This window comes from Hyperoodon ampullatus, assembly GCF_949752795.1.
Source record: "Hyperoodon ampullatus genome assembly, chromosome: 20".
NCBI lineage: Eukaryota > Metazoa > Chordata > Mammalia > Artiodactyla > Ziphiidae > Hyperoodon > Hyperoodon ampullatus.
This window is the reverse complement of record NC_136933.1, coordinates 4,028,326-4,099,796: the sequence shown is the minus strand read 5'-3', so window position 1 is coordinate 4,099,796 and position 71,471 is coordinate 4,028,326. Positions and strand designations below refer to the sequence as shown.

General features: G+C 42.3%; 3 protein-coding genes across 3 annotated transcripts; 2 read left to right on the top strand and 1 right to left on the bottom strand.

Annotated features, from left to right (window-relative positions):
* Positions 1–12,054: 12,054 nt before the first annotated feature.
* POLB (DNA polymerase beta) lies at positions 12,055–32,538 on the top strand (the record flags this gene model as incomplete). The annotated part of the gene is made up of 14 exons (XM_079726819.1): positions 12,055–12,115; positions 12,444–12,501; positions 15,025–15,091; positions 16,349–16,423; positions 17,039–17,097; positions 18,872–18,921; positions 21,019–21,070; positions 22,868–22,922; positions 23,020–23,092; positions 24,239–24,309; positions 24,904–24,990; positions 30,376–30,440; positions 30,933–31,072; positions 32,306–32,538. 14 exons carry the CDS (start codon positions 12,055–12,057, stop codon positions 32,398–32,400), a joined length of 1,008 nt encoding a protein of 335 aa, XP_079582945.1. The 3' UTR covers positions 32,401–32,538.
* Positions 32,539–33,833: 1,295 nt separating this feature from the next.
* Positions 33,834–37,051, bottom strand: DKK4 (dickkopf WNT signaling pathway inhibitor 4; the record flags this gene model as incomplete). The annotated part of the gene is given in 5 exon segments (XM_079726663.1): positions 33,834–34,084; positions 34,966–35,118; positions 35,766–35,874; positions 35,876–35,917; positions 36,941–37,051. Coding segments are annotated over 5 exon segments (666 nt in total).
* Positions 37,052–50,916: 13,865 nt separating this feature from the next.
* Positions 50,917–60,729, top strand: VDAC3 (voltage dependent anion channel 3). The gene is made up of 8 exons (XM_079726641.1): positions 50,917–50,985; positions 51,799–51,848; positions 54,782–54,934; positions 55,776–55,828; positions 56,917–57,144; positions 58,356–58,506; positions 59,333–59,390; positions 60,542–60,729. The coding sequence occupies exons 1-8, from the start codon at positions 50,919–50,921 to the stop codon at positions 60,631–60,633; spliced, it is 852 nt and encodes a 283-aa protein (XP_079582767.1). The 5' UTR covers positions 50,917–50,918; the 3' UTR covers positions 60,634–60,729.
* The last annotated feature ends 10,742 nt before the right edge of the window (positions 60,730–71,471 follow it).

The window sequence follows — 71,471 nt, the reverse complement described above, 5'->3', positions numbered from 1 at the left end:
CATGTGCCCTTTTAAATTATGGTTTTCTCAGGGTATATGCCCAGTAGTGGTATTGCTGTCATATGGTAGTTCTATTTAGTTTTTTAAGGAACCTCCATACTGCTCTCCACAGTGGCTGTATCAATTTACATTCCCACCAACAATGCATGAGGGTTCCCTTTTCTCCACACCCTCTCCAGCGTTTATTGTTTGTAGATTTTTTGATGATGGCCATTCTGACTGGTGTGAGGTGATAACTCATTGTACTTTTGATTCACATTTCTTTAATAATTAGTGATGTTGAGCAGCTTATCATGCGCCTTTTGGCCATCTGCATGTCTTCTTTGGTGAAGTGTCTAGTTAGGTCTTCTGCCCATTTTTTAATTGGGTTGTTTGATTTTTTTTGATATTGAGCTACATGAGTTGTTTGTATATTTTGGAGATTAATCCTTTGTCTGTTGCTTCGTTTGCAAATATTTTCTCCCATTCTGTGGGTTGTCTTTTTGTCTTGTTTATGGTTTGCTTTGCTGTGCAAAAGCCTTGAAGTTTAACTAGGTTCCATTTGTTTTTATTTTCATTACTCTAGGAGGTGGGTCAAAAAAGATCTTGCTGTGGTTTATGTCAAAGAGTGTTTTTCCTATGTTTTCCTCTAAGAGTTTTTTGTTGTTGTTTTTTTGTTTTTTTGTGGTACACGGGCCTCTCACTGCTGTGGCCTCTCCCGTTGCGGAGCACAGGCTCCAGACGCGCAGGCTCAGTGGCCATGGCTCATGGGCCTAGCCGCTCTGCAGCATGTGGGATCTTCCCAGACTGGGGCACGAACCCATGTCCCCTGCATCAGCAGGCAGACTCTCAACCTCTGTGCCACCAGGGAAGCCCTCCTCTAAGAGTTTTATAGTGTCTGGCCTTATATTTAGGTCTTTAATCCATTTTGAGTTTATTTTTGTGTGTGGTGTTAGGAAGTGTTCTAATTTCATTCTTTTACATGTAGCTGTCCAGTTTTCCCAACACCACTTATTGAAGAGGCTGTCTTTTCCCTATTGTATGTTCTTCCTCCTTTGTCATAAATTAGGTGACCATGGGTGTGTGGGTTTATCTCTGGGCTTTCTATCCTGTACCATTGATCTATATTTCTGTTTTTGTGCCAATACCATTACTGTAGCTTTGTAGTATAGTTTGAAGTCGGGGATCCTTATTCCTCCAGCTCCGTTTTTCTTTCTCAAGATTACTTTGGCTATTTGGGGTCTTTTCTGTTTCCATACAAATTGTAAAATTTTTTGTTCTAATTCTGTGAAGAATGCCATTGGTTATTTGATAAGGATTGCATTGAATCTGTAGATTGCTTTGGGTAGTATAGTCATTTTCACAATATTGATTCTTCCTGTCCAAGAACATGGTATATTTCTCCACCTGTTTATGTCATCTTTGATTTCTTTCATCAGTGTTTTATAGTTTTCTGGATATAGATCTTTTGCCTCCTTAGGTAGGTTTATTCCTAGGTATTTTATTCTTTTTCTTGTGATGGTAAATGAGATTGTTTCCTTAATTTCTCTTTCTGATTTGTCCTTGTTAGTGTATAGGAATGCAAGAGATTTCTGTGCATTAATTTTGTATCCTGCAACTTTACCAAATTCATTGATTAGTTCTAGTAGTTTTCTGGTGGCATCTTTAGGATTTTCTATGTATAGTATCATGTCATCGGCAGACAGTGACAGTTTTACTTCTTCTTTTCCAATTTGTATTCCTTTTATTTCTTTTTCTTCTCTGATTGCCATGGCTAGGACTTCCAAAACTATGTTGAGTAAGAGTGGCAAGAGTGGACCTCCTCGTCTTGTTCCTGATCTTAGTGGAAATGCTTTCACTTTTTCACCATTGAGAATGATGTTTGCTGTGGATTTTGTCATATATGGCCTTTATTATGTTGAGGCAGGTTCCCTCTATGCCCATTTTCTGGAGAGTTTTTATCATAAATCATTGTTGAATTTTGTCAAAAGCTTTTTCTGCATCTATCAAGATGATTATATAGATTTTATTCCTTAATTTGTTACTATGGTGTATCACATTGATTGATTTGTATATATTGAAGAATCCTTGCATTCCTTGGATAAATCCCACTTGATCATGGTGCATGATCCTTTTAATGTGTTGTTGGATTCTGTTTGCTAGTATTTTGTTGAGGATTTTTGCCTGTATATTCATCAGTGATATTGGTCTGTAATTTTCTTTTTTTGTGATATCTTTGTCTAGTTTTGGTATCAGGGTGATGGTGGCCTTATAGAACAAATTTGGGAGTATTCCTCCCTCTGCAATTTTTTGGAAGAGTTTGAGAAGGGTGGGTATTAGCCTTTCTGTAAATGTTTGATAGAATTCACCTGTGAAGCCATCTGGTCCTGGACTTTTGTTTGTTAGAAGATTTTTAATTACAGTTTCAATTTCATTATTTGTGATAGGTCTGTTTATATTTTCTAATTCTTCCTTGTTCACTGTTGGAAAATTGTACCTTTCCAATAATTTGTCCATTTCTTCATGGTTGTCCATTTTATTGGCATATTTTTGTTTGTAGTAGTCTCTTATAATCTTTTGTATTTCTGTGGTGTCAGTTGTGATTTCTCCTTTTTCATTTCTAATTTTATTGATTTGCATCCTCTCCTTTTTTTTCTTGATGAGTCTGGCTAAAGGTTTATCAGTTTTGTTTATCTTCTCAAAAGACCAACTTTTAGTTTTATTGATCTTTGCTATTGTTTTCTTCATTTCTATTTCATTTATTTCTGCTCTGATCCTTATGAGAGAACCAGTATTCTGACTTCTCTCACTGTAGATTAGTTTTGCCTATTTGCACTTCATATAAATGTAGTCACATAGTATATACTCTTTGGTGTCTGACTTCTTTCCCTTAACATATGGCTGTGAGATTCATCCCTGTATTGTATCTGTCCATTTATTCAGGTCTTATGTAAAGCTTTAAAATAACTTAAATATTTTCCCCATGTAGATGTTGTGCATTAAAAAATTTCTAGACAGTTTGTTGTTTTGTTCTATTGTAACTTAGGTCATTTTGGGGGGGGGGCTGTGTTGGGTCTTCGTTTCTGTGCATGGAGTTTCTCTAGTTGCAGCAGGCGGGGGCCACTCTTCATCACGGTGTGTGGGCCTCTCACTGTCGTGGCCTCTCTTGTTGTGGAGCACAAGCTCCAGACGCACAGGCTCAGTAGTTGTGGCTCACGGGCCTAGTTGCTCCGTGACATGTGGGATCTTCCCAGACCAGGGCTCAAACCCGTGTCCCCTGCATTGGCAGACAGATTTTCAACCACTGCGTCACCAGGGAAGACCCTAACTTAGGTCATTTTTTCCAATATATTTTACTTCTACAATTTTTTTTTTTTTTACTGGCTGTTGCTCATGGGAAAGTATTAATTAATGTTTATAAGTCAATTGTGTATCTGAGAACCTTACTGGGCTTTTATGAGTTATAATAGTTTATCTTGACTCTATTGTGTTATCTGTATAAAAGTTATTTTTAGCTGCAAATAATTATGGCTTTGTCTTTTCCCTTTCAATCCTGATACCTTTTATTTCTTTCTCCTGTCTTACTGCATTGGCTAGGATCTCCAGTACTGTTTGTACAGTTGTGATGATAGTGGACATCTTTGCCCTCTTCTGAGACTAAAGTTTCCCTGTCAAAAAGAGTGTTTACCCTAGGCTTTTAACAGAGTCTTTGTCAAGTGAAGGATATTTTCTATTGTTCAGTTTTCTGAGTCCTTTTAAAACCATAAATTGGTTTGAACTTTATCAAATGCTTTTTATTTATATATTGAGATTATCATGTGATGTATTCTTTCCTTTATCCCATTATAGTGAGAAATTGCATTGTTAGATTTTTCCAGTGTTAAACTGTTCTGGTATTGCTAGGATAAACTCTACTTGCTCAAGATTTTTAAAAATAGACTTTACTTTTTAAAGCAGTTTTGGGCTCACAGCAAAGTTGGGCAGAAGGTGCAGAGATGTCCCATAGACCCCCTGCCCCCACACATGTCTCACCTCCCCCGCCACCAACATCCCCACCAGACGGTACACTTGTTACAACTGATGATCCTACGCTGACACATCATTATCATCCAGAGGCCATAGGTTACATCAGGGTTCACCCTTGGTGTTGTACATTCTGTAGGTTTGGACAAATGTATAATGACATGTATCCACCATTATAGTATTGTACAGAGTAGTTTTGCTGCCGTATAATTTTTTGTTTTGAAAATCAGCTAATATTTTATTTGATATTTTTACACTATTTTAATATCTGAAATGGGCCTATACCTTTTCCATGGGCACTCAAAGTAGAATGTATATTTTATGAAATTGAAGGGAAATTCTTTTTTTTTCTCATGGTTGATGTACATGGACTGTCATCTTTATGTTGATGGCTCATAAATCTACATTTTTATCCCTAAATTTCAAATTTGTATATCTACCTGTGGTGAACATACCCCATTACCTCAGAAACACTGACTTTATTATCTCCCCTCCCCCAAACCTGTTACTTGTATGTTTTTGATTTCAAGTATTAGCATTGCCTTCCACTAAGTCCTATAAACTGGAGGTTAGTGATCGTGCTGGACCCCTGCATCTTCTTCACTCCCTCCCTATTTTCTACATTTTATTTATTTATTTATTTATTTATTTTGCGGTATGCGGGCCTCTCACTGTTGTGGCCTCTCCCGTTGTGGAGCACAGGCTCCGGACATGCAGGCTCGGAGGCCATGGCTCACGGGCCTAGCCGCTCCACAGCACGTGGGATCTTCCCAGACTGGGGCACGAACCTGTGTCCCCTGCATCGGCAGGCAGACTCTCAACCACTGCACCACCAGGGAAGCCCCTCTACATTTTAATTTTTTTTTAATTTTCTCTCTCATGTTCTCTTGCCTTAGTTTTTAAAATAGTCTCCCTGCTTTCAGCCCACTTTCTAACACCTCCCACAAAACAAAAATTCATTCTCTACAGTGCTGCTAGAGTGATTTTACTAAAGGAAAATTGAAAAACATCACTTGGCTATGTGAAATCTTCCAGTGACCCTACAGCACCCAAAGATTAAAGTCTAGTCTCCACAGTCTGGCATACATGATCCCATCTTGGTTTCTTTTTTTTTTCAGTCTTCTAATTAAAATTTTTTAACTGAAGTATAGTACTTCAGGTGTACAGCAAGGTGACTCAGATATATATATACACACACACACATATATATATATACATATATATATATACACATACATATATATATATACACACATATATATATACACATACATACATATATATATATATATATTCTTTTTCAGATTCTTTTCCATTGTGGGTTATATTGAGTATAGTTCCCTGTGCTGTACAGTAGGCCCTTGTGTATCTGTTTTATACACAGTCGTGTGTATCTGTTAATCCCAAACTTCTAATTTATCCCTCCCCCTTTCCCCTCCAATAACCATAAGTTTGTTTTCTATGTCTGTGAGTCTCTTTCTGTTTTGTAAATAAGGTCATTTGCACTCATCTCGGTTCCTGACTTCACATTCCTCTGTATACACCAATCGTTTCTTCTTTATGGAAGGTTTTTCACATGCATCACCTAATCTCATCCTTTTCATGCTTATTGGTGGCTCTTCCTGTTTTCTTGGTTGATTCCATGACCTCTCCCTGACCTCTAAACTAGTTGCCCTCCCCACATCCGACCAGGAGTTCTCTTCTGTAATCTATCTTTACTCCCAAGGTGATTTAATCCTGCCCCATGGCTTTAAATACCACACTATGCTGATTCTTTCACCTCAACCCTGAACTCCAGAATAATGTCCAACTGCCCCTTCAGCATTGCTGAGCGGATGTGGAACAGGCATCTTCCAAAGTCAGCTCCCGACTTCTCCCTTCCAGTGTGCACTCCATGGTCTCCCATCTCCTTACATGGCAGCTCCACTCTTCCAGTGGCTCAGAACCATGGAGTCATCCCTGACCTCTCTCTCTCTCGCTCACATCCCACCTCCCATCCATCAGTGACTCCTGTTGGCTCAACCTTCAGCCTAGAGCCGGAATGTGAGTACTTCTTACCATCTCCTCCAGCCTCGCCTGGCCCAAGGCATCATCACTTCCTGCCTGCATTATTGCATTATCCTCCTAACCTGTCTCCCCACTCCTGTTATGTCCCCGCTCCCCTACATCAGCCAGAATAAGTCTTTTCAAACCAAGTCAGATCCAGTCACTCCCCTGCTCACAACCCTGAAAGGGTTCCCACCCTGCTCTTAGTAAAGCCGGAAGTTCTCACAGTGGCCCTGTAGGATCTGGCCCTGCTCTTCTCTGACCTCACCTCCTACCCTCCCTCTGATGCTGTGCTCTGGCCACCTCCCTGGCCTCGGGCTGCCTGCATCCTCCTCTGAACGCACCTCCGACCTCGTCACCTGTTCCCCTCATCTTCGCTCACTCTGCACCACCTACACTAGCCTCCTTGCTGGTCCTCGAATAAAAGAAAAAGATTTCGTTCCAAATGTGGTCTCAGTAGTATCACCATTTGTTAAGTGCCTGGATCACTTTCTCCCCAGATATCCTCCTGGGTCCCTTCCTCTTCACCTACATCTCTGTTCATCCGTGGCCTCATCAGAGAGGCCTCTCCTGCTCATCCTGTCTATCCTGGTACCCATCCCCTTCCCCACCTCCCAGGCACTGCCCTGTAACTCTGTTGTCTTGACTTCTTTGTTTTGGTTTTTTTTTTTTAAGATTTATTTACTTATTTATTTATTTTATTTTTTTGGCTGCGTTGGGTCTTCGTTGCTGCACGCAGGCTTTCTCTAGTTGAGGCGAACGGGGGCTACTCTTCGTTGTGGTGCGCGGGCTTCTCATTGCGCTGGCTTCTCTTGTTGCAGAGCACGGACTCTAGGCGCATGGGCTTCAGTAGTTGTGGCTCGTGGGCTCAGTAGTTGTGGCGCATGGGCTTAGTTGCTCCGCGGCATGTGGGGTCTTCCCAGACCAGGGCTCAAACCCGTGTGCCCTGCATTGGCAGGAGGATTCTTAACCACTGCACCACCAGGGAGGTCCAACTTCTCTGTTTCTATGCCACTTATCACCATCTGATATATTTATTTGTCCCTCCACACCCCCACTAAAAAGCTCCACAAAGCATGGGATTGACAGATACACACTACCATATACAAAATAGGTAAACAACAAGGATTTACTGTATAGCACAGGGAACTATATTCAATATCTTGTAATAACCTATAATGGAAAAGATTTCAAAAAGAATGTATATATATCTTAAATGTATATATATTTTAAAAGAATGTATATATATATTTGGTTATATATATGTATTTTAAAAGAATATATATATTTAAAAAGAATGTGTATATATTTGGTCAAAAATATATATGTGTATATATATATGTATATACATATATATATATATAACCAAATCACTTTGCTACTGAAACTAACACAATATTGTAAATCAACTATACTTCAATTAAAAAAAAAAACCTCCGCAAGATGGGACTCGGTCTGTTCATTGCTGTATACCCAGACTCCAGAGCAGTGCCTGCCTCTTAGTAGGTATTCAATAAGTGTTTGTTGATTGAATGAGCACCTTTTACCCCAGAGAAACTCCCTCAATCACATTTATCTCAGAAGTACCGAGCATGCTCTCTTTAAATGGTTCAGGCTTTGGGAATCCTAAAACAAAAGACAGGGGCTTTTTGCTGTCACTTTTTTCTCCTGAACAAATGAAACAACTACAGTTATTGTCTTGGGATGGGTGGAAGGGAGGAGGAAATTGACAGATCAAATTTCAAAAATATTATCCCCTACAGCAGTTCTTATGTCCCATTTTCCCAAGAGAGTCCACAGACTTGTAGGTTCTAAAGTAGAGAATGGTTTTTTGGCCAGAGCCAAATGCTATTTCCATGTGGGGCCCTGAGGCCCTGCTCACCACTTGAGTTCCTCTCCACCCCGGCCACCTCTGGCTCTCTCCTTTGTACTGTGTGTGAACCTTTCCAGTTCTCCCAATGAGTCCTGTGGCTTCTATAGCTCTCAATCCCTCTTCCTCCTTTTCCCCTCCTATGATCAATTTTATAGACATTCGATAAATATTTATTTTTAAAATTGCTCCAATTAGGAGCCCTGAAAGAGTGCTCAGTGTTATATTCCAAATTAGGTTTTGTTAGTGTCACGATTTGTTAAAATGGTGACAAAAGTTAGGATGACCCACTTGTCTCGGTTTGCCCAGAATATTCCTGGTTTTAGCCTTGAAAGTTGTATCTTAGTAAACCTCTTCTTTAATAAACCATTTGTATCTTAGTAAACCTCTCAGTCCCTGCCAACCTGGGATGATCAGCCATCCCACATCATAATCGGTCAGTATCCTGTGTAATTTGAAATATTTGACACTTCACTTCAGCAAGATTACAATTTAGGATATTCATCCAAGTTATATTGAGCACCTCTATGTGGCGAACAAAGATGAAGCCCCTTCTCCCATGGAGCTTACAATCCATGTCGGCGGGAGGGAGGGTCGGGCAGGGAGCAGGTAATAGGCAACTAACATGTTTCAAATAGTGTTCATACTAAGAAGAAAATAAAAGGCGGTAATGGGACAGAGAGTGCCTGAAGGTTGTTCAGGACTGTGACTCAAATGATGAGCAGAAAGCAGCCAGGCAGTGGCCGGAGCGATGAGACATGAGCCCTGAAGCAGGTACCTGTGTGCACACCTGTGTCCTAGACAAAGGGGAAAGTGGCAAGAAGTGAAGCAGGGGATTTGGAGCTTGGACTTTATTCTAAGTGCAATGAGAGGGTATTTAAGCAAATGAATGACATATGCTGAGACATGTTTTAAAAAATCACTCTTGTCCTATTTGGAGAGTGGCCTTTAGGGTAGAGGTCCCCAACCGCCAGGGCACAGACTGGTACCTGTTAGGAACCAGACTGCACAGCACAGCAGGAGGTTCGCGGCAGGAGAATGAGTGAAGCTCCATCTGTATTTACAGCCTCTCCCCATCACTCGCGTTACCGCCTGAGCTCCACCTCCTGCCAGATCAGCGGTGGCATTAGATTCTCATAGGAGCACAAACCGTACTGTGATTTGTGCCTGTGAAGGATCTAGGCTGCGCGCTCCTTTTAAGAATCTAATGCCTGATGATATGAGGTGGAGCCAAGGTGGTGATGCTAGTGCTGGGGAGCGGCTGCAAATACAGATTATCATTAGCAGAGAGGTTTGACTGCAGAGACCATGATAAATCAATTGCTTGCAGACTCATATCAAAACCCTATCAGTGAGTGGCAAGTGACAACAAGCTCAGGGCTCCCACTGATTCTACATTCTGGTGAGTTGTATGATTATTTCATTATATACTACAATGTAATAATAATAGAAATAAAGTGCACAATAAATGTAAAGCGCTTGAATCATCCCACAACCATCCCCCCCACCGACCCCGGTCCATGGAAAAATTGTCTTCCACGAAACCGGTCCCTGGTGCCAAAAAGGTTGGGGACCACTGCTTTAGGGGATAAGAGCAGAAGTGAGGAGGCCACTAGGAGGCTATGGTAGTCATTGGGAAGCAAAATCATGGTAGACTGGACTAGGGTGGTGGCAGCAGAAGCCGTGAGAGGTGATCCAATTCAGAATAAATATTCTGGAGACAGACCAGACAAGACTTGCTGACGGATTGGATGTGGGGTGTGAAAAGAGCAATTAAGAATGACTCCTAGGATTTTGGCCTGATGGCAGGGTGGATTAAATGTCATTAATGGATATGGGGGAAAGTTAGGGAGAAGCTAGAGGGGCAAGAAGCAAGAGTTTGTAGGACATTTTGTCTTTGAGATGGTATATGAGACTAGAGTTCGAGGGAGATCAGGGCTAGAAATATAAAAGGAGTCTTCAAGCTAGACTTCGCATTTAAAAGGGCGAAACAGGACAGAGTGGAAAAGCTGGTTAAAGGATCAAAGCCTGAGGCACTTTCCCACAAGGCTGGGGAGTGGAGGAGGGCTGGGAACCAGCACACACACAAACAAACCAACACTTGAGAATGGGTGGCTAGTAAGGAAGACTGAGGAAGAAGGAAAACCCAGAGCACGGGCTAACTTAGAAGCCAAGTGAAAACAAATTGTTTCCAGGAGAGAGTGAATGAGTGGATCAAATGTTACTAGTTTATCCAAGAAGATGAGGACAGAGAATTGATCATTTTTCTTGGATTTTCTGGCCCTGATCTTTTAAAGGTTGACATAACTCATATAGGGATCCCGCAATTCCCTAAAGTTGTAACTTTCATTACCCAGAGGTGAATAAAAACTTTTTTTTTAAATGAGAAATGATCATTCTTCAGAACCAAATAATATGAACATAACCTGGAATAGAGATTGCATAGGAGAAAAGGAGAACAGAGAATATCTAAATGAAGGTGGGAATCAAGGTGGTAAGAAGCTTTAGAATAAAGTTAAAAGGCAAGGGACAAGAGGATAGTGCAAATATGTACAAAAACTTTACAAGTAAAATATACAAAAAAGTGTTAGTAGTAATATTTTAAAAATCTAACAAGCTCATAACAGATAACTACCCCATTAGAAAAATGAACAGGACTTCCCTGGTGGCGCAGTGGTTAAGAATCCACCTGCCAATGCAGGGGACGTGGGTTCAATCCCTGGTCCAGGAAGACCCCACATGCCATGGAGCGACTAAGCCCATGCGCCACAACTACTGAGCCTGTGTGCCACAACTACTGAAGCCCGTGCGCCAAGAGCGCAGCAACGAAGACCCAATGCAGCCCAAAATAAATAAATAAATAAATAAATAAATAAGAAAAATGAACAAAGGATATAAATAGGAAATTCAGAAAAGAATACAAATGTCCAAGAAGCATAACTTAAGATGTACACTGACAGTGTAAATAAAAACAACAAAAAAAAAACCCCACACAACCTAATCACAAAAACTTATTATATCTAAATAATTATTCCATTATTGAAAAGGATTTAGAAAGGACTGAATTAGAAGACTGGAAGTATATGTCCCAAAATATTAATAGTGGTTAAACAGGATGGTGAGATAATCATTTATGTTATTTTCTATTCTCCTTTTATATATTTCTTAGATTTTTCTACAGTAACCATGTATCATTTTGTTAAGCTTTTAATTTATTTATACACAAAGCAATTGCCTGGAATTGGCAGTTGAGTATGAACCCCAGGAGTTACTCTTGCAAGTAACATATTGCTGATGTCACATTTCCGTTTCTTAAGCAGAACTGTAAATTTCTCAGATATAGGTCCTCATGTTGTAATGACAGTTGCATTGCTCATTATCTAGGTTAAGGGGTTCTTAGTGGTTTTTTCACTTTGGACCCTGCCGCAAAAGGAGGGGAATAAAACATAAAATATCTTTTGACACTGGGTGACATATCTGCTAAAAAGTTTAGTATGGGAGGCATTCCTGTGATCGGCAGATTTCATTCCAGGCTCCTGCCGCAGACTTACAGCACTCCTCTGCAGCGTGGACTGAATTGAGGTCTATGTACTCTACTCGCACCCCATCATCTTACATACCCCACCATCTGAAGTTTTGACTTCAGAGTCAAAACCAGACTTCCCTTCTAGGGAGAGGACTTTAGAAAACGTTATGCCTGGGAAGACAGGTACAACGCCTTAGGTTAGGAGTCCAGGTCTTCCCCATAGGAACCCCACTGGGTTGTAATCCTGAGGCTCCCATTTCCCGTCCGCCAAATCTAAGCTCGGGTCCAACATCCTCCTCCCGGTCCTGCTGGCTCCAGGCTCCTTTTTCTCTCTCGCCGTTGAGGCCCCGCCCCGGCCCCGCCCCGCCCCCGCCCCGCCCCGCCCCCTGCCCCTGGGGTCCCGGCCCCGCCCCGCCCCGAGCGCGTGACGTCACTCGCGCGCCGCGCCCCCGCCCCCCCAGTCAGAAGCCCTCATTGTTCAGCCAGTCGCGCTGGATTCGCCGCGTTGGGCTGGTCCTGCGTCCTCTCCAGGTTCCAGCCCCTCCCGAAAGCTGGGCGAGGGGACCATCCCTGGCTGTGAGCTCTCTGCGGTCCTCGGGTGCAGGCCACCATGAGCAAACGGAAGGCGCCGCAGGAGACGCTCAACGGGGGCATCACCGACATGCTCACAGGTTAGCCCGGCCCGGCGCCGCTGCCTTTCTCCTCTCCTCCCTCCCCGCTGCTTTCCCTTCCTTCTCTCGAGTCCCGACAGCCCAAGGATGGGGTCGGCCCCTAGCAGCCCGGAGTCTTCCGTGCGGATCTCCCTCCGGCGCCGGTGGCAGATTGTCAGTCCTGCTGGGGACCCTTGAGTCACGCTTGGGCTGCCCTTGGCCTGCCTGGCCGGTGTACAAGCGGGGGTCCCTGTCCCTTAAGAGGTTGTTACGCCCCCTTCCAGGAAACTCAGTTCTCGTTTGTTTACTCGTGGTTCTTGTTCACCCGAGCCTCTTGTTGCCTTTTCAGAACTCGCGAACTTTGAGAAGAACGTGAACCAGGCTATCCACAAGTACAATGCCTACAGGTGGGACGGAGCGGCATTCTCTGTTAGCATGCGTTCTCGGATGTGTGGCAATTAACAGGGCTGAGGGTCCAGTGGATATTAGGACCGTCTGTAGGAGGAGAAAAAAAGCAAGAACTGAGGGTATTGACTCTGGTGGCACTTTGCTGCGATATTTCTGAGAGAATTTGGGCAGAGTTCTGTAGGATCAGTTTTGATTAGTTGCCAATTCTGATTGAAAATAGGCTAATACATATTTTTCCCATGATCGAACGTGAATTATTGAAAATGCAGTTTGATTTTAAGTCATAATGAAAGATAGTGGGTGAGGTCTGTGCTGTGAAATAGATGTGGTTCAGGGGAGTCTTTCCATCTGGTTGGTGTGTGGCTGATCTGTCACCTTTTGAATCTCATCCTTGTCCATTTCACCAGGGCCCTTATCCTAGCCGTTAATGCCATATCCACCTGCTTCCGCCCCTTTAATCTGTAAACCTGTCCAAGTCCCTCAGCTCTTAAGAGCAAAAACAAAGCAATCTTCTTCACCTCCCTCTGCCCGCTAGCTAGCACCTTTCTCTTTCCTCCACTTTACAGTTAACCTTGAATAATCTGTATTCCTTGCCTGTAGTTCCTCATCCCCAGTCATTCTTTGTTTTTTTTTTTCCGGTACGCGGGCCTCTCACCGTTGTGGCCTCTCCCGTTGCGGAGCACAGGCTCCAGACGCGCAGGCTCAGCGGCCATGGCTCACGGGCCCAGCCGCTCTGCGGCATGTGGGATCCTCCCGGACCGGGGCACGAACCCGTGTCCCCTGCATCGGCAGGCGGACTCTCAACCACCGCGCCACCAGGGAAGCCCCCCAGTCATTCTTTATCTGATTGCAGTGTAATTTCCATCCTGCCATTCCTCTGAAAAGGTTCTCACCCATATCTCATCTTATTGGACGCTCAGTGGCATTCATCTTGACTTCCATGATGGCACGATCTCTGTTCTTTCTCCTCTTCTATCTTACCTTTTAATGTTGGTAGTTCCCAGAGGTCTGCCCTTAGCCCTCTTTTCTCACTTTTATACTTTCCTTGGCAATCTTAGCATTCTTGGCTTTGAATACCAGTCAGTGACTCCAGATCTGTATTCACTGGGCTTTTCTCCAGATTTTCAAGCCTGTGTTACCTTTGTCTCTACCCTTTCAAAACTCAACTCAACTCCCATCTTTCCTTCTCACTCACCATAACTAAAAACTGATTACACTCCCTTTCTTTACCTCCTGTGAATTCCTCTGTAAAATATTTGTACCGTGGTCCACACATTTGATGATCTCAACATCCGAGAGAGATTCAACCCCGTATTCTACTTGAGTCTCAGGAGGCTTCAGAGAGGAGGTGTTTAGTCTTCAAGGAGCCCATCAGGAGATAAGGGAGAGGAGGAACAATCTAGAGCAAGGAAACAAAATGAGTCAAGGCACTGAGACGTGAAGGGGTATTGCATTTTCTAGGAAGTCAGTAATTCAGTTTGCATAAGGGGTATAGTCTGAGTGGGCAGTAAGTCTGGAAAAGCAGGTGATGCCCTACCACCCCTGCAGGCTCCTCCCCAGCCCCCAGTCCCCATATACATTTCTCTTGATGGGACCAAAATATTCTCTTGAATGAAATATTTCCTCTTTCCCTTGATGAAACCCCAAAGCGTCTGCATACAAAAGGCCTTTCCTGATTTAATTCTTCTTCCCTTTCAGGCTTTGTGCCATAGTGCCAATTATGTGGAACTGCTTGTCTTTGCTGAAACAATTTCCTCCACAAATTGCCCTCAACCTACCTTTGCAGACTCATCATCAGTAACATGCTAATACAGAAGTCGAAATCCAAATCTGAAGGTTATATGTGCTAGAACAGAGTGAAAAACTAAGGCTTCAAAGACTATCCAAAAACTACATTTAGCATTGAAATTATAGACAGGATACCATCAGTGAGCTCCCAGGGTGGACCCAATCTGTCACCAGACTACTGAGCTAGGTATGTGTGGAGATGGCAAGGATACAGGTCACTGCTTTATGTGGAACCGAAATGAGAGCAATGAAAAAAAAGAACTGGTACAAGGACATAGGGGAATAGTTTTAAGCCATGAATTTAAAAATAACCATCCATAAGCCAGTTTGGTATGTAGTAGTTTGAATACGTCTAGGTGGCACATTTTTTATGAAAAGAGAGTTATGAACAATTTCTAAAAACTAGCTATTAAAAAAAAAGCTCAATGATGTTTTCCACTTAATCCCAGAAAGGAAAGGCTACTGGTTTCCTGAATCTCCCTAGTTTTACATATACGGTTAAAACTGTGTCATTCTCAAATGCGAGGGTTTTCAGGATACTTTTACAAGTTAGAGATGCAGGTGGTCTGTCAGCTCATTGAGTTTTAAATTTTTACACAGATGTGGAAAATAAGTTCATCTTGGTGAAAGTTTAAGCTGCATATTTGTTTGTATGTATATTCCAGTTTAAGAAAAACTAATACTTTGCTGGCTTTCTAATTGGTTTTCCCTTTTTTTGTTCGTTTTACTTGTAGAAAAGCAGCATCTGTGATAGCAAAGTACCCACACAAAATAAAGAGTGGAGCAGAAGCTAAGAAACTGGTAAGTTTAGGGAGCAAGTTGATCGAAGAGCTCACACATGTCCCGATCTGATGGGTTCCCACAAAATGAAATTTGCTTCTGAAGCTGCCTTGACCCACACGGGCAGATTGCACTGCTTTCTTGGAATAAGATTAATGCTATTTCAAGCATACTTTTTCAAGCTTGGAGTGTTTTTATTGGGGGAGGGGGTGGATTTAAAAATTTTTTAACATATGTAATTACAATTTTCTTTCTCTACTTTGCCATATATATGTGTACTCATTCTCACACTGAATTTCAGCTTGAGTGTTAGTCCTCAAGAGAGCGCGATAACAGAGTGGTACTAGCATGTCTGCTCGCTAGCTGTTCCTTCTGGTCCCCAGCTAGAGGAACTTATGTGAGTTAGTGTTCCCAAGGAGATCTCACCCACTAATAAGCACATGATTAAGCCCCTTTGCATATTATGGCATTTAGCCCTGTTCTCTGTAATTTCCATGAAGCCCTGTGTGCTAATAGTGTCCCTCTCAGGTGGGACTTGGCATTCTCTGTTCTAACACATCCCTCAGGTGATGCAGGTGTATGCAAAAGCCTGAGAACTTCTGTTCTAGAGGAAGTCCACGACAGCATTGTTATAATTTCAAAAATTGGAAAACATCTAAATGTTCTCCTGTAGGGTATTTTTAAAGTAAGTTATGATACATTCATACAATAATACACTATGCGGTCATTAAAGATGTAGCTTATTTATCGATATAGAAATTTGTTCATGATGCATTTTTAAGTTAAAGCACTTTACAAAGCAGTATGATTCTATTTTTGTAAGAAAAAAGTAGGCGTATGTATACACACACACACGCATATATATACACGCACGTAACTTTGCATATATATATGAGCAAAAAAGAAGTCAGTATATAGCAGATGTTAAGTGGCAAGGTTACAGGTTGTTTTAATTTTCAGGGGGATGAAATTAACAAGTGATTCTAATATTTTCTTTATGCAACTTTATATTTTCTAATTTTTCTACAACAAAAGTTAATTTTGAAAAAGCAAGGTCATTTAGAATTGTCTTATTAGGGCTCCTCTTTTGCCAATTATTTAAACATTTTGTCTTTGGGGGAATATATTTTTACTGGTGCTCAATTTTCTGTGTCCTTTGTTTGAAAACTGGTCATGTGATGATCATTGTTTTTTCATTTCTCATTTTTTCCTTTATCTTTTAGTGATTTGGTAAGTATAATATTTATGTGACTTTTATATTTTTTATTTTCTATGTAGCCTGGAGTAGGAACAAAAATTGCTGAAAAGATTGATGAGTTTTTAGCTACTGGAAAATTGCGTAAACTGGAAAAGGTAAAATGCTAACTTATTTGTTTGCTTATAGTGTCTGCCTTTATGGCAGCTATCATGTAGCACCATTACAGGGTGGGTGACGTCATCCACCCTCTGTTAGATTCAGTGAGAAAAGGAAGGAGCAGTTTATGGCTTTGTAAGTGTCCTATATTTTAAATTTTGAATATTGTTCTTATAAACTGTTCACTTATTTTATGTTGCATTTAAGAGACTATTAGCATCTGTGATAGAATTACTTCTTATTTTCAGTAGCATTTAGAAGGGAGATTATAAACTTTGACTAAATGATTGTTATCTTTTAGAATTTCTATGCTTAAACTCTCGCAAGCATTTTTATTGTTTTATTTCACCCTGATGATAGTCATTATATCACTTCTGGTCTTTTTATGAATAAGCCTTTTAAAAGTATTGGATAATTCAGAGAAGAGCCATCTTCATCTGCTTTCTTACTAACCTGTAACCACTGGGGTTTTACATGAATCCTTTTGCATGGGTTATCCGGGCAGTGTAAATGGCTCTTCAAGTCTCTTAGCTGCCTAGTGTATTTCTAATAAGATCATTTGAGTCCTCAAAGCATTCCTAAATCATTGTTAGACTTTTTTTTTTTCCTTAAAGATTCGGCAGGATGATACGAGTTCATCCATCAATTTCCTGACTCGAGTTAGTGGCATTGGGTAAGACTGTTTTTTTTTTTTTTTTTTTTTTTTAAAGAAGATGTTGGGGGTAGGAGTTTATTTATTTATTTATTTATTTTTGCTCTGTTGGGTCTTCGTTTCTATGCGAGGGCTTTCTCTAGTTGTGGCAAGCAGGGGCCACTCTTCATCATGGTGCGCGGGCCTCTCACTATCGCGGCCTCTCCTGTTGCGGAGCACAGGCTCCAGACGCGCAGGCTCAGTAGTTGTGGCTCACGGGCCTAGTTGCTCCGTGGCATGTGGGATCCTTCCAGACCAGGGCTTGTACCCGTGTCCCCTGCATTAGCAGGCAGATTCTCAACCACTTCGCCACCAGGGAAGCCCCAAGAATTATTTTTTAAGCAGACACAGTAGTAGGGTTGTTTAATTTTTTTATGTCAGCCAAACTAAAGTACATGCTGTTTCTCTTCAAAGCCTGTCCCTTTCCACCTCTGCACCTTTGCCCATGCAGTTCACTCACCCATATTTTACATGTGTCAGGCTGGTTCTTCAGAGGCTGCCGCGACTTTAAAAGCCCCATTCAAGGCACATGAATCCAGTTTGAGTCCCCAGCCAGAAATAATCCCTCCTTCCTCTAAGCTCCATTAGCACTTGCTCTGTGGACTTATTATCACTCCCTCCAAATTGTGGCTCTTTTGCCTCTCTGAGCGTGGTATTTATCTTAAACATTTAAGCTTTTTCTGTAGTACCTGGCATATGAGCTTGGAACAAGCACTCAAGTATTTCCTAATGAAGGCATCTCTATCTTAAATTTGAGCTAGCAGAGGCTTCTTTGACACTGAGGAGAGTAAAGGTTAACACTGAAATATTAGGGCTGCAGTGCTTTACTTAACTCTCATCTTGATGGAATGAGGTCATTCTTTTAGGTATATGATGATTGTTCCTTAATGGCAACCATTTGATGAATGTTATTTTAAAATATATTAAATTCCTAAACCTAGTATACTGAAAAGGAGCATGACTCCTTGGGGACCCAAGACAATTATAAAATGTTAATATTTGTTTTAGAGAGCATCTGTTACATTATTCTCATTGTCCAGGCAAGAAAACTGAATGCAGAGGGTGAGATAGCTGTGGCAGGGCCAGAATCAGAGCCTAGGTCTCCCGGCTCCCAGTTCAGACCTATTATTTCTATGCCACATTGCCTTCCTGATATGAATATCAGTTTCTTTACTGCACAGTTTCTGTACCAAGGCTCTTTGTCATTAAAATCTCAGTTTAAATATCATCTGAGAGGCCTTCCCTCACCACCCAATCTAAAGAAGACCCAGCCACTCTGTCATATTACCCTATTTTAATTCACCTACCAGATATTTTTCTTTGTTTATATATCTGTTTATTGTCTCTCTCTAACCACTGGAATGTAAACAGGTAAGACCAGGGCCCTTATTTGTCTTATTCCTGCTGTATTTTCAGTACCTAGAAGAATATCTGACACATAATAGGCCCTCATTAAATCTCATTTGAATGAATGGTTTTCAAGTGCCTGTATTTCTGGTGTATGAATAATGTACATGGGCATTATGCCACCTAGCTGCTTGGATGTCTTTTTCATATGTAAATTTATGACTGTCTTCCTAGATTAAGGCTTCAATAATTTGAACATTACCAAAGTACCTACACAATAGTTTAGCAGGTGTTTTTTTTTAGCTCAGCAGTAGCTTTTATGTTTGACAAGAGGAGACATAACTGTTTATTTGTTACAAGGATCCTGAGTTTCACTTGATACTGAGATAATGCTTTTCTTTCTTTGTAGTCCATCTGCTGCAAGGAAGTTTGTAGATGAAGGAATTAAGACATTAGAAGGTGAGTCTGTACAGTAGGTCACTAATTTCAGGTCAGATATAGTCCTGAAGGACCATGCTCTAACAAACTGGAATTTGAAAAACCCTTTCTCAATTAGTAGAAACGAATGGTAAGATTTTCTTTTTAACTCTACAGTAGAGAACAGATATAAAGTATAGTTTATATTCCCATTTTAAACATGTTTTGGTCTATAATTTAGAAAAAAATCAAGAGGAACAAGAAGTGGCTTCTTGGTTTAAAGGCAATGATTCATTTGTAGATTTTTAGACGATTTTTAAATTGCTTTTGTTTCTTTAATAAAATTCTAGACCGTAAAGTCCTATACATTCAGCCTAAAAGCCAAGTTATGTATATTGAGAAAAATTCTGTTAAGAGGCTTGCAATGCTTATTGAAGGGATTTTTGCTTTCAAAGAAGTGATAAAAATAAAAGTCAAGTAATTATAAAACATTTTCCTTAAACCTAATATAGCAATCTTTTAAATATAATTTACCTCTTCATGCTTTCAAGTTGTGTATACTATATGGATTTATTACAGCACATCTGTGGCACTTGGGGATTAATATTTGTGGGCTCAACTATTTATAAGCAACGCAGATGGTCAGGTGGACAGATTTTGGAGACTGACCTGGGTTTGAATCCAGTCTCCACCCCTTTATTAAAATAGTTGACTGTGGGGGCTTCCCTGGTGGCGCAGTGGTTGAGAGTCCACCTGCCGATGCAGGGGACATGGGTTCGTGCCCCGGTCCGGGAAGATCCCACATGCCGCGGAGCGGCTGGGCCTGTGAGCCATGGCCGCTGAGCCTGCGCGTCCGGAGCCTGTGCTCCGCAACGGGAGAGACCACAACAGTGAGAGGCCCGTGTACCGCAAAAAAAAAAAAAAAAAAGTTGACTGTGATACTTCAGTCTCTCAGCTACAAAATGGTATCATAATATCTCTCTCATATGATTTAATGAAATAATGTATGTAAAAGACTTAGCATAGTGCTTGGTACCTAGTAAGTACTTAAAAATAGTAACTGACTCTTAAAGGGCATGATTAATTAGTAATATTATTAACTTAAGAATTTGTGTGAATCACATAGCTAGAGAATGAATTGTTCTAATATATGCATCTCAGAGAGGGTTTGTGCTTTTCTGCTTGTGGCATATATAATTTACCTGAGTGAAATATTGGTTAAAGAGGTCAAGAGTTTGTTTCTCAAAGGTATTCGTTCATCCCTTGGGAGTGTCTAGGATCTCCTGTGGTGGTTTTACATTATTTCACCATTCACAGATATGTAATGTAATAGCTGTCGATATCCCTCTCTCCGTATATAACAAACTCAATATTTCTGTGGCATTTTCGGTCATACACCTTAGTGTTTTCTGTGTGCACACAATTCTGAGAAATACCACGTGCTTATTTTTAATAATAAAGGTGCTTATTTTTCTCTATTTTATGTCTCCAGAGAGAGTTTATGTTTGTGAATATAAGGGCGACCATAGGAATTGCTTTTGAAGCATACTTATCTTGCCGTTTCTTTAACAAGGCTCACTCCTGTGCCTGTACCCACTAAAGGACCACCCAGTTGGAACTCGGTCACTTTCAATTTAAGATATTATAGTTTTCTTGATTAAAAAAACGATAATACTACCTCTCCTTTCAATGGGATTTTTAGCATAGTGCCTGCACAAATCGGTACTCAGTAAATATTAATCCAGCGAAGGAGTGAATGAACAAATGAACAGTATGAATGAACTTCTGCTGCTATTAACCGTAAATTAAGCAATATACGTTCTTAGAAGGCTGCTTTTTGCTATACTCAGTGAAGTTTGGTATGATCCTGGTATGTTTTATCTACTCTTCTATGTAACTATAATTGAAATTTTGATTCAGTAAATAAAAATGATTATGCAGTCACTGTTGGGTTTTACTATTGACTTGAAGAATCACTTTTATCTAGTTCTTAATATCTGAAAGTTTTTTTCATTTTCTTTTCAAAGTTATTTCAGTGTGTTTTCCAGGTAGTTCTTTGAAAAAAAGGATCACTGAAATTAGCATTTTTTTTCAAAAATGTTTAAATCAGCATCTCAACTTTATTTATCTTCTATACAGATCTCAGAAAAAATGAAGATAAATTGAACCATCATCAGCGAATTGGGCTAAAGTAAGATAGCAAATTTTCTTTTGACACTTGAAATGTAAAAGTAAAAAATTTTATAGCCATTCTTCCGTACACCATAAGTCTTCAGACTTAGCTAAACACAGCCATTTTACTATTCAGAAATGCTAAGATTTGTTGCAGACTCCTATAGAGAATAAGCCTGTATTCACACGTGGTTTTTTACTGCCTTCTAGTTTGTTTGCTTGTTTTGAGTATATCCCACATTCCCTTGACTTTAGCTGGGAACTTCCCCTTAAAATACATAGAACTGAGGGCCTCAGTCAGTCAGGGTGTTTATTTCATGCTTACATTGTAGAAAGCACTGCCTCTGAGGTTAGGATATAAACAGGTTCAGTGTAGCTCTTAAGAAGTTGAGAGTCTACCTGAGAAGACGGGACATGACCATGAAACACTAAATTTTTTTAAAAAGGAAAAGGAAGAAAACCCAGACACCTAAATACCAGAATAGGAATAACTAGTAGACGTGTCGTCTGTCAGCATGGGTAATTACTTTGTCAAGTGCAAGATACAGACCCACTCCCCTTCTGACTGATTATTTACAGAACATAGTGTACATGCATAAGCACGTATCTCCTCTGGTCTTAGGTTGTCTTGTTGGCCATTCAGTCCTAATAACCTTCTGAACTTCCCCGTTGATGCCTTACCACAATATTTTAAAACTTACACTGCCTTTCCAAAACTCTGAACCAGTAAAAGATCAGGATGGTGTAGTTCTCACTCTCCTTGCATTTACATAGTAAATGGAGATCTTCTGAAAAACTTGCTTGTTGTGAGAATTGGTTTTGAACAGGCACTTTATCATTCTTAGATGTTATTTAATACTAAGATAGTTTTTTGTTTTTTTTTTTGCCGTACGCGGGCTTCTCACTGTTGTGGCCTCTCCCGTTGCGGAGCACAGGCTCCGGACGCACAGGCTCAGCGGCCATGGCTCACGGGCCCAGCTGCTCTGCGGCATGTGGGATCCCCCCAGACCGGGGCACGAACCTGTGTCGCCTGCATCGGCAGGCGGACTCTCAACCACTGTGCCACCAGGGAAGCCCTAAGATAGTATTTTTAATAGCCTTATTGAAATATCATTTCATATACCATGTAATTCACCCACTTAAAAGTGTGCAATTCAGTGGTTTTTAATATTCACAGAGTTGTGCAGCCATGACCGTAGTCAATTTTAGAACATTTTTGTTGTCCCCAGAAAAGCCCAAACCCATGAGCCATCATGCCTCATTTCTTCCCAACTACCCTTCCCTCCCCCAGCCCCTGGCAACCACTATTCTACTTTCTGTCTCTATAGATTTGTTTATTCTAGATATTTCATGTAAATGAAATCATAATATATGGTCTTTTGTGACTGACTTCTTTCACTTAGCATAATGTTGTCTTGGTTCATCCATATTGTAGGATATTTTAAAATACAAGTATTTTTCAGGATCTAAGAGCAATAAACTGTAATCCCTGGATTTGCCAGTAGGGAGCAGTCTAACTTGGAACCGTATTAACTTAAATATATTTATTTACTCTTGGTATGTGAATGCGAAGTTTATTTAAAATAAGTTTGGATGGAATATCTGGAATATCACAAAGCATGACACTTAAGGATTTTGATCCAAGTTAAGGAATAAACCTCTCCCCACCCCCCCAATTTTACTCTTGTCGTAATGAATTTTAGTCTTGATTTTTGAAAGATCTGCTTGTATAAGGACACTTGATAAAGTAGGCAGTTTAATTTCTAAGATTGAAATTTCCCAAAAAATCTTTTGTCTACTTATTCTGTCTTTACAGATATTTTGAGGACTTTGAGAAAAGAATTCCTCGTGAAGAGATGTTACAAATGCAAGTAAGAGTGTGCTGAATTGTATTCTTTGATTAGAATTGAGAACGTCAATTGGTGAAAAGCCATTTTTAGAATACTGACTTAATTTTTCTTCTATTAGGATATTATACTAAGTGAAGTTGGCAAAGTGGATTCTGAGTACATTGCTACAGTCTGTGGCAGTTTCAGAAGAGGTAACATACTTCCTAAGCTTAGGTTATTCATGTTAAATGATGTTAAAATTGCCTAATGTATATGAAAAACATGGATTAAAAAGATGTAATGTATGTTACTTTATAGATTTACTAAGATCTAGTAGTATTAACTAAATTTATTTGTTTACAAATGGGAATATAAATTAGAGGAAATTCATCCTGATTTTATTATAGGATGGGTTTTTTTGATGACTAGTTCTAATAAAATTATTATAAAATAATTTTAGGTATATTAAATGCTAATAGTGGTTATCTGGCTAGATGCTAGTGAAGCCATGAGTAGTTTTTTTGTTTGTTGTTTACCTTATTTAATTTTCTAAGTTTTCTCTAATGGATCTACGTTTAATGTCTCAGAGACATCAGCTCAGAACCAATTCTCAAAACAACCAGGTTCTTCAGAAGATCTTGATTTACTCTGTGAATGTGAACAAAGTGAGAACCACACAATCCTGGTCTCTTACTGTCTCAAAATTTTGGAAGGGTAACCTAAATTTTAAAATATTATCTTAAAAAATTGAAATAGAACTTTATTTAAAACCTTGAAATAGACGTCTGACTGAATCTCTGGCCACCTCTGGAGTTTTGCTTAGGAAGTGGTAATAGGCTATCAGAAATTCTCTGGGTAGCTGCTATAAGAACCTATCATTCTTATCTATGATGCCATAATAGTAGTTGTTACCAGTACTCATTAAGTGAATTCATTCAGAAGAATTGAAATGAATTTTCTGATTAACCTTTGCAGAGTTAGAGCATATTGTTTAATTTGAGATTTTTAAATATTTAGTGTTCATAGATATATTTTAAAGGTATATTTAAATGTTATTTTTATTCATTATTGAGTAGTTACTTAGGTACATTTTTAATAATATTTAACCAATTGTATGCAACATATATCTAACATCAATTACTGTTGTTATCCCAGATTCTGCTGTTTACATCAATATACCTGAATAGTTGGACAGAAAATTGAACTCTTTTAACTAATTCTGAATATGAAGCACATTGAAATAGAAAGTTAGGCTGTAAGAAGTAAGACTCTTCTATGTGTGTCATCACCTTGGTTCTGTGTTTGCCTAATTGATAAATTTGCGAGGAGAATTCCATACGTATTTTTTGCATTCACAGGTGCAGAGTCCAGTGGCGACATGGATGTTCTTCTGACCCATCCAAACTTTACCTCTGAGTCAACCAAACAGGTGCCTCAGAATTTATAAGCAAATGTGATCGGTCTTACACAGCAGTGAATATCATTTTCTAAATGATAATTGGATATTTTCAGAATGAGTTTTTGTTTTAATCTTTCTGAAAGTCAGTTGAAGTGTTTTGTACTGACTGAATTCTTTGAAAGGCAGAGTAAGTTGTTGGAAGGGATACGCGTTGTTCGTCCACAAAGAATTGGCAGGACAGTCTAACATTTGAAAGAGATGAAATTTCGTAAACTACTTCCAGAATTATTTATTGTCTATCAAGAAACTTAAGCTCTGTTAGAAGACCCATGAAGGCAAAATGCTTTTGATTTTGGAATATATACCTTTTAAAGATGAAGCAGGTAACTTTTTGTTTAATGAAACAGATAAAGACAAATGATGTCTATTTGGGGGTATCATGATATTGGTGAAAAGTGGTGGTTTCATTTGATAAGGTGAATTTTCTGTTAGAAGAAAAAGTACTCAGAACATAGGAAAACTAGGCATTTCTGCATAGAGCATCAGAAAACTCATTTTAAAAATGCTCTCTTGCTGTAACAGACTAATTGCTTTTTTTCTTATTCCCTAATTATGATTCTATAGCCAAAGCTGTTGCATCGTGTTGTGGAGCAGTTACAAAAGGTCCATTTTATTACAGACACTCTGTCAAAAGGGGAAACAAAGTTCATGGTAAGTACTCGCTTGAGTTAACACATTTAAAAAAAAACTGTGGAGACTGTCCAGTAACCATTCTGAGTGTGACCTCACTGTAGCTTAGTGTCACGGTCAGTAAATAGGACATCCTAGACCTTAGAGGAGATATATTTTCTAATCTGAGAATATTTTAGTAAAGAGGGTGTTTTTGTTGTTTTTGGTTTTTTAAAATTTATTTGGTTGCGTCAGGTCTTAGTTGCTGCAGGTGAGCTCCTTAGTTGCAGCTCAAGGGCTCCTTAGTTGTGGCATGCAAACTCTTTGTTGCAGCATGCCTGTGGGATCTAGTTCCGGGACCAGGGATCGAACCCTGCATTGGGAGCGTGGAGTCTTAACCACTGTGCCACTAGGGAAGTCCCAGTAAAGAGTTTTATTCTAAATTCCCCACTTGTAAATAATCTGTGCCATTGGAATAGGTAATTATGCATAATCTGCTATTTTTAAAATATCCATAATGACTTTAATATATTATATTTTTTCCCTAAAATAGCAAATACTCTTTGACTCAGAATATATTAATAAGTGAGATTAGAATTGTCTGAAGAGTATTAATCTATTACAAGACCAAAGAAAGAAGACATCAGGGTACATGATAGAACGTCCAGGGGAAGAACCACGCTGTGTGAAATGATAAGTAGGGGGCTCGTAGAGGGGGCACCTGTGGAGTCGTCCCAGTGAAACCCATTGTGATGGACCGTCAAAGTCCTGTGTTCTTCCTAGGGGATTAAGATTTGAGGATTCAAGACAAATAGCAAATGGATTAAGAATATTAATAAATGGTCCTGGGCTTCCCTGGTGGCGCAGTGGTTGAGAGTCCGCCTGCCGATGCAGGGGACACAGGTTCATGCCCCGGTCCGGGAAGATCTCACGTGCCGCGGAGCGGCTGGGCCCGTGAGCCGTGGTCGCTGAGCAACGGGAGAGGCCACAACAGTGAGAGGCCCACGTACCGCAAAAAAATAAATAAATAAATAAATAAATGGTCCTGTATAAAAACCGAAGGCAAATAGAAATCTAGGGCTAATGTAATAAAGGCTTACATTTATCTGCTGCTCACTTAAATACAGCATTTGGGCGCTCTTTTCTCCATGCCCCCCTTTTCCTAAGTCATGTGACTGAAAGGAAAGAGACTATGCTTTTGGAGCATGGACACGCTAAAATTAGCAAGAGTCTCACTGTGTAGATTTGACCGTCTTAGCCAAAAGTAGAAGAAGATGGTTGAGATAGATAATTGAATTACCATGTCATTCAGAAAATGGAACGGTGGTTGCCAGGGCATGGGCGGGGCAGCGGGGAGATGAGTGAGTGTTTATGGGGACAGAATGTCAGCTGGGGAAGATGAAAAAGCCCTGAAGACGGTGGTGATGGTCGCACAACAGTGTGAGTGTACTTAATGCCACTGAACTGCACACTTAAAAAGGGTTAAAGTGGTGTATTTTATGTTATGTGTATTTAATCATATATGCAAAAACACGTCATTTGATTCAGCATGGTGATATTAATGGGCTATGAAAGTATATTGCCTAAGTTGTCACACTTTATCAATATTTTCAAAAGAACTTTGGGAAAGGTAAACATAAAAATTCTAGTCAGTGTTTGGGAATTACATTTATGAGCTGTTCTCCCTAGTCTGTCAGTTTTGAGCTCTTACCCTATGCCCAAAAATATATGCACACATGAGATAGTAATAAAAATAGGATTTGTATATGCCATATGAACACCCTTTTAAATGTAGATTGACTTTAAATGACTCAAAATGAATGTGCATAAATCTTACGTTTAAAGAACATTCAATCAGATAAAATTCTAAAAATCATGTGCTAGACAAGATAGGTTGTTTTTTTTAAATAGTAGGAAAGTGTCCTGGTATGCCACTGGGGACCCCTTATGGCCTGACTCTCTTCCTTCAGTAGTCATCTCTGTGAAAGCACTGGACTCTCTCCTGGGGAAGTGCAGCAGCTGTTTTCAGAGTTAGCCACCAGGAAGGTGTGTTTACACAATAAAAAAGCAGAAGCATTTTTTTACAGTCTGAACAGTATTCTTCTGTGCCCAAAGAGATCCAGAGGAAAGACCTACAGAGGCTGTAGTAATCCAGCTAGCAAGAATACAAGGAAAAATTACAAGCTGGTGGGCTGGGTGTAACCTGCAAAGGAAGGTGGGTAGCCAAGTATATGAACGTAAAGAGTTGCTGACATAGTGGAACTGGGTTATCCTAGTAGCTGCTCAAAGAGGAGAAGTCCTTTGTCTAGGAAGGTCAGAGGCAGCCAAATCCCAGTGATGCTGCAGAGTCGGCCGGTTCAGACCTCACAGTACGTGTGGCATGTGAAAGACTAGAGGCACTCACCCATCCTAGGATACGGGCTGGAGTTGTGGAAATCGTGGCTCTATCTTGCCTTCCGTTCTCTCGGTCATACCTGGCAGCACATGTACAGGTATTGCCAGAAAGGGAATCCTCCAAACCTCTTTCCAGAAGAAAACAGGTTAAAAAATAAGAAAGCAGGCTTTTTGTTTGTTTTTAAAGTATAGAAGACTTAGACCACAATAAGAGACTAAAGCCTTTATGTTGTGACATAGGAATCCATCTTAGTGGATGATCTGTATATAAAGTTTATATACTGTACATGTAGTTCATGTCTTTACTGAAGCTTAGAAAATGCCATGTTTGAGCCTGCTGTTTTGACATTTATAATTAGTGTTTGTTAGGATGAGAAGCACTCCAGGTCAACTTTCAAATCATTTTATTTTGGAGGCAATAAGAAGTGATTTATTTGTATCTTGTTGCAAACACGGTGGGTGTTGGTATGTTGCATCGTAGGAAAGTAGATTTGGATACGGAGGCTTTAAGATCTTTTGGCTCCATTACCAATTTGTTGTGTGACATTGACAAGTTGCTTTACTTCTCTAAGGCCTTAATTTTCTTATTTTTAAAATGATATCCTTGCCCTCTGTCAAAGGACTGTTATGCAGATCAGATTAAGTAATATATGTGGAAACGTTGAAGGGTTTGTACAAATATCGTTTGAAGATACTGAATCTTCAAAGAGTTGTGCAGTGTTATACTAGTATAATACATAATAATAATATAAAAATAATATATTTCTATTTGGAAATAGATCAGTTGGAAGAAGGTAGTAACCTGGAAAGAATTAAATTGGGGAACAGAAAAAGGGATAGAAAGAGAGAAGATGGTGCTAAGAAAGAACAAAGTGGGGAGAATGAGTGTCAGTAGGAATGAGAAGGTGTAGTCAGTCAATTCACCAAATACATACTTAGCATCTACTACATTCCAGGCTCTGCTCTAGGAGAATGGGATAGATCAGTGAATTTATGTAGAACTTTTATTTGAGGGTATGGGAAGGGACTGCTACTTAACAGTGAACATATTAAGTAGGTAAAACATTAGGTTAAGATAATAAGTATTATTTTTTAAAAAGAAAGGGAGTGCAGGAGACGGTATTAAAGAGGATGGCCTTATTGAAAAGATGAGGCCTGGGGAAAGACTTGAAGTAAGGAAGTTAGGCAGGCAGGTCTCTGTGGGGAGAGAGAGGCAGGCAGGAGTCAGGGCAGTGACCCTGAGCACATGAACATGAGCAGAGCTCACCAAAGGAGTTAAGATCTCTAGGTTTCTGAAAGGAAATTGGCTGCAAAATGAATTCAGCTTATGAAGTGGAATAAACTCCACTCCATATCGATCCACTTGATTTCAGAATGTCTTGTTGCTATAAGCACTGACTAAATAGTTTTAAAGATATGACCATCTGTGTGTTTTTTAAGTTATCTTCAAAACATGAATTCTCTTAAACTAACAGTAATCAAAGCTTAGGAAAGCCAGGGTTATTCCAGATGTTCTTGTAAACTCAGGGTCTTTCATTAATTGAGCTATTCTTCCTGTGAATATAATAACATTTGGAAGAAAAACCAATTTCCTCTGCATTTAGATGCCTTTTTACTTTATATATGGTGAGTACCACTCAAATTTTAGCGTTTCGTGCAGGTTTGAGCTCGGAGGATGATTTTCTGTGAAATATCTACAGCGAGGATTCACAGGACAATAGAAGATACCTTGGCTACACTGGGGAAATGAAAGAGGCTTTATTTCAGACAGTCAGCATGAAGCGACCTAACTGAAATGCCAAACAAAACTAATCCACTCAATCGAATAAAGAATTTATAGTAATACAGAGAAATGCTTTAACATTAGCACTTCAGAAAAAGTGCAGGAAATAAAATTAGCCTTGAGGAAAGGAACAAAGCCATTAGATGAAATCCTATTACTGATGTGACAAACAGAAAGATCATTGCCTGTGGGTTCAGACATCCAGATCTTCGAGGTAATGCCTCATGGTAATTCCATTCGAAAGTTGAGTTGGAGCTTGTTAGTGCCTAAGAAGGTAGGTTTCATATTTGAAGATAAACAGGTTTCATTAATCTCTCAGGAATAGGAGTTGCTAAAGAAAATACCCATTTTAGATTTTAGATTTTGATTTTTCTATGTTGCTGAGTGAAAAGTATGTCTTTTAGTGACGTGTGTACCAACTCGACTGCCCTTTAGGACCAGAAACCTGTCACTTGTGTAGTTTTCTTAGAATGTGGCATTTGAAGCTTTATATTTGAAATTTGGTGATGTTTGTATTTCTTTTTACATATTTATGCGTTGCCGCCCAGTCCATAAACTTTCCCCATTTTCCTGGAAAAGGAAAAGATAACAAAACAGACCTTGATAATTGTTGTTTAAAAACTGCAGAAGTATTAAAAGAGAAAACTGCAGAAGTATAATGAAAACTCACCTGTAGAGAAGGAAGAAAACGACCCTCTAATTTTCTTTTAATTTTTTCTTAATTTTACTCTCTCTGTCTTTTCTGATTTCTGGGAGATTTCCTCAATTTCAACTTCTTCTACTTCTATCATATTTAAAATTTTTATTTAAATCTTTTCCTTGAATTTTCTTTTTCTGTAGAATTCTGTCCTTATTCTGAGATCTGAGAATATTACTGATAGCTTTTGTGTCTGTTTTCTTCTGCCTGAATAATCATTGTTTCTTCCAAGTTGCTTTTTTTCTGTTTGTTTTGGTCTCTGTCTTTCACGTTTTCCTTGATTAGCTTCTTGTTTAGAGTCACACAAAAGCCAGACCCTCATAACCGGAACCCTTGCCTGCTGTTTCATGTGATTCTTTAGTTATCATGAAGCACAGTAGGAAGGCAGGGATAATATATAGTGCATAGAAAAGCTACTAAGTTACAAGCGCTCACAATTTTAAAACTGCCTCCATTTAAAGCAAAAATAACTTCACAGTTAACAATATTTGATTAGAGTTAAGCCTTAAGTTTAAAAAAATCTTTAAACATTATTTTTAAATATACATTTTAGGGTGTTTGCCAGCTTCCCAGTAAAAATGATGAAAAGGAGTATCCACACAGGAGAATTGATATCAGGTATTACTCAACATTTATTGCTGACCTATTAACTTTTCCCTTCTTTTCCCCTTTTCCCCCTCCCTCTGTATGTCTTGGAATTTGCATAAATGTCTAAGACCCCTTTTCATTCCAAAGTGCCATGTGTCTGTGCAATAGACAATGTTTAGCCTGAAAGTATGTAAAGAATAATGACTGTCTACAGAACCTACTTTATTATCTCTAGGTTCACCATGGTGCCTTCTGCAGCTCAAAGTAGATCCTGCCTGGGGAGAGTTGGTTGTAACAAGTGATACTGCTTTGCATTTGTCCACACCTCTTGCAGAGCATAGTTTACTGAAACCTCAACTAACTGCAAGGTTGAGGTCATTTGAATGGTCTACCTAATGATGGTGTCCTCTTCAGTTATTGGACCACACAGACTTGTTTTGTGCCTTAATGATTTTAAGAGTCCTGTTTTTGCTAAATTGAAAATATGTAGTAAAAGATTGGTGAATTGTTTATTGGTTGTAGGTTGATACCCAAGGATCAGTATTACTGTGGTGTGCTCTATTTCACTGGGAGTGATATTTTCAATAAGAATATGAGAGCTCATGCCCTAGAAAAAGGCTTCACAATCAATGAATACACAATCCGTCCCTTGGGAGTCACTGGTGAGTATTTTTGTCTGCATTAGAGATAATCCCAGTTATCTGTATATTTTGGTTTAGCAACTTTGGTTTTTCTAAAAAGCCTTTTAGTAACCGTGCCAGTTAATTGCAGTTTCTTTGGTATTGTTAGTCCCTCAGGCAACAAAAAAAGCTTTAATCCCTAGGTGCTCCCAGGCCCTCAGTTGAAGGCCCATGATGACAAGATTCATTTATTTCCAGCTCTTAGAATGGATTAAATTCTTTCTACCTCTGATGGTCAGTAAATAATCTTATTGATCTAAAGTGTTTTTGTTTTCTTAAATGTATCTCCAAGACTTCCAAAGAACCCAGTTATTTTTGATGTTAGTGCCAGGCCAAACTTGGTAGCTTTGGCTCCAAGCTTTTAAAGTTTAAAGAGTAAGAATTTCTTAATCTCTGTTTTATAGATCTTGTTAACATTTCACAGTATACTATGTAGTTTACTATTCTCTTCTAGGAAGATGAAGATTTTGTCCTTTTGTCCTAAAAGTGTTTTTCATCCCTGGTAGATGAGGGCTGTGCTTCTCACATGTCAATGTGTATACAAACCATGTGAGAACCTTGTTAAATGCAGATTTTAATTCAGTGGGCTTCTGCATTGCCAGTAAGCTGCCAGGTGGTGCCAGTACTGCTAGTCCGGGGACCGTATATTGAGTTGCAAAGGAACTCACTAGAGTATTTTCTCTAATACAGTGGAGATCCAGCAGACAGAAAAATCATGGATTAGGGCCACTTCAGATGGCCAGAGTTGGGATACTGAGGTTCTTTGTGTAGCGCCCGTAATATGTGTGGCCAAGCACAGACACAAGCTCATGGGGGAGGGGGAGGGCGGTCAATATCTTTTTTTTTTTTTTTCACACTTATTTTTTCTTTTTTTCCCCGAAGGGGGTGCACCGTTCCTGGAAGTACTGCAATACCAGGTCGATGCGTGGAGTGGACGGAGCAAGCTCCTATTCCAACTCCCTGCTCCAAAAATCCATTTAATATATTGTCCTCGGACAGAGGACGTATCAGATATTAAACTGATAAGAACAGATACTACACTTGATCTTAGCCAAAAGGCCGAGAAGCGATTTTTTTTTTTTTTTTTTTTTTTTTGAGTGGCTTGGGGACTATTTTCTTTTTCCTCTGGAAGTGAGTCCTGTGTAGCTCTTAGTCCTGAAACCTCTAAACTCCAGAACTGGCTCATGAGGAAGGTTGTGTTCTCCCTCCTTGCAGGAGTTGCTGGAGAGCCGCTGCCCGTGGATAGTGAGAAGGACATCTTTGACTACATCCAGTGGAAATACCGGGAACCCAAGGATCGAAGTGAATGAGGCCCGTCCTCCCCGGCACAGCCCAATAGGTCTTAATTTATTTCTTAACCTTTGCTACATAAGGGTCTGTGGTGTTTTTAAATAATTGTTTCTTCATGCTGTAGCTTGCATTAGTCAATAAAACCTCTTGTACTATTATCAGATGATCTTGTGCTTATTTTATTAGCAAATATGTTTAAATTTATATATCCTGTTCATGATCACACTTTACTAAGGGTCAGTGGAGAGGATTAAGAGATGAGATGAGGGCTTCCCTGGTGGCGCAGTGGTTGAGAGTCTGCCTGCCGATGCAGGGGACACGGGTTCGTGCCCCGGTCCGGGAAGATCCCACATGCCGCAGAGCGGCTGGGCCCGTGAGCCATGGCCGCTGAGCCTGTGCGTCCGGAGCCTGTGCTCCGCAACGGGAGAGGCCACAACAGTGAGAGGCCCGTGTACCGCAAAAAAAAAAAAAAAAAAAAAGATGATAACAAATCTTAAATGGGAATTTTTGTTTTCTCATTTTCTGCCCTTATGCTATAAACCACATTACCTCATTACCTTTCCTCCTATTTACTGATTGTAAATTAGTCAATTGGGCAAGCCTTTGGAAGAGGGTTCAATCTTTTTTAGACACTTTTTTCTATGCTTGGCCCATATGCGATTTTGTAACATATACTTATAACCTAATTCCAAGAACAGGTGTGTGGTTTATCTCTTAAATGAAATCTGTAGCAGTTGATTGTAATCCATCAGAAAGAGCTTCCCTAATTAAAACCACTTTTAATATGTACCCGTATGTATACAATATGGTCTCTTAAACTTCGAACAAAGGTTTTACTTTTTTTGCCCTGGTTTTCCTCCAGTGTAACTTTTAAGTTCAGATCGTCAAAAATGTATAAGTAAAGCACTCCTTGAAAGCCCTAGCTTTGAAATATAGAAATTATGTAAATACAAAATATAGGAAGTTCTCAAATGGTAAGTAGAGCTATTGAAAACAAAATAATGTAAAAATGCTTTGTAACTTGCAGTGGGCTATACAAACATAAGATACTACCTTTTGAATCTTACTTCTTTATTAACCAAGTTATTTTGTAGCAAAACTGTATTTCCCTTCCAAGAAATAAATGATTATAAACAATGGGAGTTTTAAGGAAAAGTAAAGTATTTGCTGTGATAATTTTCCCTGCTTACTACTGTCAGGTACATAACTTAACCAGAAATTACGTAAAGATTTATTTGAACTAACTGAATCCCTAGATCAAAGTTAAATTTGTTATAGAATCACATCACTTTTCTGCAGAAATAGACAAGCCCGAACCAGTTTCCGTTCATCACAAGGCAGCTTCTCCAGCTCAGTCTGTTTCACTCACTACAAGATTTGATTTTAAGAGTTATTTGTATGGGAAGATTTTTAAGTTCTTGTCTGAGACTTCTGCTTGAAGACGTGCAGCCGTTTAGATTTTCTGGCACACTCTTAACCGTGAGTGTTGTTGATTTCCAGTTGCCTGACTTCGACATGATAGTCCAGGACCACAGTCACAGCGCTGGAAGATTTCTGGAGCTTGCGCGGTATCTTTGTGCCCTCTCCTAGAGCAGACCTGTCCCTCCAATGGGACCGGTTTACAAATTTTAGTCCAAAAATGACGAGCACAGCAAAGTCCAGGTCCACAGTCGAAAGTTCTAAGACAGCTTTCTCCCTCTTGTCCTGTAACAAGATTGATACGGGCTTTAGTAATAAGCAGGGGGAATGGTGGCTTGTGAGGGCATGACTGGGTTAGGGCATGACTGGGTTAGGGCGTGGGGTGTAGGATAAGGTCGCAAAGTAAAGATAGAACAGCATGCCTGGCTCCTGGGCTGAAAGCAACAATGGAGTGGACATCTCAGTCTTCCCGAACAGAATTTACTGCTTTATAAAGTTAAAACATTTATTAAAGAAAGATGGGATTTCCAGTCTTGAGACGTGAAATAAGTATCACTCATCAGTGTTTTATTAAATGGGATTTGTACTGACCCAAAGAGAGACCACTGCTTACACAGGCGGGCGATTAGCCGTCTTCAACAAACAAGAATGGCCAATTCACCACCTTCAAAATCCTAGCTGCTTTATGTCAAAGATTGGAATTTGAGACTACAATTCTGTAAAAAGCATCTTAGTGAAGTTTATATTTTGTCCAAGAATGAAAAGTTATTGCATCTGTGTTCATCTCTCTTTTATTTTGTATTCTGAGGATCTAGAAAGGGAAATTTCTATTTGTTAAATTATAGGCTGTAAAAAGATGTGCATATAAAATTTAATTTAACAATTAAAGGCTTTCTTGCTAATCAGCCTGTTATTATAGGTATCCCCCGTCCTCTTGGCCTGCCAACTACCTTGTGCTCTTCCCACCATGATCTCCATAGCTGTTTACGGAAAGAGATTGGAAATAGGACATGCTCCCTAGGTGTTTCCGGGGTGGAGAGGCATAAGTCAGTTTCAGCCTATCCTTAAGAGCCTAAGGAGGAGAAAATGTTTTTCTTAAAAAAAAAAAAAATATATATATATATATATATATATATATTTATATATGCTCAGAATGCTGCTCTTACCCTTACTGCCTTGTGATTTTTTAATATCTGGCTTCCTCTTGGGTTTGTTTTCCTGAATTGGGTGCTCACTTGTTCCTTGTGTATCTGTGTCATCTTGGTCATCCATCTGCCTCTCCAATATTGGGGTTGCATCTTCCGTTGCCGTGCAAACATCTGAGAGACAAGCAGGTGGAGTTAGAGGATGAGAACCCCATTCAGGCTCATTATCAGACTGTCACGGGGTTTGGCAGTCCTTCCGCCTTCAGTTTCTGTATAACTTTCTAGATTTCCGGGACACAGGCACTAAATATTTACATCTCACATATGGCAAAGCAGGTGCTTAAGTAATTAATGGAATCTAAGTGAAAACAGAAGAACTTGAAAGATTCCAACTTGAACCCTTGCTTTAAAATCATCTCCAAGTTGCTGGCAAGAATTGTTGCCGGGAAAGAAACTATTTTGCTGCATCGGGAAGAGGCAGCTGTGGAGAACCACTTGGGAGCCTTTAGAGAGTGCCTGTCGTGGAATACCCTAGTCTAAGAGACCAGGATGCGGGCTTCCCTGGTGGCGCAGTGGTTGAGAGTCCGCCTGCCGATGCAGGGGATGCGGGTTAGTGCCCCGGTCCGGGAAGATCCCACGTGCCGTGGAGCGGCTGGGCCCGTGAGCCATGGCTGCTGAGCCTGCGCGTCCGGAACCTGTGCTCCGCAACAGGAGAGGCCACAACAGTGAGAGGCCCGCGTACTGCAAAAAAAAAAGAGATCCAGATGCTGTGTCTGCTCTTTGGAAGTGCTGCAGTCCTGCAAGTCTTCGTGCTGACTCACCATTCACACAGAGCGTCCCCGGGCAGCACACGGCAGCCCGCTGGCACCACCTCCGTAATCCACGACAGGTAGCACAGGATGGCTTCTCCTCCTGGGGTTTGAGGCAGAAATTTTCTAGTGTTGCAGTCTTTGTCAGACACGCACTGTGAACCCTGTAAAGAGAAGCTGTTGTCACAGGGCTAGGGAATCCAGCGAGATGTGAAGAGTTTTTATTCCAGGCAGGAGATGGAGAAAGCCAAAAAGAGAGGCACTTTAAACGCTGAGGCAAACCTCAAGCAGCATCTTGACTTTTCACTAGAATTGGTTTTCTTTCACAAAGGGGAGAGCAAATCACCAACGAAGAGGCCTGTGTGCTGCAAAGGTTATTTGTGCCTGAAAAATTGTCCTACTTTTAAACATAGAATTTCATCTCTTATGCTCTCTGTGAAAATGGAAGAAAATGTTTTCCCACGTGTGTCTTAGAGACGGTTATGAGATTTTTGATATGTATCTAGAAGCTCTAGATGCTGTGCGATAGTTTAATGAAGTGTTGGTGTTTGTGGCCTCCCTATTTTGACCTTTTTACTCCAGTGAATCACATCAGTCACCATTTGCCACGTAGGCCCCTCAGTGGGCCAACCCAACCATCCTTTGATTTCTAGTGATGCCTCATTTGCAGAGAAACAGATACCGAAGACTGATTTTTCTCATCTACGGTTGATGCTTTTTCATATGTATATGAAACATTTCCTATAAAACAATTCTGTGAAGTGAGAGGGTTGGCACGCAGCATGTAACTTCTGACTCCCATATTCCCGGGCTGTGTGGCCTTGGTTAAATTCCTCAGCGTCTCTGAGCCCATTTCCGCCATCTGTCTTTAGGAGATGTGATAGCTGTCTCAAGCTCTGAGGAAGAGGAAATGAGATAGTATGTATAAAAGGCCTGGCACGTGGTGTATAGCTTTCTAAATGTTAGCTTACTCCCTGATTTATAGGTGAATTGATAGCTCAATGCCCTGAAAAGCCACTTGGCTCATCTGGTGAGTTCATACTAAAGCGACTGGATTCTTCCAGGGTGCCTTCCACAGCCTCAATCCAGCCCACCGTCTAGATGAGCCATTTCAGATGCTCATCTGCGTGATGGCTTCACTCAAGCCCAGCGCCCAGCCCGCCTCCTCCTCCTCTACCGAGCGTTACCTTCCGGGCCCCTTGCGCATCCACAGAGCTCTTGATGTTGTTGGCATCCAGAACCAGGACTCCCAGGGGGGCGCACAGCCAGCCGAGCCGCAGCAGGACCACCACCACCATCCTGGACCTTCTCAGCCCTCCCTGCGTCCTCCTTGAAGCTGGGCTGCTCTGAATCCACGATGGAGCTTTTGCCAAAATGGGAACTCGGCAAGTTGCCTGGGATTGCTTTTTCTGAAAGAGAAGCAAATCTCCATTGGAGGAAGGTGTGTGAAATCGGACGAGCGAGGTCTGACCGGAGGGTTCCCTCTGAAACTGTTTATAGACGCACCCCCTCCTTTCTCTCCTCCTCCCTCCTCCTTCATTTCCTTCCTTCTTATCCCACACAGGCTCCAACAAATCCCCTCAAATCTGTTTGATCAATAGTTCAAAACAAGGACTCAATAGAGGGGCAGCAGAGGCAGGGCTGCAGCCGCTGCTCCTCCAGGGGTTGAATTCCTCTTAAGTAGCGCATATCAGAGTCAGTTCAAAGGGCCAGCAGAAGAGCAGGATGTCTGTATCAAAAGCGAACTCTGATAATCACCTGCCTTTCCTACCTTCTGTAATCCTGTGAGGGTGGAGGGAGTCTGCTCTAAGGTCTGTTTTCACAGCTAGTTGTGCTCCAAGAAAGAATGGATCCTGTTAGCCAGTACGCTGTGCGGGATGCCAAAAACTAATGAGTTACAAAAACTATACTGAGAAACTTTACACTGTGCTCAGATAGTGAAGACAGATAGAAAAGAGACAAAATGCCCCACTGAGTGTCTCTGGTATTCAGATGTAAAAATCCCAATAGCTTAAGAGCTGTGAATGTAACCACCTGTCCCGACTAAATGTCAGTTGGAAAATAATTCTCCTTAAAATGAAAATGGAACTGTTTGAAGTTAGGATTATTTAATTAGGAAGATAATGGTTTATAAAAATTGCCTTTTTTTAATGATAGGGACAACCGCAGAAAGCCCATTTTATATACAGTTTTATACAATTTAATAGGAAGTTTAGGTGTATTTTATGAGCAATGGATTTAATTTGTGTTGTATGATGTTGAAGTGACTTAAGCAGAACAGGCTCCAAGACTGTAACTCATTTCAGATGGGATTTCATGCATTTTCAAGTTTCCTAATTTGAATTTTTAAAAAAATGCTTCATCCCTTTTTCTCTGATTTTTTTTTTTTCCAGCCAGACCGTTAGCGAAGTCGAGTGATTTAGACATGTTCTTATCACTGCCTAAGTCCTTTAAGGGTAGATCTGGGTCCCCAAATCCCTTCATTGTTTGCTTTGTTCTCAGGGTAAATTCATCCCCGTACCTGGGGTGTAAGGCGCCGTTTAAAATCTACCAGTGCCCCTTATCTGTGCCATCAATGGTGACCTTGGTGTTACTGGGTCTTCCTCCAGAAACACCTGACATCAGTCCGTCAAGAGGTACCTGGACATCCTGTGCCAGGGGACCATTCCCAGCCTCGAGGGATGCCTGGTGCCCAGTGGCTGGGGCAGGTGACCTGAGGGTCCGTTACCTGGCTCTCTTCCTGGGGTTGGATGCCTGTCCCCATCGTGTGGCACAACGGAGCTATTTCTTCTGCAAGTACTACTTGTTTTCATGTAAACTGAGAGCATCAAACACCCTTTGATAGTAGGATACTCCTGGTGACTAGGGGTGTTACAGAATTTATTTTGAAGTTGGACAATTATGGCCAAACATAAAGGAGAGAGCCCCAGGGTTCGCTCTCTGCTGGGTTTCCCTGCTTCCTGTAACCTGACAGAAGAGAGAACACCGGGGCACCAGAGGCCTCTGGCAAAACACACAGACAAAAAGGACTGGAACCAAACGTTCATTGAGTATTTTGTACTTAACTTATGTGTAGGTGTTGGGAATAAAAGATAAAACACAGTCCTTGCCCCTGAGGGGTTAGTGTCCAAGAAGATCTACGTGTAGAGATGATTTTGATATATTATAACAAGGAGTAAGATAAAGATAGAAATGTGGGGCTGAAGGATCACAGAGGAGGGTGTGATTAGACCTTCTGGAGGAATGAAGGAATGCCTCTACAGAGGTGGGGTCATCTGAGCTGGGTTTTGTGGGATGAATAGGAGTTTCCTAGGTTGAAAAGTAGGGGATGGTCTTACCCCAGGCTCAGAGGGTGAAGTGTGTGCCGGGGCAGGGAGGTGCATTTTGGTTCTAGAGAATCTGTGTGGCTGGGGCAGATGGTGGAGAGACAAGCGGAGGCTAGACTGTGAGGAACCTGATAACAGGCAAAGGACACCGGGTATTATTTCATATGCAGTAGAAAGTCATCGGCGGGATATTTGAACTTGAACATGGCAGGATCTAATTTGCTTTTTAGGAAAGCAGTGCTGGTGGCGGTGTGGAGCTAGGGTTGCAGTGGGTTGAAAGCGGACGCTGGGCCAGTGAAGAGGAGGAGGAGGAAGCAGAGGAGGGCCAGGGTAAGGCAGTGACACGGTGACAGTGAGAACCAGCCAAGGGTGGGATTGTGCACTGGAGTCCCTATCATTTGATGTGGGGGGTGGCGGGTGAGTGAGACAGAAGAGCTGAGGTTATCCTGACGGTTCTAATTCCACGCACAGGTGGATGGCTATGGCACTGAAGACGGAATTCAGGATGGAAAGCAGATTGGGGGGGGAAGGGTGACAGAGGCCAGGAGAAACGTGATCAACGCGATCCAAATCATCAAGGCTTTGCTGGGTACCTTAACATGGAAGATGGAAGATTAACCCCGTGTCTTCCAGGAGCGATGCTCCCACAGACCGAGAGGGGTGAGGATGCAGACACACCAGATGCAGGAGGCTACAAACAGGGCAACAAAACCGAAAAGCAGGCTCCTCTCTGTCTCTGTCTCCGCTTGACTTTCTCTCGGCCTTGTAAGAGTGCAGGCTTTGGAGTCAGGCCGACCTGATCTGAGCACCAGTCTGGCCTCCCCTATAGCCCCCGATTCCCCCACTCTTCCAGGCATCCAGCTGCCCGCCATGGTGTTTATAAAACTCTATTGTGAGTGGGTACTTCTTTGTCTCTACAACGAGGTGATAAGCTCTGGGTGGGCAGGGCTGTAGCTGTTCATCTTTATATCCTCACGCTTTGAGGGCCTGGCATATAATAGAAGCTCCATAAGTTGTTTTATGTGATGGATGGCTGCAGAGTTAAATGGATTTATAGTGACTTGGTGACCTTGAACAAGGTGCTTCACCTTTCTAGGCTGTATCTACACAACTGTAAAGCGGGCACGACCTCCCCATAATGACTATATTCTGAGGGTTTAATGTGTGAATACGTGTACAGGGCCTGGTACCATAACTGGTACTCATAAAACTCTATAAACCAATGTCCCTCACTCATTTCCAAGCCTGGACTTTCCATCCTCACGTAAACTTCAGGACCTAGCATGACGCACAGCCCTCCCACGGAGGATTTCAGGAGAAGTATGTGCAACCCAACGCACTGAAGAAAAATCTCCCCTAATTAGTCTATTATTTCTAGGTCTCCCAAAAGCCAGAGCAATTTTGAGGAACTTAGTACGAGAAGTCTCCCTGGAAGATGACTTTTCGTGTATTATCAGATCGGCTGAGGCTGCTTGTGCGCTAATGATCGGTGTTCATCAGCCAGCATGCCCTGTGGGCACACTTACTGCCCTAAGGCTGAGCTCAATGACTGGGGATTGGAGATGATGGAGCAGTGGGGAGAGGAAGGCTTTATTAGTGTTTCTGCTTAAAAGGCGTTTTTTTTTCTGCTCTTAGGTCAGGGCCCGGAGTTCCCAGGCGCAGACAGCAGAGCACGTGCAGAGCCCACTGCCCCCACGGGGAGCCGTGGCCCCACTAGCCACACAATGAAGGAAGCCCTCCCGTGCACTTCCGGCCAGGATGCTGCCACGGGGCGCCCCCTGGCAAGGACTGTGGGCCAACTGGCAACCCTGCGCTGGTCCTCCTCGTGCCTCTGGGGGCTGCTGGGCAGTACTGACTGAGCTCAGAGGAAATGAAAATTCTCGAGAAGAAATTCCCCGGGGCTCCTGGTTCAGCACGGCGGGGGATGCCGGCCCCCGGGTGACTCCTGGCCAGGGCGGAGGTGCGGCGTGGGCTGGTGTGTGGGTGTGACACCTGCATCCTCCAGGGACAGCTGCTGTAGCTCCCAGAGCTCACGGCAGAGGCGGCGCCGTGAGTTACGTTCACTCCGGAACGGTCAGTTTTATTTGTTACGTCTCTTGTGTCGGCACCAGTGTGATTTCCATACACTTTGGTTTTCTTAAAAGCAAATCAAAGGAGCCGAAACCAGGGGGTCTTTGGCAGGCTCTCCCGGGAAATGGTGAGTAAATGAAAGATGAGGGGACGGGTTGATGAGGGGAGACAAAGATTGCAGGATCTGTATAATCACAGCGCTGGTGTAAGTGCTGCCGCTGAGGTACCTGAGGTCAGGAGGCACATAGCTGCCTGCCCAGGAAGCGGGTTTATCAGATGTCTTGCCCCTCAGGGTGGGCCCGCTTCCAGAAACGGTCTGGGAGACTGGGTCCAGCCCATCACCAATTGTGTGGTCTTGGCTAGCTCACGTACCTCTCTGACTCAGCTCCTCGCGGCCTGCAGGGCTCCTCCGGACCAGTTTTCCGGGAGTGTGTGATGCCGCGGGGGGTGTGGTGGGAGGGATTGGGGGTCAGCCACCATGAGGCTCACTCCAGGGGCACCACGCAGACCGGCGTCTATGTGAGCGGCTCCCTTTGGCGTTGGCCAACCAACCACGTGGCGCTGGGACCTGCCTTTCCCATAAGGCAGCCTCCGTTCTCCTGACCCCAACCTGGCGTCCAGCTGGAATCAGCACTAGGGGCACCGAGCTTCCTTCGTCAAGGTTGTGCTCTGACTTCTTTTTGCTTAAAAAAATTAGATGATGTTGTGTGTGACTCATCAATCCTAAACGCCTTGTCCACCCTACCCCATTCCTGGGCACTCTCCATACCTCTCTGTAACAAAAATCCCACGGACTAGGTGCTTCTATAAAAGCTGAAGTCTGAGGTCAGGGTGCCCGCGTGGTCAGGTTTATGTCAGGCGAAGGCCTGCTTCCTGGCTCGTAAACGGCCACCTTCTCACTGTGTCCTCACATGGAGGAGAGGGAGAGGGAGCTCTGCGGGGCCTCTTTCACAAGGGCACGAATCCCATTCATGAGGGCCCCACCTCACGACCTAAGCACCTCCAGAGGCCCCCCTCCTAACACCATCGCATTGGGGGTTAGGACTGCAACGCGTGAATCTGGGGACACGAGCGTTCGGGCCTCAGCAGTGCTTTTCCTCCTCTGCGTCCTGCAGTCCCTGACACACTCGTGTTACACAAGACACAGAGGTGGGGGTAGTGACAGCAGATGCTGGGATGAAAAGGCAAGAAAAGGTTTGTAAAAAGCTGACCGTATCTTGATACACATTCGCTGGAAACAGCGTCACTCATCTTAGGTCACAGCAGGAGTCAGCCTGTTGGGACAGTGTCGGCACCACTGTGACTCGGGGACCAGACGTCCTTTCACCGATGCCACTGAGGATCCCAGCAGCGTGCACTCCCCATGTGTGGGCGATTTTGGGTGGTTTCTTTTTCAGCTGGATTACATTTGTTTCTAGAGGAGATCACGAGGCCCTTTCAGCCCCTTGGTTCTATGAAACTCTCATACGGAGCACCGACTTGGAAAGCAAGGTATTTTCATAGAGTCCAGTTTGTTTTATTCTCTTTACTGACTGTAATTTAATAGTAAATACACTGCAGGGAGGAGGGCAGAAACCTATAAAACTGAGTGGAATTCAACCTCATTCTTCTTTTCATTTCATCGTTTTCCTTCTCCACCTTTGTCCCCCGCATTCTTTTTCATTTGAGTCTTTCTCTTTTGCCTCATTTTTTTCATTCTCTTATTGTCTCCTCCCTCTGCATCCCCATAACTAACCCCGCTTATTCCTCTTTTCCCTTGTGTCCAGTCCTAGGCAATGGTGTTCTGGTAGCCTTTCAGAGCCTGGGGGCATGGTCACCTGGCCTGAGGATCACCCCGTGGCAGCCGTCCAGGCCAGGGAGTGGCCTCCAGGCCCGGGAGTGAGGGGGGTGTGATCTGTAAGCAGGAGTGGTGTCTCTAAGTGGGAGGCTGGAGGGTTGTAGAGGGAGAGCAAGGAACGAAGGCCCCCCTGCGACACTGCATATGACTTTGAGGGACGGAGAGTGGACCCCTGCGGCGGTCCGCACATCCCAGGACGCCTGTTTCAGGGAAGGAGCGTGCAAAGGGGAATCCTCCAGCCTGCAGACAAGATGGGTTCTGCTGTCTTTGGGTTTGGACCCTACCTGGGGTCTGATTCTTTTTCCTTGAAGGTAGGGGGTGAATCCCATAGCGCTAGGAGATTCCAGACCTGCCTGGAGTCCCAATTCTGAAGACGTAAATTTTTCTAAATGAATGGCTCTGGCAACTATAGTTAACAATTCTGTACTGTGAACTTGAAAGTTCCTGTGAGAACAGAGCTGTAATGTTCCCACCGTAATAAACAACAACAACAAAAAGGTAATTATATGAGGTAAAGGACACCCTTAACCAACCTTACTGTGGTAATTCTATTTTGCAATATATATTTTTATCAAATCATCACACTGTACACCTGAAACTTACACCGTGGTTCATGTCAATCACATCTCCATAGAGGGGGTGAGGTGGGGTGGTGAATGGCTGCCCTGAGCTCTGCACACAGGGGCTCCCGAGTCCCCACTGGAGGGGTGGGGCTACAGGCCTCGCGTCTCCCTGGGGTGTTCTCCAGGGGCCCCTAGCTGTAGACTCCCTCCCCACAGCCCCTCCACACCCCTTCAGGGTGAGTCTGCGTCTGGCTCCTCCATCGTCCTGGGGCTTGTGATGTGTGTGACTCACTGGCGTGATCTGGCTCCGGCCCATGGTGAACCCTGGTGTGTGGTCCAAGCCTCCTCAGAACTTTGGCCACAGAAAGCCATCTGGTGGAACCCCTTGGGTGGGCCCCATCTGGATGGACGGTGTACTCCTGGGGATCTCCGTTTTAAAGATGAAGACACCAAGGCTCAGAGAGGTCAAGTAACTTGCCCAAGGTCACACAGCTGGTGAGTTGCAGACCTCGGATTTAACATAAGTTTTCTGGTTCCAAAGTTGATTCTTCCCTCTACACCACACTATACAGCTCACTTACCTAAGGCCATTCCCCAAAACATCAAGTTGCCTGAAACACAGCTATATATTCACTAAGGGGACACTGCCTATTAACTATTTTTAGGTTCCATATGAGTATGCCAACCTCTTTTTTCTTAATTTATGTTTCACGTATAAGTGATCATAGTGCTTCTCTAGCAAGTGATGAGCTAATTTGCAGGTTGTGTCAGCCAGGCTGTACCCTAATCCACATGTGGAACGTTGACAAAATTGGTTTCCTCATAAAAACAATTTGTAAATGTTTGCTGCCCTTTTGACATTCAACTTGGACTCTAACTTGGGTAGGAAAGCCCCCATAACTGTGTTCACAACCGTATGGAGAGCTTGGATGAGGCTCTGGGGTCAAGGGGAGGACAGGGGTCATCACCCTGACTCGAGTCCCAAGCCCCCTGCCCACCAGCAGGGTTAGCTATTCTTTACCTTGGTTTCTTGCGCCCCCTTGTGGTCAAGCGTGAAAGGAGCTCCCAGAAGGCCCAAAATAAATTTCAGGGACTGATCCCAGAGGCATTTCCCAATTTTAGATGGAAATTGCCCACGGAACAGCATGCCCTTCTCATGAACCTAGGTACTTCCCCACCTTATGAAAGTGAGTTTAACTTTTCTGATTATAACAGAAACACGTCTCCAAATTTTAGAAATTTTGGAAAATACAGAAAAGTGTGAAGAAAATAAAAATCACATATACTCTGACCCAGCAGAGATAGTCACTGTCAGATTTTGGAAACATTTTCCCGATTTTTTTCTATGTACGTACATATACATACACATATACAGCATCTGTTTATTTTATATATATATATATATATATATATATATATATGTATGTATATGTATTATTAATCTATCACCAGTCCAGAATTAACCATTACTAAAGCCTACATCTACCCATGTGGGCCTCCTCTACCCAGTCTCTCTGTCTGCCTTGCTTTTTCTTAAAGTAAAACTGTAACACACACACACACACACACACACACACGCACGGAATTACACTGTACTTAAACTTTTGTTTCCTCCCCTCCCTTTTAAGCCCATATGATTTAAATTTATTTATTTATGGCTGTGTTGGGTCTTCGTTTCTGCGCGAGGGCTTTCTCTAGTTGTGGCAAGCGGGGGCCACTCTTCATCGCGGGGCCTCTCACTATCGCGGCCTCTCTTGTTGCGGAGCACAGGCTCCAGACGCGCAGGCTCAGTAATTGTGGCTCACGGGCCCAGTTGTTCCCCGGCATGTGGGATCTTCCCGGACCGGGGCATGAACCCGTGTCCCCTGCATCGGCAGGCGGACTCTCAACCACTGCGCCCCCAGGGAAGCCCCCTCCCCCCCTTTTTTAACTGAGCCTTTCCCCCAGATCATCAGATATTATCAGAGCACACGGCTGTACATCCCAGAAGACGGGTGTATTATAATTGAATGAATCCTCTAAATGTTGGCCATTAAGTTGTTTTTAATTTCTTACTACCGTAATTCATTCAAGCTATTCAAGATGAACCTTTGCACGGGTCTGTTTCCTTGAGAAGAGTCCTCAGACATGGAATTTCAGGGTATGATACACACCCTGAATATACAATAACACAGTCTTGGATGTCTGTCCCTCTGCACTGCAAGCCATGCCCCTCTTGTCCACCTGACCCATCCCTGGCACAGCGAGGCGCTTTCACCGCTGGGTCCCTGTGCTCTGCTGCCCCCTTGAGGAGGCCCAGGGATGGGGCTGGTCTTTCCTCTTCTTCAAAGATGCCAAGGGGATCCTCACCCTTCATCAGAATTCTGAAGTCCTTGAAAACAAACAAGTGGGCCCTTTTTTCTTTAAAGAAACAGGGAATTAAATAACACCGCTGGCTTCAGAATCTTAATTTTCCTTACACTTAGGGCAATCGAGCTACTAAATCTTCACAGTGGGGCTTCTGTTCTTAGGGTTTTTCTTTTTTCTTCTCATTTTTGAGGGTAAAACTATACTAACCTTCTGAGATTTTCTCTCACAAAGGTAACACAGGCAGACGATCAGGTTACCTTGACTACAGCAGGTGACCTGTGCTGGGAGCCTGCTCACCAGGGCCTCTGGACACACACAACACGGATGTGTCTGGGTGTGTGCTCCTCCATCAGCTCTGAGCATGGTGTCCTGTACGCAGTAAGCACATAGCAAATGTGTCACAAATGAAGGAGTCCAAAGCCCCTTCCCTGCCCTAAAATTCTGGTTCTAGACATTTTATAGGCGAAGAATGCCAGGTGATTAGAAGTTGGACTGAGAAAGTCCTTTCTATGCTTCCCAAGAGTTTAGAGCCCATTGTGGGTCGGGGGTGAGCAATGGCTGTAGTTCGGAGGCAGCAGAGGCCAGAGGCTTGATATGGACGTTGAGGGTTAACGTGGATCCTGCTAAGCCGACGGGGCCAGAGAGATGGCAAGCAAAGGAATGATTCCCTCTGCAGCCGCCGTTTTCCTTAACAATTTCTTTTACCACCTTCCTGCATCAGGTGCTGGGAGAAAGAGGAGGTCTCTTGCTGCATGACCTGGGACTGGTGTTATCAGTTCCCTTCAGAAGAAAGGTCTTTGGATAAAGAAGCCCAAGGAAGGAATGTTGCCAAATTCCCATTCAAAGTGCTCTTTACAGCCTTCAGTGGCCTGTTGTACCCGAGAAAGTCCAGGTCTGTGCCAAAGTACAGGCTGAAGTTGTGGCTCTAATATGCGTATGTACGTGAATAAACGTAGTTTTGCCTGTACAGCTTTTAATCACTTATAGCATATTAATTTTCATCTGTGTTATTAACTAATGAATATTTTCCATATGCCAGGTAGATTGTTACGTGCTCTGGATACATTATTTTCTTTACATTATTTTCTTTACTTACTTCTTTACTGTTTCACAGATGTAGAAACAGAGGCATAGAGAGGTTAAGTTGCTCGCCAAACACCACAGAGTTGGCAGATGTGAGATACAAACCCAGCCTCTTTTGACTACAAAGCTCATTTTGTTTAGCCTACTAAGTTCTATTGCTTTGCTGATGACATTTATCATCTTCTGCCTCATTCGGCAGGTATTTGTCCAAATCTTACATGATGAGTCCTTTGGGAGCATTTATCTTATCTCTTATTAGCCTGAAATGCCTTACACACAGCAGGGAAATAATCTTTGCCTCTTGATTCAAGCAGCAATCTGGTACCAGGAACTGAATATCAAAGACTTTGTGGGGGTTTTTTCTTCCCAACTTTTTATTTTGAAAAATTTTAAACTTATCGGAAAGTTTCAAGAATAATGCAACGAACATCCACATATGCTCCACCTAGCTACACCAATTGTTAACACTTCGCATGTTTTTTCCCTTGACCATTTGAGAGTTAGTTGCAGACACATGCTATTTCACTCCTAAATACTTCAGCAGGTATCTCCTAAACACCAGGCCATTTCTGCATAATCAAGGTATAATGACTCTCAGAAAATTTTACATGTTACAATACTACTATAGTCGACATCCAAGTTTTCTCAGTTGACCCAAGAATGATCCTCAACAGATGCTTTTTGTTTTTTGATCCTGGGTGCAATTTAGGATCACATTGCTCTTGGAGTCATATCTTTGTCTCCTTTAATCTAGAACACTAGCCTTTTTCTTAATATTTCATGAAATTTACATTTACGAAGAGACCAGGTTGTTGTTTTGCAGAATGTCCCTCAATTTGGATTGTCCCTCAATCTGATTGTTTCCTTGTGAATAGAGAGAAGTCACTTTTTTGGCAAGAATGAGCATGTGATGTCAGTCTGTACCATCCCTGGTGATGTCAAGTTTGATCACTCGGTTGAGGGTGACTTCTTTGATGTGAACGTACCCTTTTCTCTTCATTAAGTAACCTGTGGGATGACACTTTGGAACTGTATGAATATCCTCAACCGTTCAGCATCTACTGATGAATTTTGCTTGAATCAGTTACTGGTGGCTCCAAGTGGTGATTTCCTATTTCTATAATTTCTTCTACACTTATGAGCTGCAGTTCGTCTCTGAAGCAGAGCTCTCCCGCCTCCATCTCCTCTCTGCCTTTGAATTATCATTTACCCTGTGTCATCTTGAATAAGTCACGTCACTTACCCCCTCGGGACTTATTTTTCTCATCCTTAAGACGAGATGACCTAAGGGCCACATTCTTGAATTTTAGTCACCCTGAGACGAAATCCCCATACAGGTCTGCCAGGCATCCGCCAGAGAAGGAGACGCCGGGGTCGGCTGTGCCAGGATCCACTGCGGAGTGGCTGGTACCGCCGCATCCGCCGCCACGGCCCCTCCCCTGGCAACGGTAACTAGTAGCCTACGCGCCCTCTCGCGAGAGCGGGCCTCTCGCGGACAAAGGTGCGGTCCCCCGGCCTGCGCGCCCCACGTCAACCCCCGCCCGTCCCTGCGCGCCGGGCCCTGCCGCGCACGCGCGTACTCGGACGGTTGGAGATGTAGGTCCAACCCCGGCGCGACACTCCGGCGCAGCCGCGACGCGGGGCTCGGGGCGCGCAGGCGCCGCGGGCGTGGGGCCGCGCAGGCGCGGACGGCGTTGCTCTGAAGAAGACCTTCTTCGGTGCCCTGGCGGAGCGGGCGCGCCCTCCTGGCTGAGCGGACAGGTCCTCCCGTCGGAGGTAAGGCGAGCCGGGGCCGCGGGCCGGCGGCCGGGCGGGGGCGGGGCGGCGACCGGCAGGGCCCTGCGGGAGGAAGGGCCGCCTAACGGGGCGCGGGCCCGCGGGCGGGGTCGGCGGGTACCGGCCCCTCGGGTGATGGACCGCCGCGCCGCCACCTGCTCGCGCCCGCCTGGCCCCCAGGACTCTCCGGGCGTCAGGCCGGACGGGAGGTTGGTTTCGAGGGAAGTCGGGTCCTCGAACCCCGAACCCACCCCCGCCCCCGGCTTCCTCCCCGGCATTGGAGTCCAGCATCAGGGGGGCTCTTCCACTCCCTGCCGCCGAGGGGAGGATGCTGAATATGCACCTTCAAGGGGCGAGGCGAGCTGACGGTCCCGTTAGTAATCCTGTGAAGCTGGGTTATAACTAACCCGCCACCCCCCACCCCCCGACTGCGGCTCCTGCAACCCCGGTGCGCTGTGCGTGCCCACGGACAAGTGCATTTGTAGTCATGGAAATGTGCGGAACGTGACGTCTCCGGGGCTTCTCGAGTTTTTGCTTGATCATACCAGCAGTGCACTTCCCATCAGGATCCTGGGCCTGAAAAAGTAAGCTGGAACTAGGCAAAATTGAGGTCCAACCCCCTACACGACTTTTGCAAAGTGTCTGGCAGGTCGTTTTGAAAAAGAAGCAAAATGCTAAAAGACTGTAATGGGTCCCTGGATGGATGTTTCTAAACATTTAAGTGTATCTTTTCTCTTGTCGGTAGAGAAAAAAACCAGACTGTAAAACCTTAACATTTCTATTTGAATACGTAGTGCCTGCGTTTTAGACTGAACTTCGGGAAACATTTCAACAGATACCGGCATCGGTTGTGGTCATAAAGAGTAATATCAGATTGCAGTTGGCAATGTGTAAAAAGCCAAAAATTGATCCTTTGAACACAAAGGACTGAATTGTAAATCAATTGTTCTGGGAGTGAACTATGAAACCTTGTGGCTTAGAACAAAGCTTTACGATGCTATGAGTCAGTACATTTATCTCCTCTCACCTTTAGGCTTTCTTCTTAACTTTATATATATTTTAATACTCTGTTCTCTTAACATATCCTAATATCTGTCATGGTTGACAGGTTTAGGTTAAGGGACAAATTTTAAGTGAATTCACAATTACGAAGTGCACTATAAAGTGTGTGTAGTGTTCAGGTGTGGTGGAATAGGCAGAAACTTATCAGGCCAAACTAAGAGCTCGGCCAAATAGAAGTAAATACCGTCGGTTGTGTAGGTGGTTCAGGGGCTAGCTGGTGCTCTGGATGTTTCTGGTGTAGTACTGGGGCCACTGGGGTTGCTTGAGGTGGTTCTACGACCTGTTGGATGTGGCTTTTGAGGCTGCTGCAGGAAGAGGTTTCCCGTGGTGCACAGGGCAAAGGAGTGGTATGTCCAGCAGTGTCGATAGGCCTGAGATTTTGATGTGAGGGTCATCTTGGCAGTAGAAAGGCTGGCTGAATACTAAGTAGGCAAGATGAAAAGTCAAGCCCCTTGGGCTTTGAAGGCTGTAACTTTAGAGTGTATACTGATTTGGGGGAGCAGACTGCTGCAGGTAGACCCTGTCCTATATCTGGTTACTAGGTAAGATTATAGCACTTTATTTTAAGAAGAGTTTTGAGAGAGGGCATACTCGGGGTGAATACATTTCAATTAGTGTGGTAATTCTTAAGAACTGAATGTCAGAGCGGCAAAAACGGTAACCCTGAAGATGTTTAATTGCATCTGTTTTACAGATCCTCAGAAAATTTACCTTGACACCTTACACAGCTCTTTGCCTTTATAACAACCCAAGAAATGTTTTTCTAATGCACATTTCTGCATTTTTTTTAAAAAGTAAAAGTCCAGTTTAACAGAGCATCTCCTTCAGCCTGGGAGAAATTTCTTTTCTTTGCAGTGCAATCAGAAAGATGATCTTTGTGAATCTCATGAAAAACCCTTTTATCCTCTAGCATTCTGGAAAGCTCTTTTTAAAGGAGCAGCATGCTTTCTCTCAACTTGGCTTGCATTAGGGCATAAGCATTAAAGACGCAAAGGAAGAAAAAACTGTATACCTCTTCTCACAGAACTAAACAGCTGAACTGTGAATAACTACTAAATAGTTACTTTTATTCCCTTGTCCTCATTTTTCTTTATAAGATATGTGTAACACACCGACTTACTGTGACCTAGGAAAGGCTGCCAAGGATGTCTTCAACAAAGGATATGGTAAGTATGCTATTGTGAATTGCCAATTTGGGGGTAAGCATTAGTACTGAATGCCTACTATATGGGAGATACTGTGCTTAGTAAAATGAGGTTAAGTCAGCATTAATCTATTTTACAAGATTTAAGGGGATCACCATTAGCAAGTTACTAGACTTCTGTTTTTAGAGGTAGAGTCCCACAGGCATTAAAAGCTGTTGTGTACATTAACACATGCATAGCATTTGCATATTTAATATCATCTGTCAGGTGAAATCATATAAATCTGTAATATGTGTGCCTCCTTTGGTTAGCCCTGGGGACAGCTAACGTACGGGGTGTAGTTTTCCTCCTCCAAATAATGGCAGTATTTTCACGAGGGTGAAGACACAGCTTTTGACTTCTTTGGAGGAACATGCAGTGTTTGAAAGCAAGTGGACATTTATTTTTAGTTTTAAAAATTTAGTCTTTACATTTTAAATTTTTTGTGCTGTACACATTTGATTTTTTATTAACTAGTAATGTTATATATTTTAAGCTTGTATATATATACATAATTTCTAATAATTTTGGTTCTTAAAATAGTACATATTCCTTTCATCCATTTGTTTTTTTAACTTATATTTTCATAATATGTCTTTATTATTTTGAGGGACTTAAAAATTAAACTTAAGTTATTTTGTTATAATTCAGTTCCTTGTGGAACTCTCACCTAACAAGAATACTGAGTATTTTCCATATGGAATGTACTATGGACTATTTTCATAATTTCTAAGTTGCAAAGACTGGAGTGCATGTCACATTTTGTACATTAATTTTTTGTGTGTGTGTGTCTAGGATTTGGCATGGTCAAAATGGATCTGAGAACCAAGTCATGTAGTGGAGTGGTAAGTACTTAATATATATATATATATATATATATATATATATATTTTTTTTTTTCAGTTAAATAATTAATTAATTTTATTTTCGGCTGCGTTGGGTCTTTGTTGCTGCACGTGGGTTTCTCTAGTTGTGGCAAGTGGGGGCTGCTTTTCGTTGCGGTGCACAGGCTCCTCATCGCGGTGGCTTCTCTTGTTGCGGAGCACGGGCTCTAGGTGCATGGGCTTCAGTAGTTGTGGTGCATGGGCTCAGTAGTTGTGGCTCGCAGGCTCTAGAGCGCAGGCTCAGTAGTTGTGGTGCACGGGCCTAGTTGCTCTGCGGCATGTGGGATCTTCCCGGACCAGGGATCAAACCCGTGTCCCCTGCATTGGCAGGCGGATTCTCAACCACTGCACCACCAGGGAAAGCCCCTTAATATATTTTTAATAGATGTAGCATAATTAACTTAAAGGAACCTGTTTAAAAATCATTGTTTAGTCAAGTTACTTGAAACGACATACTTTTGGTGCTATGCTGTCTTCCCTACAGCTTTGTCCTGCTCTCAGATTTCAGTGAGCTGCTCAGCCACTTGAGCTCAAGGACAGTCAGGTTGAATTTGGGGGGAGACCCTTTGTGTTTGTCATAATAAGAGTATTCTGAGTCTTATTCTCAGAAGATACAGAATATATGTATACATATGTATGTATATATATATATTTTTTTTTGACCCATGCCATATCTTTATACTTTCATGAATATGTGTATGGACACTAAAATCTTTGCTTCCCTTGTATTGGGTTCATGCAAATTTTGTTGCCCTTTTGCAAAAACAAATTAATTTTAGTCTCTGTCCCTTCATGATTAGTTGAAACAAATGTAGAAATGCATGTAGAAGATTAGTCTACAGTTTTTATTAATGTTCATAAAGTCTTTTTTACTGGAAGTTAAGAATATGGTAAAGGATATATCAGTGTATTATCAAAGTATCAGTAACCAGAGCTTTCTTTAAGTAAGTCTCAGCAAACAGATCAACTTTACCTTCACCTTATTCTCTGATTTCTCTTTATTGGCTGCATCTTTTTTGTTTGGTATTTACCTATTCAAACCAGCACAAATTTTATTTCTGGATATAATGATTAAATTAGAAGGGCAAGAAGCATGTGGAGTGTTTATGGTGCTTTGTCTTATGTTTCGTATAGTCCTGGTTTGTCACTATGATTCTTTCCCTGGGTTTTCTAGCAGTAAATAAATATGTATGCAGCTACCCTACTAGGATGGGATTCTGTTATATTGTCTATTAAAATAGAAAAGTTATACTCATTTTGATTAGTACTTCAGAATTTGCTCAAGGTAGGTTTGTGTTGCAAAAATCAACAACTAAAATTTTATCTCCCTTTCATGCTGCTGTTGTGTGTGAATATTCATTCAGATGGTAAGAAAAACAGTATATTTGTGTGCTTGTTTTTATGGTTGCTCTTGTTCTCTGGTACTGTTTGAGGGTAAATTTCATCCACTGCTCCAAATTTTCTCGATCGTATCTTGGTATTTTTATGATATGCCATCTGTAACAGTCACATTTTCATGATTGTTTTGTTGCATACTAGCATTTAATGCAGAACCGTAGATGTTATGTGCATGTTATAAATATATTTTGCACTGTTTGAGCTAATTATGAAATTAGACAAAAACTGAAGCAATTGTGAGCCTGGAACTCAACTTAGGAAAATTCTAGCCTTTTCTTTGAGATTTATACCTCTGGCATTTTAGATTTTTGACAGAGTTTCAGACTAAGAAATGATGATAAGAAAGAAATATAGACTAAATACTCTTTTACCTTTATTTTTTGCACCAAAATTAAGGTTTATATTTGCTATACTTGCAAGTTTATGAAAGGTAAATGTGAAAAATGAAACACTAGGTAGCTGGATCTACTAAAAGAAAGTGATGTGAACTATTAAACATGACTAGCATTTTATCGTGTTTTACCAAGGCCTTGCCCTTAGTGTGCAGTGTGATATTCTCTTTGAAAACTTTCTGCGTGGTGTAGATAAACAGATCACAGTTTCCCAGTTGTTTCATCGGCCTGTAGAACAAGCATTAGGGGGCAGGGTTGGCGGGGTTTCATTACTGTTGGCAATATTTCAGAAATGTTCTTTAAAAACAGGGCCAATCAGAAACGTTTTTTTCTTGACAGTTCATAGATTGACAGTGACAGGTGTTGACTGTTTGCTTCCCCTAGAAGGAGATCTATTTCTAATTGCTTATTGTCATACGACTGAGGGACACCTAACTGGGAGGAGGATATATTTTAAGGCATTCATAGTAACTATTTGACAGGGAAGAAGGATAGTTACAACATTCCATTTTCTTGTGAAAAATGGGTACTTTCAATTATTGAAATTGTTTATGCTGATAGTCTTACGGATAGTTTTGTGGACAAAAGCAATAAAGTTTTTTATAACAGTGTGAATGTACTTAATGCCAGTGAACTGTACACATAAAAATGGTTAAAATGGTAAATTTTATGTTAAGTGTATTTCACCACAATAAAAATAAGGCTTTTTAATGCATTAAAGTTCTGGCCCTATTAAAAGGGGGGCAATCTAGGGCTTCTAGTGTTTGGGGATTTTTAAGGACTTTAAAGTTAACTAATAGTTCAAAAGGTATGATAGAGAACTGATAGTCTTTTTCATGTCATGAAAGTACATATTTAAGATTCAGTATTTTTGTCTTTTTAGAAAAGGCGTTTATTTTCAGTAAAGATATTTTTCTTTTAAAAGAGAGATTCCCATTTAGTAAGAGAGTATATGGCCCAGAAATACCAGTAAGAGAGGTGGAGTAATGGGAAAAGTGGTGAAAAGTGAGTTGTGTTGGTTTCTGCCACATTGAACATTACTTTCTGGAATGAATATTTTCTATCTGATGAGCTGATTTTAAAGTAATTACTTTTTCTTACCAGGAATTTTGTACTTCTGGTCATGCTTACACTGATACAGGGAAAGCATCAGGCAACCTAGAGACCAAATACAAGATTTGTGACTATGGACTGACCTTCACCCAAAAGTGGAACACAGACAATACTCTTGGGACAGAAATCTCTTTGGAGAATAAGGTAAGAGAGCGTTGGAACTTATTTGTAGGGTAAAGTTATCTTGGAGATAAAATGATGAACAAATCCCCAAGATATAATTTGAGATCTTGCACCCTGTCTAGTTTTCGTATCTTTTCTCTGCAGGTGGCCTTCTTTGGTATGTTTTATGTTTCTAGAAAGTAAGGTTTTGTTGCTGCGTACATAATTATGATATCTTTTGTTCTGACCAGTTCTAAAATACTTACTGTTACACAGCTGAGCCTCTCCTGAGTAGACCAAACTATTTGTAGTGATCTAATTTAATTTTGTTTTGTAATCATTGCAAAATTGACTCCACAGAAAAGTGTTCCTAAAATTCTTTAATGTTTTCAAAGAGAAAAATCTTTCAGCAGTTATTTGTCAAGTGCCTGCTACATTCAGGGCACTATTTTTGGAAGTATGTTTATTTGCACGTTACCATATATAGATAATGCATATGTATGTATAGCTGAATAAATTACTTAGGTTGGCTTGTTAAATGTCCAGTTATAATAATTTCAAGAGAGTATCACAGTTATTTTGTTGTATTGGGATTTTGTGGTTTTGTACTCTAGTTTACATTATTGGCTATAACAGGATTTGACCTGTATGTTTTAGCCTTTTTTTGGGTGAGAGAATCATGATGAAGCCTGGGGGTGAGTTGAGTGGGATGGGGGCAGGGAAGGAAGAAGAGGCAATTTATTAAATCATTTAATATTTGGCTTTCTTTAATGACTTTCTTATTTGTTAGAGAGGAAGTTAGAGAAAACTTTAGAATTGGTTTTTCAAGTCAGGAAAAGAATTAAAAATTGCTGATTGTTAATTTGAAATCTTTATTTTCCAGTTGGCTGAAGGGTTGAAACTGACTCTTGATACCATATTTGTACCGAACACAGGGTAATTATCCCAACCCCATTTTCTGAAATGGTCTTGTGGCTTGAAGGGATAGAGAGGTCTAGGGCAGGGAGCTGCAGGAGGAGCTCTGGAGGTGAGGGGCACTGAGACCTGTGTGTGCAGGAGGGAGGGAGGGACCCTTCCTGAGGACACTCCCTATGTGACACTCAAAGAGGCACATAGTAGAAAAAATTCAGGAGCTAGAGGGGTCTGAGACGAGATATTTTTTAAGCTGTCCTGAAGATTCATGGATGTGATGTCTTGCTGAGAAGTTAACATCTTAAGAGAAGAGTGTAGTCTCCTGGCACCAGAACACTGCAAAGAATAGTTCCACTTACTTGATTTCTTAGCCTTTATAAATCCCCCAACTTCTCTGACTCAGTTTTTTCATCTGAAAAATGGGGATTATGTTGTTTCCCACCTGCCTCTCTCTAAAGGACAGGCGCTCGACGGGGGCCACGTGGCATTTCTCCTCCACTGTAACAGCAGGCGTGTCCTTCCTGCTACACACCTGTGTTGTCTGCAGGACAAGCGCAGGACTACTAAGTACTGATTTCGTGTCTTCAGTATTGTCCTTCAAAAATGTACACTTCTGTTCCATCCATCTAACATTGTCCAGGGAGAAAACACTGGCCTAAGGAAAATAAATATGCTTATTAAAAAAAAAAGTACACGTCTCTCTATGACAGGTTAATAGTTTAGAAGTCTGTCGGGTGTTACCTTTTGTAGCATTTGGAAACATTTAAAGAAATTTGGTTTCTTGTATGTCTGTATACATACACATTCAGATTATTAATTTGGTACTGAAATATCTTACACCTTTTTATACTTATGCTTTCATGAAATTAATCATGAAATACCCTATCATTTGAACTTACAGTGAGGAATAGGTAAAAAATAGTATATATATTTCTAATCCTAACAAAATTACATTTGTAGAGCTGTCATTTGAAACATTTTTACTGTATATGTGCCACCTGCCAAAACAGTATTTACATTATGGGAGAGGAGGGATCTTACCCTAAAGGTTTATGGACAGCAGTGAAAACTTGTACTGTTTTCATTTTTTTTTTTCTTTTTTTTTTTTACAGAAAGAAGAGTGGGAAATTGAAGGCCTCCTATAAACGGGATTGTTTCAGTGTTGGCAGTAATGTTGATATAGATTTTTCTGGACCAACCATCTATGGCTGGGCTGTGTTGGCCATTGAAGGTTGGCTTGCTGGCTATCAGATGAGTTTTGACACAGCCAAATCCAAACTGTCACAGAATAATTTCGCCCTGGGTTACAAGGCTGCAGACTTCCAGCTGCACACTCACGTGTGAGTGTTCATAGTTCAGAGTTCCTCCTTTAGTGCCGGCACAGTTGCCCAGAAGGATGGTAGCCATTAGCATGAGGAGAAGGTTGGAAGGGGTGGTGCTGGCATGACGTCATGCCTTGGTGGACATCCAGCCTCACTGCGCCGCTCGTAGTCGGCAAAGCACTGCAGAGTTAGTGCACTTGGCGCTGGTGCTGTGCCGCTGGCAGTTGCTGGCCTCTGAGCCTGTACCCCAGCCACTGGGATGGAGAGAGCCCGGGGCAGGGGTCACCTCCTGGTAGAAGGGATCCTTTGGAGGCGTTCCTGCTTCCTCCGGTTCCCTGTTCATCTTGTCAGTTTCTAGAAGCAGGTCTGTTAGGATCATGAGCAACCCCCTAATTGATCTGAGCGTCCTGGAGCATCCCCGGTGTAATTCTCTGGAGGTTTTCAGGTACCCTGGTCAGAACCCAGTTACCTGGGTTGTATTCAGAAGTCCTCAGAGCAGTCCTGGGTTCAAGTCTTAGGCTGTTGGTTACATGAATTTGAACTTTTAAACTGTATTTTATGTCTTGGCCTACTGGGCACTGCTGCTGTCCCAGGAAGAAAAGCGTCAGCTCTGTGTTTTTGAAGTGTTGCAGATTGCTTTCCACTAGACACTCTATTCCACTTATGGTGACTAAAATAAAGTCGCTAGTGGTGTAGAAAGAGGCATTGAAATTGATGAAACAGTATTATGAAAACTCAGGAACTGACTGCTGAGGTGCTCTGAAGCAATACGTCGCGTACTTCCCTGGGGCCATGCACTGTAGCTATTGTCTGGAGGGTGCTCTCTAATGCTAAGGTTGTGTTTCGAGTGAAATCCAGAATTGGCTTGTACTACTATATATCATTTTTCGCAGAATCTTTATATAACCCTACTTTGGAGTTTCTAAATACTGTGAACATCTCAGAGACATACAGTTCACACTTCCTTGAGGTGTCTGCCTTTGTGCACAATTGAATTGTGTCTAAGAAATTCATGTCATGTGGAGGAGCCAAGTAAATGAGTCAGATGTTACTGTGCTTTAATTAGGTGGCTATAAATCACATAACCAGTTTGTTGGGAAGTCAGCTCTGCTAGAAGTCTGCTGAAGTCTGTAGCTGTAAAATAAGACCCTGATTTAGGTAGTCTTAGACGTTGTTTCCATGTTGTAACAAACTAGATACTAATGACTTTCCTTGTGCTGTGAACACAGGAACGACGGCACGGAGTTTGGAGGCTCGATCTACCAGAGGGTGAACGAGAAGGTCGAGACGTCAGTAAGCCTCGCGTGGACGGCCGGCAGCAACAACACCCGCTTCGGCATCGCCGCCAAGTACAAGCTGGACTGTAGAACTTCCCTATGTGTAAGAACGGGCTGCAGATCGGGTCTGCTCTTAGGGTTTCGTCTGAGTCGTAAATGGATGCTGTGATGTGGTTGTAGTTGGCATGTTCTTTATCAACTTTGAGCTACTCACTGTGTAGTGAAAAGAGCATATACCTGAAGTCAGGAACTGTGGGTTCTAATCTTAGTTCCTCCTGTATTTGTCGTCCGGCCTTCTAAAGTCATTTTATCTCTTTGGCCTCAACATTTTCTGATCTATAAGTTCCTGGGTTTCGATGACTATTCCTGTTGTCATTGGTAATTCTTGTTAATAACACTAATTGAGCTCTTAGATCTCAGGTCCTATGCTAAGACTTTATGTGTATTATCTCATTTAACCCTCACAACTACTCTATTTGGTGAGCAGTATTACCCTCATCCGCATTTTATAGATGAGGGAGCTGAGACTTAGAGAGGTCAGGTAACTTGCCCAGGGTCACACAGTAAGAGACAGTGCCAAGATTTGATCCCAGATCTGTCTGTCACCAGAGTTCATGCTCTTACCACTGTCGGAGGTTGTAAAACTGGTAACTCAAAAGAATTCAGTTCACAGGAGGGGTGTTTGGCTGCACAGTGTTTTAAAATTTTGCTCGAGGCCTTTAAGCATGCATTCTCAAGGTCCCCTCTGTCCCCTACTGACTTCTTAAAAGATTTATCTTTTATTAATTAAGTTTTCAGTTTTACTAATTCTGGATTGGTCCTAAGGTGTTTCAGCTTTGGAAATCTGATGCATGGAGTGGTTGTGTTGGACTTACATACTATGAAATTGATTGTTTTCTAACTGTTTCTATTTCATCTCCTAATCTTAGGCTAAAGTGAATAATGCCAGCCTGATTGGACTGGGTTATACTCAGACCCTTCGACCAGGTGAGTAAAGGAGTGAATAACTATGGGCTTGGGGTAGAAGGTGATTGAGGAATAATGAAAATAACCTGCAGACAACCTGCAATCACTTTAGGTTGATTCAGACCGTCTTGTAACATTTGGTTGTTCGAAGTAAAACAGATTAAGCACTTTTGTTTAAAAAAGTATTTTTGTACAGTAAGTTCCCTACATATAAATGAGTTCCATTCCAAGAGCGCATTTGTAAGTCCAATTTGTTCGTAAGTCCAACAGAGTTAGCCTAGGTACCCAGCTAACACAATCGGCTATAGCACTGTACTGTACTAGGTTTATAATACTTTTCACACAAATAATACATAAAAAAACAAGCACAACGAATAAAACATGTTTAATCTCACAGTACAGTACCCTGAAAAGCACAGTAGTCCAGTACAACAGCTGGCACACACGGGCTGGCATCGAGTGGACAGGCAAGAAGAGTTACTGACTGGAGGAGGGAGAGCAGGTGGGAGATGGTAGAGCTGAAGGGTCGTCAGCAACAGGAGATGGAGGGCAGGCTGCCATTTCCCTCATGGCTGACGGTGATGGCACAGGTTCTGGCTCCTTGCTGGATTCAATTCTGTCTACCCTCTTGAAGAAACGATCTAGTGATGTCTGGGTAGTACTGTACCAGCTACATCACCACTGCTTTTATGCTTGCTTCTGGACATGCTGGGCTTGAAATAGAGATACCGTACTACTGTATTCTATACTGTACAGTAAAGCACACAAAAGCACAACCACTTGTAGAGGATGCACGCATGTGACAATGTACGCCAGACACATGAACTAACTTACACGACTGGACATGTGAACACACGTTCGCATCTTTGAAAGTTCACAACTTGGAGGTTTGTGTATAGGGGACTTACTGTATTCCTGATAATAACTTGGTTACTGTGGCTTGTGAGTTTGGTTGATCACGCATCATTCTTAACCCTGAACTCCAAATAAAGTGTGCCATGGCTGTGCTTTACAGATCAGGTGGCTGTGGGTACCCTGGCATCGAGTTAGTAACAGAGGTAATCTCATAGCCAGCTGTAACCCATGCCGTTGACTCCACCCATTGTTTCTAGGAAATGCAGATCTGATCGTAATGCTTGTTACAAGTGATTGTGGTGTTTGCTTCCTCCTAGGAGTGAAACTGACCCTGTCAGCTCTGATCGATGGCAAGAACTTCAGTGCAGGAGGGCACAAGGTCGGGCTGGGCTTTGAGCTGGAAGCTTAATGTGCGCGTGAATAAAGCATCAGCTGTGTCCCTGGAGGGCAAGAGAAAGGAACCCACTATGTTTTGGCCTTAAAATTCTTCTGTGAAATTTCAAAAGTGTGAACTTTTTATTCTTCCAAAGAATTGTAATCCTCCTCACACAGAAGCCTAGATATCGAGTCCAGCCTAAGGGAGGTGTGCCTGAAGGCATGCCCGGAAGTTGTCATGTCCGTGCCACATTTCAGTTCAGTTCCGCGGTGTTATTTTCAGTGTGTTGCTCAGCGACAGTGTAGTGTCATGTTACAAAGGAGATGACCCGACCCTCCAGTTGTCCATCACGTCCTGCATGTCCCACACCACTTTTTTCATGACCTTGTAATATATAGGTCTCTGCGGTAGTGGACTCTTTCGTTTTGCGTCAGAATAAATAAAATGAACCCATCACGTTTGGAACATAATTGCTCATCTCACTTGCCAGTGCTGGTTTCTTATATTTGGCGTGACTGATGGTGCTGTGGAAAACGCTCATCTGTGGGATTTGTGTCTGAATCGTCTGTGCTGCCGCCCGTCCCCGCCGCCCTTGTTTACCGCCCTCTTGCTGCTGTTCTGCGGTCAGGCCGAGCCGTCAAACCGCGCGTTTTGTTCTGGGGGGTTAGAAGCACATCTGCCGAGGTCCTTGCTACCTGTTGCAGTGTGAGAGACTGTATCCTGTTGGTAGTTTGTAAAGCTGCTGAGGGAGAGTGAGTGTGTGAGTGGATGAAAAGAGGGCAAAGGGAAGAGTACAATTGGGGGAAATGCTGCCCGGGAGAGGCTGGTGGGCGGCGCCCCAGCTGGATGGGGCGCATCCGTGGCCCGCCCGGGCATCAGGACAGTGCTTTTGATGACTAGATCTAGAAGAATGATGGCCAGAGGATGGAAGTAGCAGTTGAGAAAAGAAATGAGTAGACTATCATGTCTTCAGGGCTTACTGGTAAATCATCTCTCTAAGAGTAGAGCTCCTTTTGAAAATCTTTTTTTTTTTTTTTTAACAAAATATGTGCTGGTTGCTACAGATTCAGTCAGTGTGGACATAAATAAAAGTGAAAATTCCCATTCCTCTCTCCAGTCCCTCTTTCTTCCACTGCCACTAACAGTTTGACATATGTCCTTGGGATATTTTTCAGTGTCTTTAGAGATTACATAAATATCTATCTATCTATATAAAATGTTAAAATGCATATCTTGTCTTGCAACATACTTATAAAGTTAACAGCAGAGTCCTCTTTCTGTTTGTATAAATATGCCTCATATTTTTTATTTTTATACTTTTGTATAAATGTGGCATTTATTTATTCCCCTTTTTCCTATATCCAGTCTGCTTTACAAAGAGTGCTGCGTTGAATATCTTTGTCCGTTTATCTTTGTCCACTTCCGTGAGTATTCCCATGGCAGCACTGCCCAGTAGAACTTGCTGTGGTGATGGAAATGAGGTATGTCTGCACTGTCCCACACGGCAGCCACTAGCCACGCGAAGCTGTTGAGCGCTTGAAATGTAAGTAGGTCAGTGGAAGAACTCAGTTTTTAATTCTATTTCATTTAAATTACTTTAAAAATTGAATAGCCACATGTATTGTAGGGGCTGTCATATGAGAGGTGCAGGTCTACAGGATAGGTTTCTGGAAGTGAGATTGCTGAGTCATAGGTTGTGCACATTCGATAAGTAGTACAAAATCGCCCTTCAGAAATTCTGTACCAATCTGTGTTTCTACCAGTGGTGGTGAAGAGGTACCCATTTCCCCGTATCCACAATAACGCCGAATGTCATCAGACGTCAAGATGTTTACCAGTTTTAGAGGTGAAAAATGATACCTTGCTTTAATTGCATCTCCCTAATGGCCAGTGAGATGGAGCTGTTTTCATATGTTTACTAATCATTTATAATGCTCTGATTTGCCTATTCAAGTTCCTTGCTCAGCTTCCAAATGAGTCATCTTAAAAACAACTGGACACGATTGCTTTTGGAAAATTGCAGTGCTGCAAGGTATTTCCCTACCACCACCAAAGATTACCTTTACTAGAATCCAAATTCCAACCACCACTTCTTATGTCAGAAGATATCTGTGATACCAGCCACATGATACAGTTTTATCTTCTCACTGTCTTTGTGGGTTGAGCCACCATTACAGGAGATTAAATATAACAGAAAAGGAAAAGGGAATGAGGGGCGTAAACGACAAATTCATTCTGTGTTGTTGACACCTGTACCTTCCAGGGAGAACTCTGTGCAGACTGAACGGGGATGGGATGCTGAGCTGGGCTGGCGGCCGCGCCGGGAGCTTCTCGGGTTAGAGGGGTGTGGCTGTGGACGTGTCTCTTCAGTGTAGTGGTGTTTAGGGGCGGTGGACGGAAATGATGGGGCTGGGGCATGAGGAGGTGCAAGGAAATGCTGCTGAGATGCTCCCCTAATTAACTGCTTCGTTACTTACCTGATGAGGTTGGTTGTACTTGCGGCCTGAGTTAGATGGGAAGGAGATTGCTGTAGGTCGGTGCTTTATCCTTCTCCCTTTTAAGTGACGTGTTCTCACAGAGCTAAAGAGCCATACTTGGGGTTGATCCAATAACCCAGACGTGAACGTAGGGACGTGAAGTTCAGCCTTTATTCTCCAGTTTTACTGACTCATATTGCTGGCTGGGCTGTGTTCTGAGTACCCTCGTCATTACATTGTAGCAGAAAGGAGAGCACATTTCTTGAGCTTCTGTGCCAGGCCCTGTCCTGGTCACCTACGTGATGTAACCTGCTGGCTGCTCACACAAACAGCTTGGAGTGCAGTTGCCTGGGAGAGGAAGCCATGCCAGGGGTCCTGGGACAGAGGTCTTCCTTGTGGTTTCTCGTGGAAATTCTCACTACTAGCTCTTCTCTCCTGTAAAATGCACCTGAGCAATTCCCCCCTCCGCTGCCACCCCCGTCTCTCCAGTTTAGCCTTGTAACTCCTGTGGCCACTCATTTATTTGATCGTATTTAATTTGAAAAACGGATCCATTCAGGACCCGGCTGGGATCCTCATTCTTGAGCCTTACCCTCAAGGTAGCTTATTTGCCCTTCAGTGCAGCCTGGGAGCAGAGAACTGACATTCCGGTTTAGACACATCTTATGTCAGGTGGTTCTTTGATTCGGTGGCTACGTGCCTGGGAATTTGCCTTAAGGAAACCATCAGAGATGCACACAGATGGATGTCCATGGTTTCTCACTGCAGTGTTCTGTATAATAGAGACGAATTGATAACTGTGCAAATGGGGGTGATGAAATGAATGGGGAGTGATGGTATGTCTCTCCATTAAGTAGAATATTACTCAGCCATCAAAAATCATGTTTTTGAGGAGTAAGAATCATTGAGGATTGTTCACAATGTTACACAGAGAAAGCGAGGTGAAAAACTAATGTCAGTTTTATTTAAGAAAAATGTTTATGCAAATATAGGAGAAAATACTCCAGAATATTAATGTTCATTACCTCAGGAAGGTGGGATCATAACTAATTTTTATTTGTTTTATGTTTTACTACAATTTTTCTGGTTTTCTAAAGTGAATTTCTTATTTATGTAACCAGGGGCAAGCTCTTCTAATCAATGTTATTGTGAAAAAGGCAGAGGTCTCCTCGCGGGCCACAGCAAGCAGTGTATCTGGCAGTGGTGAGTGTGTTCAGGGCTCAGCAGAGGACGCACCCCCCGGTCCCAGGGTCCGTGAGGCTGGCCATCAGCCAAGGCAAGAAACACCAGTGGTTCCTGCTTGCTCCCCTTGGGAAAGTTACCCAGAGACATTGAGCAAAGTGTTCATGTTGCTTGTGGTGAGAAACTAATAGGCATGAGGTTTTTACTGGATTTTGTAAGAAGAGATGAAAGTTCACACACCTTATTTTAAATATTAATTCCCTCTGCAAGAGACTGCGCATCGCTAATCCATCATCATAGTCTGAGCATAACTGCTCAAAGGGCAGAGGACTGTCAATGTCCTGAAGCTTCATTTAGTTACTAAGTGTCTGTGCTTGGAAGTTCACTGCCAACTTGGCCAGGCTCAGGTTCTAGAACCTGGGACAGAAGGAGCCCTGAGAGAGAGCCGGGGCTGTTTGTGGGCCACCCCGCCGTGTTCTCTGCACACACATGCACGTGGAGCCCCCCTTCCCTTTAAGCCTGCACTCTGTGTGCTCTTGGGTCAGTTCCCAAGTAGTGGGATTGCTGGGTCATATGGTAGTTCTATTTTTAGTTTTGTTCTGTTTTTTACATCTTTATTGGAGTATAACTGCTCAGCAATGGTGTGTTAGTTTCTGCTTTATAACAAAGTGAATCAGTTATACATATGTTCCCATATCCCCTCCCTCTTGCGTCTCCCTCCCACCCTCCCTATCCTACCCCTCCAGGAGGTCACAAAGCACCGAGATGATCTCCCTGTGCTATGCGGCTGCTTCCCACTAGCTATCTACCTTACATTTGGTAGTGTATATATGTCCATGCCTCTCTCTCACTTTGTCATAGCTTACCCTTCCCCCTCCCCATATCCTCAAGTCCATTCTCTAGTAGGTCTGTGTCTTTATTCATGTTTTACCCCTAGGTTCTTCATGGCATTTTTTCCCCTTAAATTCCATATATATGTGTTAGCATACAGTATTTGTCTTTCTCTTTCTGACTTACTTCACTCTGTATGACAGACTCTAGGTCTATCCACCTCATTACAAATAGCTCAATTTCATTTCTTTTTATGGCTGAGTAATATTCCATTGTATATACGTGCCACATCTTCTTTATCCATTCATCAGATGATGGACACTTAGGTTGTTTCCATCTCCGGCTATTGTAAATAGGGCTGCAATGAACATTTTGGTACCTGACTCTTTTTGAATTACGGTTTTCTTAGGGTATATGCCCAGTAGTGGGATTGCTGGGTCATATGGTAGTTCTATTTGTAGTTTTTTAAGGAACCTCCATACTGTTCTCCATAGTGGCTGTACCAATTCACATTCCCACCAGCAGTGCAAGAGTGTTCCCTTTTTTCCACACCCTCTCCAGCATTTATTTCTAGATTTTTTGATGATGGCCATTCTGACTGGTGTGAGATGATATCTCATTGTAGTTTTGATTTGCATTTCTCTAATGATTAATGATGTTGAGCATTCTTTCATGTGTTTGTTGGCAGTCTGTATATCTTCTGTGGAGAAATGTCTATTTAGGTCTTCTGCCCATTTTTGGATTGGGTTGTTTGTTTTTTTGATATTGAGCTGCATGAGCTGCTTATAAATTTTGGAGATTAATCCTTTGTCAGTTGCTTCATTTGCAAATATTTTCTCCCATTCTGAGGGTTGTCTTTTCCTCTTGTTTATGGTTTCCTTTGCTGTGCAAAAGCTTTTAAGTTTCATTAGGTCCCATGTGTTTATTTTTGTCTTTATTTCCATTTCTCTAGGAGGTGGGTCAAAAAGGATCTTGCTGTGATTTATGTCATAGAGTGTTGTGCCTATGTGTTCCTCTAAGAGTTTGATAGTGTCTGGCCTTACATTTAGGTCTTTAATCCATTTTGAGCTTATTTTTGTGTATGGTGTTAGGGAGTGATCTAATCTCATACTTTTACATGTCCTTGTCCAGTTTTCCCAGCACCACTTATTGAAGAGGCTGTCCTTTCTCCACTGTACATTCCTGCCTCCTTTATCAAAGATAAGGTGACCATATGTGCATGGGTTTATCTCTGGGCTTTCTATCCTGTTCCATTGATCTATCTTTCTGTTTTTGTGCCAGTACCATACTGTCTTGATTACTGTAGCTTTGTAGTATAGTCTGAAGTCAGGGAGTTTGATTCCTCCAGCTCCATTTTTCGTTCTCAAGATTGCTTTGGCTATTCGGGGTCTTTTGTGTTTCCATACAAATTGTGAAATTTTTTGTTCTAGTTCTGTGAAAAACGCCAGTGGTAGTTTGATAGGGATTGCATTGAATCTGTAGATTGCTTTGGGTAGTACAGTCATTTTCACAATGTTGATTCTTCCAATCCAAGAACATGGTATATCTCTCCATCTATTTGTATCATCTTTAATTTCTTTCATCGGTGTCTTATAATTTTCTGCATACAGGTCTTTTGTCTCCTTAGGTAGGTTTATTCCTAGATATTTTATTCTTTTTGTTGCAGTGGTAAATGGGAGTGTTTTCTTGATTTCACTTTCATATTTTCATCATTAGTATATAGGAAGGCCAGAGATTTCTCTGCATTAATTTTGTATCCTGCTACTTTACCAAATTCATTGATTAGCTCTAGTAGTTTTCTGGTAGCATCTTTAGGATTCTCTATGTATAGTATCATGTCATCTGCAAACAGTGACAGCTTTACTTCTTCTTTTCCGATTTGGATTCCTTTTATTTCCTTTTCTTCTCTGATTGCTGTGGCTAAAACTTCCAAAACTAAGTTGAATAAGAGTGGTGAGAGTGGGCAACCTTGTCTTGTTCCTGATCTTAGTGGAAATGGTTTCAGTTTTTCACCACTGAGGACGATGTTGGCTGTGGGTTTGTCATATATGGCCTTTATTATGTTGAGGAAAGTTCCCTCTATGCCTACTTTCTGCAGGGTTTTTATCATAAATGGGTGTTGAATTTTGTCGAAAGCTTTCTCTGCATCTATTGAGATGATCATATGGTTTTTCTCCTTCAATTTGTTAATATGGTGTATCACATTGATTGATTTACGTATATTGAAGAATCCTTGCATTCCTGGAATACACCCCACTTGATCATGGTGTGTGATCCTTTTAATATGCTGTTGGATTCTGTTTGCTAGTATTTTGTTGAGGATTTTTGCATCTATGTTCATCAGTGATATTGGCCTGTAGTTTTCTTTCTTTGTGACATCCTTGCCTGGTTTTGGTATCAAGGTGATGGTGGCCTCGTAGAATGAGTTTGGGAGTGTTCCTCCCTCCGCTATATTTTGGAAGAGTTTGAGAAGGATAGGTGTTAGCTCTTCTCTAAATGTTTGATAGAATTTGCCTGTGAAGCCATCTGGTCCTGGGCTTTTGTTTGTTGGAAGATTTTTTATCACAGTTTCAACTTCAGTGCTTGTGATTGGTCTATTCATATTTTCTATTTCTTCCTGATTCAGTCTTGGCAGGTTGTGCATTTCTAAGAACTTGTCCATTTCTTCCAGGTTGTCCATTTTATTGGCATAGAGTTGCTTGTAGTAATCTCTCATGATCCTTTGTATTTCTGCAGTGTCAGTTGTTACTTCTCCTTTTTCATTTCTAATTCTGTTGATTTGAGTCTTCTCCCTTTTTTTCTTGATGAGTCTGGCTAATGGTTTATCAATTTTGTTTATCTTCTCAAAGAACCAGCTTTTAGTTTTATTGATCTTTGCTCTTGTTTCCTTCATTTCTTTTTCATTTATTTCTGATCTGATTTTTATGATTTCTTTCCTTCTGCTAACTTTGGGGTGTTTTTGTTCTTCTTTCTCTAATTGCTTTAGGTGCAAGGTTAGGTTGTTTATTCGAGATGTTTCCTGTTTCTTAAGGTGGGATTGTATTGCTATAAACTTCCCTCTTAGAACTGCTTTTGCTGCATCCCATAGATTCTGGGTCGTTGTGTCTCCATTGTCATTTGTTTCTAGGTATTTTTTGATTTCCTCTTTGATTTCTTCAATGATCACTTCGTTATTAAGTAGTGTATTGTTTAGCCTCCATGTGTTTGTATTTTTTACAGATCTTTTCTTGTAATTGATATCTAGTCTCATAGCGTTGTGGTTGGAAAAGATACTTGATACAATTTCAATTTTCTTAAATTTACCAAGGCTTGATTTGTGACCCAAGATATGATCTATCCTGGAGAATGTTCCATGAGCACTTGAGAAAAATGTGTATTCTGTTGTTTTTGGATGGAATGTCCTATAAATATCAATTAAGTCCATCTTGTTTAATGTATCATTTAAAGCTTGTGTTTCCTTATTTATTTTCATTTTGGATGATCTGTCCATTGGTGAAAGTGGGGTGTTAAAGTCCCCTACTATGAATGTGTTACTGTCGATTTCCCCTTTTATGGCTGTTAGTATTTGCCTTATGTATTGAGGTGCTCCTATGTTGGGTGCATAAATATTTACAATTGTTATATCTTCTTCTTGGATCGATCCCTTGATCATTATGTAGTGTCCTTCTTTGTCTCTTCTAGTAGTCTTTATTTTAAAGTCTGTTTTGTCTGATATGAGAATTGCTACTCCAGCTTTCTTTTGGTTTCTACATTTGCATGGAATATCTTTTTCCATCCCCTTACTTTCAGTCTGTATGTGTCTCTAGGTCTGAAGTGGGTCTCTTGTAGACAGAATATATATAGGTCTTGTTTTTGTATCCATTCAGCCAATCTGTATCTTTTGGTGGGAGCATTTAGTCCATTTACATTTAAGGTAATTGTCGATATGTATGTTCCTATTCCCATTTTCTTAATTGTTTTGGGTTCGTTATTGTAGGTCTTTTCCTTCTGTTGTGTTTCTTGCCTACAGAAGTTCCTTTAGCATTTGTTGTAAAGCTGGTTTGGTGGTGCTGAACTCTCTCAGCTTTTGCTTGTCTGTAGACGTTTTAATTTCTCCATCAAATCTGAATGAGATCCTTGCTGGGTAGAGTAATCTTGGTTGCAGGTTTTTCTCCTTCATCACTTTAAGTATGTCCTGCCATTCCCTTCTGACTTGCAGAGTTTCTGCTGAAAGATCAGCTGTCAACCTTATGGGGATTCCCTTGTGTGTTATTTGTTGTTTTTCCCTTGCTGCTTTTAATATGTTTTCTTTGTATTTAATTTTTGACAGTTTGATTAATATGTGTCTTGGCATATTTCTCCTTGGATTTATCCTGTATGGGACTCTCTGTGCCTCCTGGACTTGATTAACTATTTCCTTTCCCATATTAGGGACGTTTTCAACTATAATCTCTTCAAATATTTTCTCAGTCCCTTTCTTTTTCTCTTCTTCTTCTGGAACCCGTATAATTTGAATGTTGGTGTGTTTAATGTTGTCCCAGAGGTCTCTGAGACTGTCCTCAGTTCTTTTCATTCTTTTTTCTTTCTTCTGCTCTGCAGTAGTTATTTCCACTATTTTATCTTCCACCTCACTTATCCGTTCTTCTGCCTCAGTTATTCTGCTATTGATCCCATCTAGAGTTTTAATTTCATTTATTGTGTTGTTCATCGTTGCTTGTTTCATCTTTAGTTCTTCTAGGTCCTTGTTAACTGTTTCTTGCATTTTGTCTATTCTATTTCCAAGATTTTGGATCATCTTTACTATCATTATTCTGAGTTCTTTTTCAGGTAGACTGCCTATTTCCTCTTCATTTATTAGGTCTGGTGGGTTTTTATCTTGCTCCTTCACCTGCTGTGTGTTTTTCTGCCTTCTCATTTTGCTTATCTTACTGTGTTTGGGGTCTCCTTTTTGCAGGCTGCAGGTTCGTAGTTCCTGTTGTTTTTGGTGTCTGTCCCCAGTGGCTAAGGTTGGTTCAATGGGTTGTGTAGGCCTCCTGGTGGAGGGGACTAGTGCCTGTGTTCTGGTGGATGAGGCTGGATCTTGTCTTTCTGGTGGGCAGGTCCACGTCTGGTGGTGTGTTTTGGGGTGTCTGTGGACTTTTTATGATTTTAGGCAGCCTGTCTGCTAATGGGTGGCGTTGTGTTCCTGTCTTGCTAGTTGTTTGGCATAGGGTGTCCAGCACTGTAGCTTGCTGGTCGTTGAGTGAAGCTGGGTGTTGGTGTTGAGATGGAGATCTCTGGAAGATTTTCGCCGTTTGATATGTGGAGCTGGGAGGTCTCTTGTGGACCAGTGTCCTGAAGTTGGCTCTCCCACCTCAGAGGCACAGCACTGACTCCTGGCTGCAGCACCAAGAGCCTTTCATCCACACGGCTCCTCAATTTGGGATGATTCGTTGTCTATTCATGTATTCCACAGATGCAGGGTACATCAAGTTGATTGCGGAGCTTTAATCCGCTGCTTCTGAGGCTGCTGGGAGAGGTTTCCCTTTCTCTTCTTTGTTCTCACAGCTCCCGGGTCTCAGCTTTGGATTTGGCTCCGCCTCTAAGTGTAGGTCGCCGGAGGGCATCTGTTCTTCGCTCAGACAGGACGGGGTTAAAGGAGCAGCCGCTTCGGGGACTCTGGCTCACTCAGGCCGTGGGGGAGGGAGGGGCACGGAGTGCGGGGCGAGCCTGCGACGGCAGAGGCCGGCGTGACGTTGCACCAGCCCGAGGCACGCTGTGCGCTCTCCCAGGGGAGCCATCCCTGGATCCCGGGACCCCGGCAGTGGCGGGCTGCACAGGCTCCCCAGAAGGGGGGCATGGACAGTGACCTGCGCTCGCACACAGGCCTCTTGGCGGCGGCAGCAGCAGCCCCAGCGTCCCACGCCCGTCACTGGGCTCCGCGCTTTCAGCCGCGGCTCGCGCCCGTCTCTGGAGCTCCTTTAAGCAGCGCTCTGAATCCCCTCTCCTTGCGCACCAGGAAACAAAGAGGGAAGAAAGAGTCTCTTGCCTCTTCGGCAGCTCCAGACCTTTTCCCAGACTCCCGGCTAGCTGTGGCGCATTAGCCCCTTCAGGCTGTGTTCACGCCGCCAGCCCCAGTCCTCTCCCTGCGCTCCGACCGAAGACCGAGCCTCAGCTCCCAGCCCCGCCCGCCCCGGCGGCCGAGCAGACAAGCCTCTCGTGCTGGTGAGTGCCGGTCGGCACCGGTCCTCTGTGCGGGAATCTCTCCGCTTTGCCCTCCGCACCCCTGTTGCTGCGCTCTCCTCCGCGGCTCCGAAGCTCCCCCCCTCCGCCACCCGCAGTCTCCGCCCGCAAAGGGGCTTCCTAGTGTGTGGAAACCTTTCCTCCTTCACGGCTCCCTCCCACTGGTGCAGGTCCCGTCCC

What these genes read in the sequence shown, in the direction of transcription:
- VDAC3 (XM_079726641.1), top strand. Translation starts at nt 50,919, where the DNA reads ATGTGTAACACACCGACTTACTGTGACCTAGGAAAGGCTGCCAAGGAT. An exon ending in ATATTTGTACCGAACACAGG is followed by an intron (nt 55,829 to 56,916) that starts GTAATTATCCCA and finishes TTTTTTTTACAG; the next exon opens with AAAGAAGAGTGGGAAATTGA. An exon ending in TACTCAGACCCTTCGACCAG is followed by an intron (nt 59,391 to 60,541) that starts GTGAGTAAAGGA and finishes GCTTCCTCCTAG; the next exon opens with GAGTGAAACTGACCCTGTCA.